Source organism: Caloenas nicobarica, chromosome 3, assembly GCF_036013445.1.
Source record: "Caloenas nicobarica isolate bCalNic1 chromosome 3, bCalNic1.hap1, whole genome shotgun sequence".
NCBI lineage: Eukaryota > Metazoa > Chordata > Aves > Columbiformes > Columbidae > Caloenas > Caloenas nicobarica.
In genome coordinates this window covers 97,809,806-97,866,896 of record NC_088247.1, presented here as the reverse complement: position 1 = coordinate 97,866,896, position 57,091 = coordinate 97,809,806, and the positions used below count along the sequence as shown (strand labels likewise).

General features: G+C 41.6%; 2 protein-coding genes across 5 annotated transcripts; one reads left to right on the top strand and one right to left on the bottom strand.

Moving 5' to 3' along the window:
• Positions 1-9,574: 9,574 nt before the first annotated feature.
• DTL (denticleless E3 ubiquitin protein ligase homolog) lies at positions 9,575-30,583 on the bottom strand. 2 transcript variants are annotated; one of them, XM_065632154.1, is made up of 15 exons: positions 30,529-30,583; positions 30,159-30,284; positions 29,170-29,268; positions 28,784-28,845; positions 28,572-28,692; positions 28,011-28,076; positions 26,694-26,809; positions 25,930-26,003; positions 24,884-24,987; positions 23,797-23,901; positions 21,678-21,790; positions 17,898-17,987; positions 15,964-16,102; positions 11,119-11,981; positions 9,575-9,643 (listed from the first exon to the last, which is right to left on the bottom strand). In XM_065632154.1, exons 1-15 carry the CDS (start codon positions 30,581-30,583, stop codon positions 9,575-9,577), a joined length of 2,202 nt encoding a protein of 733 aa, XP_065488226.1. The 2 variants fall into 2 exon arrangements, with proteins under 2 accessions (XP_065488226.1, XP_065488224.1); XM_065632152.1 differs by having other exon boundaries at positions 30,538-30,583.
• Positions 30,584-30,917: 334 nt separating this feature from the next.
• On the top strand, positions 30,918-54,825 carry INTS7 (integrator complex subunit 7). 3 transcript variants are annotated; one of them, XM_065631116.1, is made up of 20 exons: positions 30,918-31,030; positions 31,572-31,701; positions 32,575-32,721; positions 34,772-34,909; positions 35,427-35,473; positions 35,989-36,188; positions 36,705-36,827; positions 39,391-39,508; positions 40,483-40,617; positions 41,182-41,279; positions 41,964-42,203; positions 42,912-43,049; positions 43,771-43,977; positions 47,622-47,816; positions 48,593-48,696; positions 49,086-49,154; positions 50,204-50,336; positions 51,581-51,679; positions 52,300-52,485; positions 53,413-54,825. In XM_065631116.1, exons 1-20 carry the CDS (start codon positions 30,940-30,942, stop codon positions 53,698-53,700), a joined length of 2,886 nt encoding a protein of 961 aa, XP_065487188.1. In that variant the 5' UTR covers positions 30,918-30,939; the 3' UTR covers positions 53,701-54,825. The 3 variants fall into 3 exon arrangements, 2 of the variants coding, with proteins under 2 accessions (XP_065487188.1, XP_065487189.1); XR_010605919.1 differs by lacking the exon at positions 53,413-54,825 and having other exon boundaries at positions 50,204-50,314; positions 52,300-52,388; XM_065631117.1 differs by lacking the exon at positions 47,622-47,816.
• Positions 54,826-57,091: the final 2,266 nt, after the last annotated feature.

The following is a 57,091-nucleotide window of genomic DNA, read 5'->3' as shown; positions in this document are numbered from 1 at the left end:
CTTGCAGCATTATATTTAAAACTCACTCTTCTCCGCCTCCCAGCGAGGAAGTGAAAAAAGAGGCTGCGCACAGGTTGCTTGGTAGGGGTGGCCCCACAGTGGTGTCCCCACTGGGTGTGCAGCAGGGAGATAAAAGTGCAGTAAGAACATGCTTTTCTGAGCATTTTGGCTGTGTGAATGCAGCGAGGGTCCCACAAGCCCCCGCCCCGGGGGCTACGGGACATTGACTGGGACAGAAGGTGGTGGAGATAGCACGGGCGATGCAGGGCTGTGCTCAGCCCAGCGGAGGTGTGGGGATGCAGGCACAGCCTGAGAGACTCTTTGGGGCTGGGAATGTGGTGACTGCAAGAAATACCCCCGTTACCATGGGCCTACCTGCAGTGGGAAAATGGAAAAGGACAATTTTGTATAAATCTGGAAGCAAGCTGAAGTATTTCATATATTACATTCAGTGTTCAGAGTCAAGCTTGCTCAGTGCTATCAAATCCTTAGGAAGGCGGCTCTCGCCATGCAGCATGGACTGGCTGGCATGGATGTATGTGAGCCAGTTGAGAATAGACTGGGGGATCTTCAGATGGGTCCACTGTCTCAGAAAAACCCCCATCTTAGCACAGAGAGCATCAGCTTGGAGGAGATGCCATGGGCTGGTTTGATCTGAAGTCAGCCCCCAGCCCCCGTGTGAGGTCTATGTCCACCTGCAAGGTAATGCAGCTTCACTACTTGGAAGTGCTCAAGGTCAAGTTGGATGGGGCTTTGAGCAAGCTTATCTAGTGAAAGATGTCCCTGCCCATGGCAGGGTGGGTGGACTAGATGATCTTTAAAGGTTCCTTCCAACCCAAACCATTTTATGATTCTATTTCTCACTTGACAGGAAGGAGAGGGCTCTGCCACCAGGCAGCAGCAGGTCCTTCAGCCTTGGACGGGCAGCAGCCTGTCAACAGCCAAACCACAGGTTGCACTACACGCCGCTGGAGCCGTTCGCAATGTCACTGTTTTCTACATGATGTGGCTGGGGGTACCAAAACAAGAAAATTCAAAAAAATGTTTTCATGGAGGAAAGTTTTGCTGCTGCCTTGTGCTTGAGAGTATCCTTGGTTTTATGTAATACCACTCACCCAGCAGTCTCGCATCACTTTCTTGAAGGATCGCCTACGTGGTGGAGTTACTGCAGAGCTGGTACTTCAGAATAGCCGTTTCTGAACAACCTTGTGCAAAAACAGGCTTATTCTGAAACCAGAAAACCTCATTCCGGTTGATCTTAGTACTCTGTCAAAACTGACTTTTTTCCAAGAGTGGGTTAGGTTAAATCAGATCAGGTGGAAGAAGAGTGCCACACAGAGAGGGATCAGGAAAAGCCTTCAAACTCACACGTCTCTTAATCAGGGCAGACTGGCAACCATGGACTACTGTCCCATTGCACAGAGGAAAAAAATAGAGTATATAGATAGGAGTCTGATACAAACATGCAGCATGGGCCTTCCAAGCCTTACTCTTTCTTGTAAGTATGTAACAATTGGGTGAAGATTAGGTTCTCATAATGGTTGCATCTCTTATGCAATGTACTTTGTTCTTTTAGTTTTATTCTTACATTGATTCTTTTCCCCCTGCTAACTTCTGCAAACATCAGCTTTCTCTTTATCACTCCAGTCCCGCTTCTTAAAACAATTGCCTGTGTACAAACAGCAGGTTCCTTATGACACAACACTTGTAATTTTCACGTAACTACCTTGCTGTCAACTACCTGCAGCAAATCAGAGTCTGTTCAAGCAAATCAGAGCTCATCGTGTTTATGTCAGTCACTTGTTGTTTTCGAGAATCTTGGTCCGAAGACCAATCTCTTGGTCTTACAGTATACACGCTGCCACTTCCTCCGTCAGCGAATCCATGAAAATTAGCAGAACAAAAATAATGGTGACACTGAATAATTCAGTAATACACTTTGACAATATCTGCTAAACTCCTGTCAACACAGCCTACTTTGCTGTTGCTGCAGCACACGCAGTAACTGGCTTTACAGTCCTACAAACTATTATTAGTCTGGTTTTGGCTATGTAACACCTTTCGCAAGAACAGGAATAGAACAATAAACTGAGATTTTTATCATCCTGATGTTAAGGCTAGAAGGATAAAACCCCAACCAAACAAGAGCATACTGATATTTTGTCACACTTACAGGTAAGTTGATGTAAGAATGACTGACTCCACTAGGTAAGCTTAGTCTTTGCTGCCTGGATTTGTGTCCATGTCCTCCTCTGCCATGCCCACAACAATAGGATGTGAGAGCACACTTACAAGACAACCAGGGAGTTCGGTAATTTATGAGCCAAGTAAAAACATCCAGGCATGGTACAGAAGTGGATGGTTGAAGATACTTCACCTAATGATTCAGCCATTCTTCTTCAGATGAAAGGGGAGAAGTAAATTGTAAAGCTGAGTCCTTGAGCTGAAAGAAAGACACAAAGTGGCTTTGTGTTAATATGAGTGGAGCTGCTACTGTGGCACTTTAATGTGAAGGAATGGAGCTCTTCCTTAGCTGTTTTACTCAAGTTTGAGAAATGTTTTGGGTTTAGTATGTAGAATCTATTTAGCTTACGAAAGAGGAGAACATGAGGTGGTTCAGTCTCATTTCTGGACTTCCTACATGTTGGAGAAAAGATCTAGCATGGTAGAAATATCTTTAACCCAGACCAAAAAGTGAATAATCTGAGCTAACAGTTGAAAGGCAAAGCTAAACAAATTCAAAATGTAATTCAGTCAGAATCTTTTCACAGTGTTTCACATCTAGAATAATTTATGTACAACTGTAACGGACCTGTTATCACTTGGAGCCTTTAAATCAAGACTGAATAACTTCAAAAATAAGAACTGCTGTAGCTTAAACAGAGCTAAAGATACCATGTTGAAATTATTAAAAAGGAATACTTGGACTTAATTATACATAATTCTTTCTGGTCTTTAAGTCTATATCTAGTTGCACAAGCCTGGAGTAATGGGTCTTCCTGTTGTAATCTAGCTGTACTTTTAGCCCCTCAGATTTTTCCATAATGCTCCAATTAAGACGGATATTTACTTACTCTGATTAAAAAAATATATAATCCAGTTTGAGGCTTAAAAGTGAAAGGTAATCCTTGACTTTAATTTTGCTTTTGCTCTTCTGGTTCCACATTCTAGTATTGTAGTGCATATTTCTATAAAACAATTGACATAAAACGTTTCTTCTTAAGTTATTTTAAAATAAGTTACATATGGGCTCCTTCCTGTTTGCTTTCTGCTCTTCCTTGCTTTCCATCATATTTGGCATTTTGTGCAGTGCAGATGGAGCACTTTGTTACGGTCAAAACTGTTCTCTGAAGGATGACACATGGACACTGTATAGTACCAGAATGTATTTTATTTATTGTAGATGGGGCCATACACAAATCAGAGAGAGGGAAAAATGCAAGGGTTCTGTTTTATCAACAGAGTGTAGAGAAACAGAGGGTGATAATTTCCCCTCACTTGGGAAACTGTTTAGGTCAGCTTCCGGAGGGAAAGCATGAAATTTCATTTTAATGGACGTGAAGATCATGGAATCACAGAATGTCAGGGATTGGAAGGGACCTCAAAAGATCATCTAGTCCAATCCCCCCACCAGAAGAGGAACACCCAGATGAGGTTACACAGGAAGGCGTCCAGGTGGGGTTTGAATGTCTCCAGAGAAGGAGACTCCACAACCTCCCTGGGCAGCCTGTTCCAGGCTCTGTCACCCTCACTGAGAAGAAGTTTCTTCTCATATTTAAGTGGAACCTCTTGTGTTCCAGTTTGCACCCATTACCCCTTGTCTTACCATTGGTTGTCACCGAGAAGAGCCTGGCTCCAACCTCCTGACACTCACCCTTTACATATCTATAAACATTAATGAGGTCACCCCCCAGTCTCCTCCAAGCTAAAGAGCCCCAGCTCCCTCAGCCTTTCCTCATAAGGGAGATGCTCCACTCCCTTCAGCATCTTTGTTGCCCTGCGCTGGACTCTCTCCAGCAGTTCCCTGTCCTTCTGGAACTGAGGGGCCCAGAACTGGACACAATATTCCAGATGTGGTCTCACCAGGGCAGAGTAGAGGGGAAAGAGAACCTCTCTCGACCTACTAACCACCCCAATTCTAATACACCCCAGGATGCCATTGGCCTTCTTGGCCACAAGGGCACAGTGCTGGCTCATGGTCATCCTGCTGTCCACCAGGACCCCCAGCTCCCTTTCCCCTACACTGCTCTCTAACAGGTCATTTCCCAACTTATACTGGAACCTGGGGTTGTTCCTGCCCAGATGCAAGACTCTGCACTTGCCCTTGTTATATTTCATTAAATTTTTCCCTGCCCAACTCTCTAGCCTGTCCAGGTCTCTGGATGGCAGCACAGCCTTCTGGCGTGTCAGCCACTCCTCCCAGTTTGGTGTCATCAGCAAACTTGCTGACAGTGCACTCTAGTCCCTCATCCAAGTCATTGATGAATATATTGAATAGTACTGGTCCCAGTACTGACCCTTGAGGCACTCCACTAGATACAGGCCTCCAACTAGACTCTGCCCCATTGATCACAACTCTCTGGCTTCTTCCCTTCAGCCAGTTCACAGTCCACCTCACTACCCGATTGTCCAGACCACACTTCCTCAGTTTAGCAGCGCGGATGCTGTGGAGACTGTGTCAAATGCTTTACTGAAATCAAGATAGACCACATCCACTGCTTTGCCATCATCTATCCACCTCGTTATGTCCTCATAAAAGGCTATGAGGTTGGTCAAGCACGACTTCCCCTTGGTGAAGCCACGTTGACTGCCCCTAATGACCCTCTTATCCTTGATACGCCTTGAGATGGCACTGAGGATAAGGTGTTCCATCACTTTCCCAGGGATGGAGGTGAGGCTGACCGGTCTATAGTTACCCGGGTCCTCCTTCTTGCCGTTTTTGAAGACCAGAGTGACATTTGCTTTCCTCCAGTCCTCAGGCACCTCTCCCGTTTCCCAAGACTTGGCAAAGATGATGGAGAGCGGTCCAGCAATGACTTCAGCCAGCTCCCTCAGCACCCGCGGGTGCATCCCATCTGGACCCATGGATTTATGGATGTCCAGATTGCTTAACTGGTCCCAAACCCAGTCCTCACCAACCAAGGCAAACTCCTCCATTGCCCTGCCTTCCTCTGGGGCCTCAGGGGTACGGGGCTCCTCAGGACAGCCTCCGGCAGAGTAGACAGAGACAAAGAAGGCATTCAGTAATTCTGCCTTCTCTGTATCGTCTGTCACCAGGGCACCCACCCCATTCATCAGTGGGCCTACATTGCCTCTGGTGTTAGTTTTATCTGCCATGTATTTGAAGAAGCTCTTTCTGTTGTCCTTGACCCCTCTCGCCAGGTTTAACTCTAAGGAGGCCTTAGGTTTCCTAGTTGCCTCCCTGCATCCTCTGACAACAGCCTTATATTCTTCCCAAGTGGCCAGCCCCTCCTTCCATGATTTGTAAACCCTCCTCTTCCACTTGAGTTTGCCCAGCAGTTCCCTGTTTAACCACGCAGGTCTCCTGGCTCCCCTCCTTGACTTCCTGCGTGTCAGGATGCACTGATCTTGAGCTTGGTAGAAGCAGTCCCTGAATGTTAACCAACTATCTTGGGCCCCTTTACCTTCAAGTCCCCTTTCCCATGGGATTTTCCCCTAGCAATTTCTTGAAAAGGCCAAAGTTGGCCCTGCTGAAGTCCAGGGTTGCAATTCTGCTTGCTATTCTGCTCCTGCCACACGAGATCCTGAACTCCACCATCTCATGGTCGCTGCAGCCAAGGCAGCCCTCAACCTTTACTGCTTCAACCAGACCCGCCTTGTCAGGATGAGATCCAGCAGTGCACCTCTCCTAGTTGGCTCCTCCACCATTTGCATCAGAAAATTATCATCAATGCACTGGAGGAACCTCCTAGACCAAGGCTGGCTGGCTGAGTAGTCCTTCCAGCAAATATCAGGGTAGTTAAAATCCCCCATAACAACCAGAGCCTGTGACTGTGAGGCTGCTCTCAGCTGCCCATAGAAGGCCTCATCAACTTCCTTACTCTGATCTAGTGGCCTGTAATAGACTCCCACGACAGTGTCACCCCTGCCAGCCTGCCCCTTAATTCTCACCCACAGGCTCAACTCTATGAACACTATTTCCCATTTATTGCCAAACCAGTATTGGCTACAAAAAAATCTTAATATCTGACCAAAAAGAACCTCTTTAAGAGGCATTCTGGGTGCAAGGCCCACATGTAAACCCCTGAATATCTCAGTACCTCCAGCCACCAAATGCTTTTGCAAATTCCTGGCTGGAAAGTGTCTCTTTCTAAACAAAACTTGTTAAGAAATTATATGCCACATACAGACAGCACCTAGAACATTTTTCAATGCCACAATAGCGTGAGTTTTGTTAACCTCTGTAGGTTAGTGTACAGGGTGGTGTGGACACTCGAAGGACCATCCAGGAGATTGCAGCCACTGTCAACGGCTGCAGAAACAACGGTGCCAAAGGAAGACTTCAGCACGCCTAGACCAACAAGAAACTATCAGCTCCACACATCAAGAAAGAGTATGACAGAACAGTCCCCCCAGTGGCAATGCTGGCCCCACACTCTCACTTTTGTCCCCTCAATGGTTTCAGTATAACTAGCTACCGAGTCAGGGAACTGAGGCAATTAAATTTTGGTGGTTTTTTGCAGTTAACTTCCCCAAGGGATTATTAAGTCAGTGCTGGTACCAGAAGAAATGCTTGCCAAGGCTTGCTGACCATGCCTCTGTACAGATCCTGGGAGTGCCTCTTCAGTTTTGCCAAACCAGGGTAGCTCAAGCCACTGCCAAATTGCTATTAAACTAAACTGGTGGAGCGCTCGTAAGCTGAGCAGTGAAGGGCAGAACTTCCAACAAAGCAGTAGTAACAACTGCTGCAAATAGTCTGCTGTGGTCATTCCCAATTCCCACATGGCAATTAGAGGATAAACACTGAGGACAGAGACATCATAAGCAGTTATCATCTGCATGGAAAAACCTGCAAGATACATAAGGTGGGATTTACATATAGGATTTGGGAATAGTATCTCAAAAGGCTTAATTTGATTATAAAAGATTGAGTGCAGCATTTCTGTAAACCCTTCAGAAGGCAAGGTAATTCAGAGGTATAGCTTGCTGGCTCAAAATGAGAGCTCAGCTCCTTGAATGCTTAGTTCAGCAAGTGTCTCAGGTAAAGAGAACACCGGTTACCTTAAACCACGTGACATATGGTTTGTATCAGCAATTCTTCTATGCTTTTGGAATCATGATTTTATCATGATAAGGTCAAAGCAGTTGGACATAAAAGACAATAAGTTTCAGTTAATTCTCCTAGGCTCTGAACCAGGTTCACGTCAGCTTAAGATGAAAGAAATTATGCCTAGTGGTCCGTGAAACAAGTTGTTCCACTAAACAAGTACTATTTGAAAGGAGAAAATCTCACATCCTCACACAGTATTATTCATCCAAGTGGTAATCCATTAGTGTAAATCACCTCTAGGTAGCCATTTACAAGATATAGGAGATAATGGTTTGGCTGCAGAACATTTCTCTGCAGGAAGAAAATGTTGTGAAAGAAGTGGAGGAGCATTAAATCCTATTGTTGAAATGTCTGATGTCTCTCACGTACTTCTAGAGGCTCCACATCTCCTTACTCTAAAAGCTGTGGAAGAATCCTGCATGAAAAACTGGCTGTAGGCAAGGCAGGTTGTACCATATGCAGTTGTTCTAATAATTAGAATTAAGATAGCATGAAATCCCAAACCTACTTACTTTAGGTTATGTTTCTACTACTTCCACCTTAATATCCAGAGGTAGGCTAAAATTAAACTAACAGATTTTTTTTAATTTCTGTTTTGCCCAAGATACTAGATCTATCCAGATAATCATGTTTTTAAAATCCATTTTTTTTAAACATGCCTGAATCACTACATTACCTTTCCCACTTTCCTAATGACATCTTCTCAAAGCTCATTGGGTCATGAGCTGCAATTCAGCAAAAAGGAGAAAGTTGTTATGGCCCCTCTATGTCCCTGAGTGCTCCTGCTAAAAGATGCAACTCGATGGTGACTGCTTTTATTTTTTTAAAAAAGCACACTGCACATTTACTTTTGCTTTGTAGCTGTAAGAGACCTCTCACAAAAGCCAGTTTCTCTCAAGTTATTTATTTCCTTACAAAATACAACCTGTGACATAAACACCAGCCAGCATGTTTTCTTCTAATCCCTTTCAGCTGCTGTACTATTCAATGCTACTGTAAAGTAGGTGCAAAAATTTCAGATAGAAAACATGAGTTGATTGGATCACATCTCCTACAAATACCTCAACTCTTTTGCAGTAGAAAAACTTAATAGGGATTCAGAGCTGTAAGAGTTATTAGGAACTATTATGCCAGAAGACAGAGCAAATGCTCCCACCTAAGATACAGATCTTGGACAAGCTCCCCCTGGGGAAAACGTGATTGTGGAGTTGGTATCATTAGCTAGCAGGACAGTAATCTCATTTCAGTGACCTTGTTCTGTCAGCATCAGTGATGACTTAAAATGGCAAAGCATTTAATATTAATATGTAAACTCTGTCAAGTGCTTTCTAAAATGTCAAGTGCCGCACCCCCCCATTTTACAATCTATTATTTTATAGATACCATATTATAAAAGTGTTATTAAGTTATAAGCAGTTATTAATGCCTTTGCTACATACAGACTGAATCTGTAAGACGTGACTGAGCAACTGCCTGTTATAGGACAACTATTTGGAATAGATGAAACTAATTTTTCTAACGTACCTTGCCAGTATTTTATTTGAGAGAAGTGACAAGCTGTTGCCCTTAACAGCTGTAGTGCTGATGGTTCAAGAGCCAGCTAAGTCAGTAACCACAGGAGTTTTCAGACTGGGAGGAGCAAGGGGATGGCAAAAGGAGCACAGGCATTACGTACTTGATTATACTTTGTCTCCTCTTAGACTATAATCACCATCAGATGGACCTGGGGTGTTTAAAAGTCTTATACTTACTTAACACATCCATAACTTCCCTGCTGAAAATGGGTAGTCATGGTACTAGAGGAATAACTGTAGAAATGACATTTGGCGCAAAGTAGCTCAGATCTACCTCCAGTAAGTTTCTCTACACACATCCCAACACTTGCTTTTCAGGAGTGTGTAATGATTCACGCATTATTCCTAAGTAGAGGAAGTTTCAACAGCAGATTAGTAACATAAACCAACAAGCTATATGTGCCTGTCAACAATGCACAGCAGAGCTGTTGCTGTCTTTGGCCTATAACAGTTGCCATGTAAAAATACTCTGCTTTTCTTTATAAAAAAATCCATCATCTGAAGTCAGTAAGAGATCATGAGTATCTCTAAGTATTGTGTAAATTTTCCACGCTCAGCTGACTTCAAGTGTTAACAGCTTTAAAAGCAGGAGAATAAAACCCCAAGTTTACAAATGTCTAACAACAAACTGTGTAATCCTGGCGCATCATCGTCGGCGTTGCTAAATTTGGTCTTGATATCACAGTGTCAACATCCAGGTGCAACTGCTTCAGTCGTTTTGTGGCTTTTTGTGGAAGTATGTGCAGATCTTCCTTATGGAAACTGAAGTGGTTGCAGCCTAGGAAAAACAAAACAAAACCAACAAGAAACGTTTCTAGGTTAACAGTTCATATGCTGCAGGAGTCCTAAAGTCACCTTCTATCATTGCTCCGGTTTGATAGCTTCCCAAATAAGATAATAAACGAAAGGTTCTTTGCCATAATCTGTTTGTCTCACAGATAAGAGGCTTACTACCTTCCGGGAACACTGGCTGAAACCACTTACTGCCACTGGAAAAGCACTCTGGCTGCAGTTTCTCCCTCCAGCAGATCAGAGGGCTGCAGGTACGCAAAATGTAGCCGATCAACAGACGCTGCTGGTATTCCAGGCACCTCCTCAGGCTTCAAATACAACTCGGGAGCATCCCGAAATCTGAACTGGAGCATACTGGGCAGAAAAGATAATTCTTCTAGAAGAATCTTTCTCCAGGGCAAATCTCTGTCTTATATTTAAGTACATGCAGCATAAAGCACAAGTAGTTGTAGGTTTACTATAACCAAGATTTCTTGGTGCAGCCACAATACGAAGAGCTCAGCTGCTGTGCATAACCGCAGGAGTGGTGGCTTGCACACTTCACATCTGACAGAAGTGCCAGAAGAGGTGAAATCAGGTATTTTACTAAAATAAGACTTAATGACGGCAGCTTCTGGCATTAGATATTCAATTTAGAGTACAACTAAAATTTAATAAGTGAAACTTGACATAATGTTTACTGAAAAAAGACTCAGCCAAAGACATTGTAGGACTCAGAGCCCAGTTTCAGACACACAAGTGAAGTTTGGTTTTTTTTTAAAAAACATAATTATAGTTTCTCGGTTTGCGTATTAAACCCTCGTGCCAACTTTTTTAGCTACTTTATAAGCTTAACATTCAGATCCTAGGATGAGCTCTGTGCCAGGCTTCTTGCACGTGAAAAGTAGGATTATATAGGTTAAGTCCTGTCTTCTGACTCTTGCAATTCCTTATTTTCTGCTAATTTTCAGTTGAAGGAACTGAAGGCATTATTTAGCCCCATGGTTTTAACATGGGTAACAAATTCTTTTGCTGCCTGAGCTAGAATAAAATTTAGCTCTTTCTTCCAGTGCTGAAATGGCTTTCCAGTAACATAATCAGGCAGATGTGACGGTGAACATACAAACAGTAGATCTGCCAGGAAAGGTGCTGTCATTGTTGTGCTTCTCAGAGCAAGCTGTATTTCAGGTGACAGCTACATCCTTTGAACACCTGACCGGGGACTGCCAGGATCGCTGATCTCCTGTGTGCCCTAAGTCCCTTTAAAGTGAGGGACATCAACATCCTAAAAATTCTCTTTCCGCATGGAGGGGTTTAGTAGATAACAGCATTAATGCATCTGACTTATTAGGCCAGAATTCATCCTTTTTGTCCATAATCAAAGGGATAATTCTTTGAATGCCTGAGCAGGGGAGAACAAGGGCAGAGTGGCAGCTAGGGATAAGTGCTTTCATGACCACTGTCACTGACGGTCCTACTTACAGTTTTTGGCGAAGTGGCCACTGCCACAGTCTCTCGTCGTTTGGCACAAGGACTGCAGGATGACGGGGGGCTGTTTGATGTGCTCTGGCTGCCAGCTCTGCCAGTCCGGAGCTTCTCTCCCAGAGCAGACAACCAATTTTTTCTTTCAGGTGAACTATTCTCTTTATCTACTACCTCGGTGTCTTTCCCACATGGAGATCTGAAGAGATGGGGAGGAGTTTGAACGCCTGATGGATTAATACGGCTTCCAGGAAAGGAGAGCTCTTTTGGGCTGCGGCTGGAGCCTTCGCAGTCTTTATCCAAGTCAGCCAGGCTGAGAGAGCCTTCGTCATCAGCTTTTTGGTCTGCGGCCAAGTGACATAAATTCAGCTTGGATTTCTTAGCTGCATGGTCCAGTTCAGTCACACAGCTACAGGCCTGCAGACACTTCTGCCCCACGTCGTCGTCCTTGCTGCACTCGAGCCTTCTCTTGGCACGCTTTTCAAACTGCGAGTGTGGGGCTTTAGGAGGGCAAGAGGCTTCCAGGAGACCTTGGGTGACTTCTGCCAGGGCTTTTCTAGGAGAAGGAGCCTTTGTGTCCACTTCTGGAGAAGAAGAGCATGGAGTTCTTGTAACCCAATGTTTAATGGACATTTTGGAGGAAGAGTTTGGTTTGGGAGAAGCGCACGGGCTGGCTCCGCTGCGCTTGGCTGGCGCGCAGGCTGCCGCCGTCTGGGTTTTGAGAGCGCCTGTCGGAGTGTTTGTAGGCAGGGGAAGGTCTCCAGAATAAATGGGAGCACAGGCAGCCATCCGTGGCGAGGAATTACAGGGGCTGCCCACTGTGAAGGCCTTGGCAGGAGTACTTTGTGCGCTGGCTGTCGGTCCTGGTGGGGGAGAAATAAGTAGTCTGATGAGGAACACAGAATAGCAAATTAAATACAGCCCTTTTATAAACAGCCCTTCCAACCAGGAGATGAATTCAGCGCTGACCCTGATTCTCAGACATACCCTTTTGAATTAAGAGGCTGCATAAATCCCCCTAATTTCGGTTAAACTGGTACAAGTCCTATGTAAAACCCTACATCATATTGATAAGTATAATACAGTACATTTGTGTAATGTCTGATGTCTGTCCCTTCTGTAACGAGCACTCCTACATGAGCTACAGCCAAAGGACTGACGGACAGGGAAAACAGATCTTGCATCTTGCACATTTATCTGGCCTTGCTGGAAGCCTTGCAGCGGCTCAGTCCAGACAGCTTTGTACCCAGATGCTGCCTGACAGCAAGGCTGGTCCCCACCTGCGCTGCCTTCTTTAGTGTCTGCATAGCTGGGGCGAGGGACAAAGGTACTGAAAGCAGGCCCCACAGCTAATTACAATACCCAGGAAGCCTTATGCCAGGGGTGTCAAACTCATTTTCACTGGGGGCCACATTATGTATAAATACTGTATTTATACAGTCCTAAAATTACATTCGGCCCTTTGAAGGCAACGGCAAGGCTGATGTGGCCCCGGGTGAAGATGAGTTTGACACCCCTGCCTTATGCTATAATGCCCTACTATACAAATAATGCTCCTGGTCAGGTGTTAATCGCTGCATATTTTAAAGGTAAAAAGACTGAGAACAGGAAAGGAGAGACCATTCTCTTATCATTTTGCTGAAGGATTTTCTGCAATGCTATATTAGTATGAAGATGGCGGTTATTTACCACACCCAGGGAAATGTGAGAAACTCTTCAATTCCTGAACAAGGACTTAAATTCCAAACGAAATAAAATCCATCCCAAATAGATATTTCACAGTGGCTTTTGAGCTCACTAGCCTACATGTAAACTCCTCTGCTTTTAGAAAAGAGGTTCTGAATACCCAGCCTCTTAGTAGTCACAGTCAGGGGCATAAGGACCTCACTAGCAACAGTGGAAATCATATATAGCAAAGATCTTGGCCTGCAGCAATATTAGAGGGGTTTATTTATTTATTTTTTTTATTTTATTTCTGGCACCCTCCAACAGAGAATACATTAGAGGGTTCATTGGATGCCTGCTTTCTCATTCATTTAGCTTGCGGTGATACAATTAAATAGGATAGCACCTTAATTACTCTATACCTTCCCACTGCTGAGTGCAAGAGCTCTAAACGTTTTCTGTATACCAGGGGTTTAATCTGAACTCCTAATTCTCAGCATTAGCACTGTACTATAAAGCACTTCATTACAACAGCGAGAAGTCTAGTGTGAATAACCTGCCATTTTCTTTAGCATGCTGGGCTGTCTCACAAATAACATGTCGAGTGAGCACCTACATGACTCTTTGATTATATACCATACTAAGGCTCTTTCAGTACTTCCTTTTACTGTGTTATCTACTACCCAAAATACAAGTACTGGTGCATCAGAGCAAAATTAAAGAGGATCCCATATTAGCAGATCCCACTACAAATCACTCTAACACAAAAAAGAGAGGTAAAGACTCCTTTCCTGATAAAATATGCCACTTCACAACAACTTGTTTCAATCTGGTCTAAGAGAAAGTAACTGCCAAGATTGGTTGTCCTAATCTTTACTTTAATGAGCACTTACAACACAATAATATCTCAGCTGGGCATCAGTTGCGTTTAAAAATCTAAGCTCCTAGAGGCAGAAGTAGCAAGCTCAGCAGCTCCTGATCCTGAATGACCATCTACAAATTCACAGAGCAGGAATATTGCATTACTAGCTGGGTATGGGCAACTCTCAATTCCAAACCAGTCTGAAAGCTATACTGAGGAGACACTGGATAAAGGGAAAAAAGCTATCTTGAGAGTAGGATTGGTGTCACAGCAAGAAGCAAATCCAAACTTGAGAAACAGCGCCAAACTTGAGAAACATCCCCAAACTTGAAATAAAGAACACAAAGATCAGGCTTTTTTGTAAGCTTGTTTGCATTATTCAGGCTCCTACTAAGCCAGTTCCAAGCTGTTTCCATTTAAGCTGCTATTGCATGTAGTACAATATCGTAAATACCTGTAGTCAACCTGCATTACACCAAAGCAGGTTATTTCAGATGTTTCCTACCTTTTGTGCTACAAATCTCCTGGAGGGATATAATCAACTTCCAGATTTAAGAGTCACAAATTGTCCATGCACAGGCCTGCTCCAGAAATTTGGTTACACAAAAGCATAGAGAAAGTAGTGCAACTTAGGGAAACCACACAAATGATTTCCAAAGAAAAGGAAACTGTGCTCGCTACACTTGACGATATAGGTCAACAGTCAATACACAACCTCAGTCTCACATTTATTGTTCCACATAAATGGGTGTGGAACTACCTAGACCTCATCCCGGCAGGTCTGAAATATTGCTTAGCTTGCCAGCTCTGAATCAGTCTCTGCAGATAACTCCTACATTCTGACAGCACGTGCTTTGTGTTCAAGAGCCAAGGTCAGCAGGAAGCCGGCTGTTGTGTTTGCAGTGTCTGTGTACTTCCTTTTCCCTCCTGTGTTACTTTAATACAGCAAGAGCGAGGAGAAATAAGTTATTTTTCTAGCATAATTGCCAAAGCTGACGTGTAAAGTTTTAGTGTACAAGCTACTTTAGGTTTCAGGCTTCTGGACTAGACCTACGCTTACTTCTCTTTTGCTGAAACTAGTACGCAAAGTGATTTTGAGTCCTCTCTGAAGCAAGGGGTGTGCACACACAAACCATTTACCAGATACGGAGCAGACCTGGCACTCTCCCCGCTATTGTCCTGCAAACTTCCTGCAAGACTGTTACTCCCTGGCAAAAGGTTAGAGGTAATGTTATCCCATTAGTGGGATTTGGAGACCTTCAGCCTTTATTTGTGTTAGCCAAGGTGACATTCATTTGGAGGGTGGCTTGAAAAGATAGGTGGAACACAGGAAGTCAGTCACACCACCAGCTGCTGGGAAGCTATTGTAGTCTTAGGTTCAGAGCTACACCACAGAGAAGCTCATCTTATTTCACTTTTTTTGGGGAGAGTTGTTCTCCTTTCACCTACTCTACTGTAACAAAATGCAAGTTTCAGACAAGTCAAAGTAGTGTGATGATCCAGGGCTCCTTTCTTCTGGTCTCAAGTTCTGTCCAGTGTGTAGGTTCTCTACAGGGCCCAGATCTGCTTGCAAGCTGTGAGAGCATGCTGCGTAGCTTGTCTCATCGCCTAGGCTTTGTAGAAAGGTATTGCATTTGTTAGCTAGTCTTAATGTGTGAACAGATGAACGCTACCGATTAATTCTCGAACATTATGATCGCATCACGATTGTCTATGTGCATTTTTGAAGTACTTTCACTACATGGCATTTGTCTGTGTAGACAGTCAGTACCACTGTATGAAGCTGAATAAAGAGGTGTAATACTGGTAGCAGCAGCAAAGAAATCTGCAGAATTCAACCACTGGGCAGGAGGAAAGAGTTCAGAGTTCCAAGGTGGTATATGAGCCATCAGGTAAACTAGCAAACTGGAAAAAGTATATGATCTTACTGGTCTCAGTTATTATTTGATACTAAAAAAAAGTGTGACTTAGTGCTACAGCACATGCACACATGAGATCTGCTTTGGCTGTTCGACTATTGAACCCTGCCGATCCCCACTGAAGATCTGGCTGCCTGACAAGCTGTATTAGTGAATATTTGCTTTACAGTCTGCTCATATAGACTTCAGCATACTTGCAAGCTATTTCAGTCAGCTTTTCTTGTTGGTGGCTGAAGTATTTACAAGTAGAAGTGTTTGTCTGGCTATATGAATTAATGCCTAATACAAAAAAAAAATAGAACACTAGTAAGAAAAGCCAAAGGCTTCTGTTGGTACAGACAACAGCCAAAAGTGAGAAGCTGTGTTGCAGAGCAAGACACCTCAGCTCAGGGGCCTTACCTGCTCCACGTTGCTCTTCTGGTTTCTTCTGAGTGACCCAGCCCACCAAGTTGATTTTGCTGAATGCTGATTTCTCCTCCTCAGGACGATGTCGTAAGCGCCAAATCCTCACGGTGTTGTCGTCAGAGCACGTGGCAATCTACGGTATAAATTAGTTTGTTGGAGTAACCAGAGCACATCCTCTGGATCGCTGGCCAAGTGAAATAGAACAGCTACACCCAATAGACCACGCCAATATGAATGAGGGTGAAGCCTGATTAAGCAGGTACAAGATTTGCCCATAAAACAAAGAAAACAACTGAACTCTGTTTCTTTGCCATACCAGACAGCAGCATTTGCATTAAAGTTGGCAAGGCTGCCACCTCCACGTCTTTCTGCAAATTGTCAGTCACCAGTAACCGGCTGCCTTGCACAGCTCTGTAAGAGACACCAGTCTGCTCAGGAAGGGCCAGGATGTATTTTGAGATCTCAATCACTCGGTAGACAAAAGCGGCCATGCCGCTTTTTGCACCTGTATCTAGGTCTGTCTCTGTTACTCAGGAGCTTTTATGCTTGGGGACAAACATTTGCAACACACCAAGAAGGTGACATTGGAAGGCTGTTGCGCCAGCCTCAGGCACTTTCTCTTCAGAGTCGTATGTCAGCAGTATCTGGCAGAGAAACCAACTCTGCTAGAAACACTGGTCTAGATCCCCGCTGCAGCATCGCACGCTCCAAAAGGATCTGTGGAATCTCATCCAAAGAAGCAGCAGAACTCGCCTAGCGCCCATTTTATGGCTCTCTTTGGACAGATTGGCTGGTGACTCACATGGAAATCAGCAGCAAGAAAAAGGAAATGCTGTGGTCAAAGTTCATAGCAAACTGGATGGGAAAGTGCCTCTACTCTGACCTCTGTGACACCTATAGTGTACCTACAAAAAGCAGCTTTGCCTCTCAAATCACTCCAAGCAGCTTCCTGACCCGTCTTAACACCACATCTTCCACTTTTCTTCATGCTTCAGCATCTGTACAATGGCTGACTATTTCTTACCTGTATCAGTAACGATTTTAAAAGCGGTATTGGTCTGCATTTCCAACACATCATGATCAGGATGCTGGGCCACCTCTAGATCACAGATTGCCAATTCTCATATTTTTGTGCATCTTACACAACCAGAACAATTCCTCCTGTTTGGCCACAAGACTCCTACACTGCAACGCTTTTCTGAAGATCCAGAGCTATAGTGCAAGCCAGGAAGAGTGGCTGACTTGCTTAATATTATGGGATGAAAGAAACTGGCTATTATTAGGACACTATCTAGGATTTTTCAGGGTTGTTTCTCATTTTGAGCTAGGCCAATCATTTGAACCAACCTCCTACTGCAGTCCTCTTCCTTTTAGTGATCTCTGGTGCAAAATTACTGACCCAATTTCATTGTAGGTTTTTGGGTACACACACAAATATGTCATTAAAACAGCTCAGATTTTGAAAAAAGGTCACAATGAAAAGAGCCCACACGTTTTTTAAAGGGCATTCAAAACTTCTTGCCGCTCTGTACAAGACATGCAGATGTATCAATGGCCAGACAGGTAAGAAAGCTGTAAGAATAGAACCACAAAACAAACTTTTGGCTTATGAAAGTCCAGATTAAATGGTTTCACAGTTTTGTCTCTTACAGGTAGTGTCACAGGCTCTCATTAGAAGAAGTATTTGTTCATTTGCAATTTCCTAGGTCTTATCAAATAGCCTAAATTATTTGAAAATGATTAAAGACTTATGATACATTGCACTCATGTGACTAGCATAGTTTACTGCCCCCTAAATGAACAGTTTTAGAAATTATTGACTAAAAATTTCCTCCCAAATAAACAAACACTGCTGCAATTTTGAAAAGCAGATGTTGCCACATCACATCTTTTGTTTCATGGGAAAGAAAATTTTCTAGAAAACAAACCTTAGTGAAGTCTGAAGGACACCAAGCAATGGAGGTAACTTCTTGAGAGTGACCAAGGAGTATCCGTGGAGGAAGGCTGGGCTCAGAAACCTTAAAAATTCCATAGAAAAACAAGCACACAATCAGAAGTCCTGCAACCTAATATACGTCACTAAGAAAAGACCCCACAGCCCACCTGTGAAGCATGTGAATCCTTTCCATCTTTCCTATATGACACGAGTAAATCAAATGCTCTCAGCCTGTCATCATGAGACAGGCGAAGGAGCCCTAAGAATCAGTTGGTGCTTCATTTCTCGAGGTGAAGCAGCTGGTCAGCACTGAAATGTACTGACTTGTCTGGAAACACTTGTTTAATTTCTGCTACACTCAGGATTTCTGCCTCCAGAGGTGTCAGCCCAAAACACAACACAAGCATTTTACTATATTAAGTACCTCTACCTGTTCTAGGTAAGATGCTGACAAGTTTGGGAAGCTCATACTTTGACTAAGGATCTGCTGCTGTTTCACAAACGTCCCAATCACAGGTCAATAGTTTATTAAAAAAATGAAACTGTCACCAACAAAATCCTATACGTGAACCTTCACTGGCTTCGGAACTGGCATTTGTGTGACTGCCAAGTGCCTGTACCTCCTCCAACTAGCTGGACCACAGACCCTCTTAAGAGTTCATAAAAAAAGCTCCCTAAACCACTCAGGCTCATCCAATTGATCTCCATTTCTCTTACATCCTTAAAAAAAAACCAAACTTGCTCCTGTTCTACAGTATTGTTATTAGTCTTTGATTACAGCTCCTGTCAGTGACAGATGCAGCTGAAGCTAGCGTTAAATGGCCCAAAGAAGAAAACACACATGCATCCAAGTTTTGCATGCTTTCAGCAGGCAATCCTTTCTGGAGCTATGAGTCACCATTATTGATGTGACATTATAAGGGGAATTTATCCAGGGAGTTTGCATAAACAGCTAAGTGAATGAGCAGATTCTTTACTGTGTGGGAAAAGTAGTAGACGTATATAGATTTCAAAGGAAGATGCAAGACATGCAGGAAGGCTTCTGATTTACACACAGGGTTTGTTTCCTCTTGTGGATCACCTCCTACAACAGCCTGCAAAACCTCAATTGAATATCCAGCTTCAGATCTTAAAGTTGTTCTGATACAAACTGGTTCATCTTAACAGGCCACTTTTTTTCTTTTCCTGGCATAGCAAAGGCAATCACTTGACTAAATATCCACTAAATGCCTTGGTCAGGGTATTCCTTTCTCTGCCAAAACATGTAATACCATGGAAACCAAATCCCTATTTAGGGAATAAACAACAGGAGATCTCGGTGCAGAGAACACCTTTGTTTACATTTAATAGCAGTCTTGCTATGACACACAACACAGACACAATAGCGGTCCAGTAGCCACTGATTGCTGGAAGGAACACAGAGGAAGAGAATTACTCTTGCTGGGACACAGTGGTTTTACGCTATACTACAGTAAATCAGACCAACTACACTCAACTTATATTATTGTGAACTAAAGGAGGATGCATAGTTATAGCTGCGTCCACTGTGCTTGGCAGAAGAGAGTTGGCAAGGCTGTGCACGTTAAGCCAGGATTAGCCACAGCACATGCTGCTTTTTGCCTGATTTGACAGGATATTGGTGGGGAAGTTAGAGCTATTGTGGAAAGGTTAAAAAGAGAAACCTAGGAAATGAGACTTCATTAGTTACTCTCCCCACTGAAACAGCTGTTATATCCATCTTCAAGATTCCGCATAAAATAGTGGATGTAGTTTTATGCACTATACAATACAGAAGCACATAAATTTCGAGGCTGTGAGAGACCAAAGGGTAACTTAATATGGTCACCTCGGAGTGAGGTGTGAAGTACAGCTGTAAAGTACAGTTACATGTGTACCAGAGGATTCAAAGACGATGGAAGTATGTGTCTATAAAGGCAATTTTTTTATTACCAGGAAGGTAGCTCAGCTAGGTACCATCTTTGTCCAGAGAAACCTCTCTGCTATCTGGCTTTTATAATCTTAGGGTTGTTGAAGAGTCGGTTCGTTAACTGACAGACCAGTAATTAAAAAAAACCCAACAAAATCAAAACAACAAACCAACAACACAATAAAGCGAGTGTTCATTGCCTGAAAGTGATGTATATGTTGCAAAAGCCTGAAACAGTGTCCTCGTCAGCAATAACTTCTAGCTACAGTGTTCTTTGGGAATTGCTGACCCAAACACAACTTAGCACTGATGCCAAAGTTTCTCAAAGAAATAATCTAGGTGGACGAATTCTTGCTCTGCCTTTCATTCTTCAACAATGTCTTGTCCTGCCTTTCATTTCTTTCCAGATATGGAAAGCTAGTGCTCTTCATTATGTTATTTCCAACATAACACATTATTTGCATCTGCAATATCTAGCCATGTTTTGTTCACAGCATAGTAAATCCTCATCCCAGGAAAAGATACACGTGTTCCAGAGTTAGTAAAAGCTTCCAGCATTTAAAAAAAATTAAGGTGCCTCTGAATATGACAGATGTCAAAAGAGACAATTTTGCTGGAAGTCTCACTTTCTAACATGACCAGGGTATTAAAAAGTGATCATCTGATGATTTGTTTAATAAACATGCAATACAATCTGTCACCCAGATGTGATACCAACATAAGCCTTCTGTACACAAATGCATTCTAAATATGCTTAAACACTTAAACTTTGAGATGTAATGACCTCCTTGAATGCTAACGTCCCAGCCCCAGCCTGCATTTCAAGTATCAAAACATCTGAAGGTAGGATGCCCAACCCAAGTTTGCGCAGGTATTTTTGCTGAACTTGCACAGAACTTGAGGAAGAATAAAATGACACCACTTGGCAGCGGAGAACCCACGCTACTGCACTCCTGCTGCTTCTGAGTAAGCAACCCAGCTGTTTACCAGCATTCTCCAAATCAAAGAGACTCCATGTCAAACCACAGCAGCCCGACCCTCTACTCTCAAAGGTTTGTATGTTACTTTCAAAGTCATTATGGCAGGGGTAAACAAGTCAGCATTCCCTAAAGATTACTCCAAACCTGAAAGAAGCAGCCACCTGCAGTTTCTGTCAATTCTACATCAATAAGAAGCCTACCCTTGTTCTGCATGGCTGTCCAGTATGAAAACCAGAACTTGAAGTGCACCTTGTTCTGTGGTCCCTGCTATTAACTTGGTGACTTTGCATTTCCTACATGTCAGCACAAGATGCCAAGTGATGAAGCCTCTCAGCTGTCAGACAGTGCTTTGGAATTTTCCTGAAGGCTCTGGCTGAGCTATTGCTGTAATACAAAGGCTTTAAATACTGTAGATTAAGCATGATAAAAAGCCATGTCTGAAGCAAGCTCTGGAAAAAGAGGAATTGGGCGGAAAAGAGTGCCCTTCAAAACAATTAAATTGTTAGGTTTCTGTTAAAGTGCTCCGTTGCTAAATATGAACCTAGAACTGTCTGTCTACTTGTCATAGCTGGACTGAAAGAGGATTTTAATGCCCATTAAAACCAGATTAAAATCAGCAACTTGCAATAAGCAGCAGTGATGAGAGACATATTGAAGGCAAGAGGTTAGCTCTGTTTTACATTACACAGTTACATCTAACCCTGAGAACAACAGACTCGGGGCACAACATGCCAGGAGCTAACCCCAGGCTGCTGTAAGCAGGAGTGGGAGACAGGGAGTGTCCTACGTGAACATGAAAAGCAAATGAAATGAAAGAGCAGAGCAGCTCGGGGTTGCATGCTTGGATCTGTCCCAGTCACCTCACCTTCCAGATGTATGCGTTGCAGTCACTCGAGCCACTGACCAGGAACTGGTCATCTGGGCTGGTGCTGGATTTGATGTAAAAGGTTGAATTCTGGTGCCCGCTGAAAACCGCCGCTGTGAGGAGAAAAAAAAAAAAAAAAAGCCTCACTCAATGCATAGGCCTAGAGTGGGTTGCACAAGCAAAGCTGATCTTACAGGCTTTTCCTGCCCAGCCACATATCCTCCGGAGAAAGTGGAGAAAGTGGTTGCAGCAGGAAGTCTTTATTATTCACCTGGAGCCCTTCAGGCTTCCCAAACGAAGCAGGTTTACCTGAACAGCTCTCTCCACAGCATTAGGAAGCAGTGGCAGTTTCATTGAAGCTTCAGCTTCACTCATGTCACAAGCACCCCGAGACATCACCTGGGGCTGCTCCACTACTCTGGTTATGGTTCCACCACCACCAGCCCCGCGACATTAGCAGAAAGCATAGTGAGGGCCTTCTTTCACCCAAGCGGCAACGAGCGCGTTTGCTGCTCCTTCCTCCTGCTCCAGCATCTTTATTTCATCAATAAAACTTGCACCATGTCAACCGCACTTGCCAGTTGCCTATATTTAAAGCCCCAATAGTGTTTGTGAAAACCTTGAAAGCATCATCCTGAATGGCCACTGTTTCCCCTGTTGCGAGGGCTGGAGGAGCTGGTAGCCAGCACTGGAGCTGAGGGTGGACCGAGGGCACCCGGCTGCACTGCATCACATCCTCTCATCGGGGCAGAAAGGTCGAGTTTCCCGATGTAGCACCAGGCAGGGCTGACACCCCCTCTACCAGCCCTGTTTTAATAGTGGTTTTGGTAAAGGAGGTGACCCACAGACCAGAGGACAGGTGGCTGCCTTTGGTGGTCTTCGAAAAATTGCAAGACCCCCAAAATATCCCTTAATTTTTTACCCACAGCTCTCTCAGCGCAGCAACAGCTACGGGACAGCGAGTCCCTTCCTAAGTCACACCTACCAGCAAGTCCTGCTAGAGCGAGGAATTTCCTCATGTCCCCCCGCAACCTCCAGCTGCCTCAAGACCAGACAAGCGCAGCCCCAGCGGGGACAAAAGGAGAGAAGCACAGAGCGGTGGGCAAGCCCTGCCCTCTGCGGGAACAGCGACACGCCAAGAAGCCACACATGCTTCATCCGGCTGGCTGAACCGATTGCTCGCTGGGTTTTATCAGCTGCATGCAGAAGGCAAGAGCTCCATGAGGAGGCCGAGGGTGGGATGCTCTGCACTTTGGAGAGAGCCCACTCCCATGCGGGGACAGGATATTGTGTATTTCCACAGCTCAACAGTCACACCCACGGTAAAACTCAACAACTGACCTATTAAAATGTGCTACTTGCACCACTTCTCGACTCTGGAAGCATACCCATCCACCACACTGCCTTCCTGAAGAGCAGACAGAAGGACATATTGTTCATTTAATTTCAATTAACTGAAAGATGGAGAAAAGGCAACGGAAACTAAACGACGTGTCTGGCTGGAATGCATCTAACAAGTTTTGCTGCTTTCTGAGAAGCGGCCACTGGCTTCTGACATAGCAGCTTCGTGCGCTGAAATCTGTGGGCTGCCTTGCCAACATAAAAGTCACAGATGCAGAGCTGAAGGAATCAAAAAAGCTGAAGCATCTCTACATTATGCTGGGGATGCCTCCTCCCAGAAACTGCAATGGAAGCTAAATTTAAAAGACATCTTAAAATATCTGATTATGACCATTTTACATGGATTCATATCTAAGAGCTCGAAAAATCAGTGATTGCCAGTAAGCACAAGATTCAAACTTGCTTCAGGTGGGTAGCAGCTAGACACTAGCTGTTCCCCACCAGATAACATGCAAACTACCTTTAATCTCAGTCTGGGTGAACCAGTATCTGCATTTATGCAAGTTTTTGTGCTATTAATTTCATGTGGGTGGCTTAACACAAAATATGATTTGCCCTTGCACAGTTGCCTTCTCTCCTGGGTGGATTTAGATATAAGAGCATGGAATGAGTCTCCTAAGCATTCAAGCTGGTCTCTCTAAGTCACAGGGAGAAACTTGCCTTTCTATGGTCTGCAACACCTATTTTTTGCAGCTCTTTCCACAGATGTCATGCATACCTGGAATGGTCCTTAAACTTGTCATGTTGAACATGTAGATACTGTCATCAGTGCAGTTAGCAAACAGATTAGCACCAGTGGAATCCAAAACAAGGCTAGAATATCCTATAGACAAAGAGAGAAGTTCTTCATCAGAAATAACTTCACAAAAAACAGGCATTCTCAAAGAGATGCTTAGAGAGGGAAATTTGGAAAGGATCTCTATTGTATATGAGATTGTTATTGGGAAATTTATTTGTTTGCCAGAGCACTTGCTGGAGAAGGAAAGCTTCTAGAATAATATCTACATTTTCTCATGAGGATTCAGGGCGATATTTAGAGAGGATCTCACCTTCAGAGCAGGCAAGCGATTCACTTGATAGTTTCAAACAGACAACAGGAACAATGAATTGTAGAATTTATAGATTAAAAATAAACAGAAACCCTCATGCTTTGGTAGAAAAAGCCAAGTTCTGATTTGCTAGTGATTTGCGTTAAAAAAAAAAAAATCTTTCCCTGACAGCACATTATTCCACAAACAGCTCTTCGAGGATTACCCTCAAGTTCTTGGGACTGACACTGACCATTACGTCAAGATAGTTGATTAGATAAGTCATCAGGAATTACTGTGTTGCATCAGAGCATTGTAAGGCACTAAGATATTAATACAAAGAAGCACAGAGCTGCATGAACAAGAGTGCTATTGTTTTTGATAACAAACAGCATTAAGTATTGCTCGACTCTGGAAGGTTATAATGTAAAAACCCAGTCTGGTCTGTTGTATTTGCAAGATACAATGCAAAGAAAGAGTTCGATCTGATTTTTTCTCATGCATCAAAACTACTAGCTGAATTCTGCCTCAAGAGCTCTATCATTCTCTCATCTCCATTTCTGAAAATGCACTGCTGAAGCTTATGCAAGTCTTTGTCATTGGTGCAATGATACAAAAGTGGGGCACACTGACTCTGCAACTTGAAGATTTGGTATTGGCAATCAAAATGCCCTGCTGAGCTTGTCAGTCTGATCACTAACTGGCTAAAGAGATGTCACTGCCAGTACTTCTTAAATTCACTTTGCACTTTAACAAATACATCCTCCAATAACTTACCAAGTTTGCGAGTACTGGTCCCAGGGTATAAAAAAGACTTGAAAGGCATTGGGTCCTGAGAGTAAGCCCCGTAGTTCTTGCGCAAGTCCCATACTTTGATCACACTGAAAGAGAAAAGCACAAGTGTCTTCAACTTCAAAATTTATTTTGCAATGCTGACAGGTCCTTCTAAGAGTACAGGGAAACAGATTGCTCATTACTGAGGAGTGTCCAGCACTAAGGAGCAGCTGAGCAAGAGTAGAGCAGAGACAGGCTGAAAGCAAAACAACTGCTCTGCTGGTTATGGATGAGGAAGTGGCACTGTCTTCTGTAACTTACACAACATACAACATGGGGGCACAAGTCAACTTTCTTCAGCTAGTAAAAGGAAATGCAAGGAAGCCTTTGTACTCCTGACTTGCAGTTTTAAAAATGAAGGCCTTCAAGGTTTTTCCTCCTTGACAGGAGCAAGCCTCTCTCACGAGCCATAGGCAGGAGAGTCAATCTTATCTGCCTGAGAAAGGCTCTGACCACTTGGAGCCTGCTAAAGAATGGAGTTCTGAGAGGGTAATCGCCATGCTAATCAGTGAGACAGTTTGCTTGAGCTCCAAGATCTGCACCAGATCTGGCACCTAGAAGAATGCACCCTTTGTAGCTCAAGGCAACATTTTCTCAAGCATGCCTACACATATCCAGGCACCAACCACCCACTTGCATCCCAAAACAGCTCTCTAACAGTACTCTGTTTACTTGAGGTTCAATAAGTCCATGAGAATAGAGAGGGATAGTAAGAACTGCTCTCGTTCTGCTCCGTAGCTAAGACACTAAAATGAGCATTTACCACATAAGCACAATTTGTCCCAGCACTGCCACCTCCAGTAAGGAAGAAAAGCAGCATTCAGCTTTGCCAAAGCAAGCTGGCAGCATAGCTCTGCTGATTCTACATAATAGCAACTGTAGCTTTGTGGGCCACTGTGTGATCTTAGGAAAAAAATTGCCCAGTCTTTTTGTGCCACTGTGAAGAACATGCAGAATAGACAGAAAAGCAGGTGTTCCTCCCTCCTTACCCATCAACAGCTCCTGCAGAAATAAGAGTATGCTCGTCCTGAAGCAGCACCACAGTTACACTCTGCTGGAAATCCTTGAAGGAGAAAAGGAAAAAAAAAAAAAGGAAAATAAAAACCCCACAACATTTTTTTTCTTTCAAGGTCAGCAAGATCTTGCTGCTTAGTCCAAGGTCAAGTGAATACCAAGGAAACCTCCTCCTAGCCAGGCAGGAGAATCTCGAAACACACAACAACCCTTTGAACACTTCCATGAGTGCAATTGCCACTGAGCAGTAAGTATTTGGGCAGCAGTTTGAAGTTAAACCTTTCAGGTCAGAGATAAGAGAGCTGCCTTCATCACAACGTTTAATAGATTAAATAAGACTAGATTAAATAAGACTTACTGCAGTAAGTGGTCATTTGTGTGGTCAAATTAGGGAAGAAAAAAAAAAAATTACAGCCCTCCCTATCTCCCCCCTCAAAAGAAGAATGCTGGACCACTTCTTTCCCCTCTGGGGACAAAAAAAAAAAAAAAAAAGTATTTTCACATGGCATTTGCACAAAGATGGTTTTGATGGCTCACGGGTTGTTAGACAAATAAAGAATGTCTAAAATTAGCCATAGCAAGTGACCATAACAAAAAACCCTACCTCTGCAAAGATAAACTGAAGCAATTATGACATTCGAGCCAAATATTTCTCATGGTAATTACTTAGGAAGGCTTCTATGAACAGCATTGTCCTCAGAAGACAGGCCTACTTTTCATTTGTTCCCCAGATACCTACCACCAAGGGAGCAAGTCCCTTTAGGTTCTGCCTCTTCTTCTTTGGTTTGGAAGGAGTCTGCTTGTCAACCACATTGTGTGCTCCACTGATTTGATTCACCTGCCTATAAAATCCATCTGAAAGAAATCAAAGACATCTCAATTAAAAGTTTCTATGCAATTTTTCCATCACTTTAATAAAACAGGCAGCGGCTTGGAAAAAAAAAAATCTTAAAAAGTGGCTAAAACTAACCTTTAAAACCATTTAAATTCATGTATTCTGAAAACAACAATTGCTGGTTACATATGAAACCAATGAGAAGAACACAGTAGAAAACAGGAGCATATATGGCAAAAAATTGCAGAGGTCAGTGTAGCGTGGGCACTGAAGCTAGAACTGGCCTAGGCTGGCTGCCTTTGGAAATCATCACCCCTTGGGCTGGGCTTCAGCGTGCATCCTCATCTGGAGTGTTCAACCCATTTCATCCTGAGCAGAACTGTACTGATAGGTAGGTTTCCAGTGTTTTCCACTTCATAATTTTCTAGTAGCCTTTGGCTGCTACTTCTCACTTTATGAAACTTACTGCTGCACTGGAGAAAAGTGACTTTTCTTTTTTTTTTTTTTTTTTGTTTATACTTTCCACTTCAATCATGTGGAGCTTCTCCTTTCCCTCAGTTGCTAGTCTGAAGAGCCAGGGAGCCTGGGCCAGATGAAAGAGTGAGACATGTTCTGACAGCACAGGCCAGGAAACTTCTGGGATCGAGCAGGGAACTGGGAAGAGGCATAAAGGCATGCCCTGACCGGAGAAGGAAAAGCTCCAGGAAACAGGAAGAGAGCAGCAGAATGAGCTCACCCTGCATTTAGGAGGTGTTCCCACAACATATCCAGTTGCGCCCAGCGCTCACAAGCTCCTTTGCTCCTGCACTTTCTGCCTGCCTTCCAACTCTGGCAGGAATCTTCCCAGCTTTGCTTCACCCATCTGAACGGCTCTGACCTGAGCACTCTCATCCAGCCCATCTATCTCCTTGCTTGTCCCACACAAGGATGTTTTCCGTACCTCCTTATCTCCTTACCAGTACACAGGGTATTATCAGGACAGCATGTATATCATGCTGCTAATCTGACACTGTTACAAAGTGCAAAAAACATTAGACACAGAAGGAATACCTATTCTGCCCCTTTACTGTACAAAAGCAGTCCACTGTTATCTGACAAGCCTCTTCTTAGGCAAGTGTTGCCTATGTTGTAATCAAAAGCATTAGTCCAACATGTACATCTGAGTACTGTTTTTACACAAGATACTGAGCTTTTTTGATGTTTATCTGAAAGTTCAGTTACCTTTCTTGTTGCATCTGGTATCCCAAACCATGATGTTTCCATCTCTGCCTCCAGTACAGAAGACAGCTGAGAGAGCGGAAAAGAGTGCTGTTAGCTTCCGAAAGTTTTATTTTAATTAACCAAATGCAGTACAATGCCATCTAAGTGCCTCTAGCTCTTTTGCCAACACTTGGGATGCCAGTCCTAGAAATACAAAACTCAGGCCAGTGTTCTGCCATGCTTTTTGAATAGTTTCCTTAGTCTTCCTAGTCTTTCTTTACTACTACTCTAGAGAAAACAGCTTATGGAAAGAGTATTTACAAATTTATGTATGGAAGTAAGGACTGAATGATTTCAATATAATGTCTTAAACTTGCCCAAGATCAGAAACATGCAGATATTAGGATCAGGTCACTGTGAAGTTCCAACAAGTTAGTTTTGCTTCACTGGCTAGGCTGCTGCTCAGTTTGCCTCTGCTATTTTAACTGACGGTTTCCAAAGCCCTTTTTAGCCCCAAAAGTACCGATGTGCCAGGAGGAAAGAAGAAGGGAAAAAGAGACAACAGGGAATATTGACATTTACCTTTCTGAAATCTAGAAAAAGCAACTGACTTGAGGCTACACTGGTGACCTTTGCATACGCCAAGAAGCTCCCCGGCTCTCACATCCCACATCTTGGCTGTCTGATCTCCCGAAGCAGTGACCTTCAGAAGGAAAAATAAAAAGCTTTAGTCATTTTCTGCACACCGTTGCCAAAGCATTAAAAACAAAATTAGGTGGGAAAAGACTGCTTACAATCCTGTGTTCCCCTGGTACCCAGGCAAGGTCAAATACAGCATTTGAGTGAGCCTGCCATTCTAACAACAAAACAAAAACCAAGATTAGCTCAGTGCATTGCAGTGTGATATTTTGCAGAAGACTAAAGAACACCAGACACTGAAATCAGAAAACTTGTCAACAGCTTCCCTTAGGCATGAAAAACATCACAGAACAATTCACCTACTACTGCTGTTGTAAGAGCACAGTCACACTGCTGCTCTGTAAAAACTCAGCAAAGTATATGAAAGGATTTAAGTACTGCCCACGTTAATGTTTAAATGACTTGCAAAAAGCTTTCTTTGATTCCAGTAGATCTAGTACATGACACATCAAGTGAAGATCACATTTTGTATAATATATACCCTTAAAGATGAGTTTGCTGGTAGTTTGAGCTTCAGTATCGTACAGTCTAACAAATCCTTCTTCATTTGCAACTGCCAGTACATGCTCCAAGTTCGGGGCTGAAAAGAAATCAAAATGTGTTTGTATATTATGTAGCTGAATCATAATGATGTCCCTGCTCTTTGTGAAGGGCCACAAACACTTCAAGTAGGGTACACGGCAAATAGATAGGTTTGAAAAAAAAGTATTTACATGGCAATCTAAATGTTCAAAATGCAGAAATATTGGCAAACGCTTTTTCTAGATGTTCCATTCAGGAACTACTACAGATGGGCAATCAAATGGCTCCAGGAGCAACTTTTGAGATAATGGCCTCTTTCACCAGCTATAATAGTTCTCTAGTTGTAGTTTTCTGTATCTATACTACCTATCATTTACAACCTCCAGTACTTTCTGTGGATGTGAGTTAGAAAAGCAGGAAGCTGCCTTGGAGAAATGTATAAGCTCCCAGCAAAACCAGAGTTCTACAAATGAAAGAGTTTTGCACTAAAGATTTAGAAGCTTCCACGCTTAGTTCACTCATCATGTATTTATCATGGGAAAATGCTACGTGTCACAGTCTAGTGACATCCAGCCGCTTCTTTGATTTCTACATACTCCATCCTGTCATATCTTTTATACACTTTGAACAAAGTTCAGTTTTTCAACTATGTAGCCTAGCACTGTCACCAAGAGGACATACCTTGAAACAGACAAAGCTGAAACAAAGAGGATTTAAAATAAATGCTTTGTAGTTGCTTCTTTAAGGGAATACTTTTCGCTGGTGTATCTAGGAGCACCATCATGCAGTTTATATCACATTTAGATGCAAAGACACTGTTACCAGTTCATTTTAAAGCAGTAAACTCTAAAACCAAATAATGAGACATATTAAAAATTTTATTTTAAAAGTGCTGATAGCGGACCCCACAGCCTGGCCCCTGAAAGGGCCTCCCGAAGGCGACTTTACCTGCAGAAAAGGCACAGCCGAAAGGAGGGACGGGCATCCCCGTTTCGCCGTAGGACAGGTGGTCATCCTCTCGGCTGCACTGGTAGCTGTCCAAGAAGTGCTGCAGGGGGAGCGGCGAGGACCGACCTACGGCGAGACAGACGGACCGTAACCGCACCGGACACCACCGGCGCGGACGCGAGGAGCCCCGAGGCCCCCGCAGCGGCTCGGGAGGAGCCGAGCCGCCGTCGGGGTTGGGGGGGGGTTGTAACCCGGGAGCTCCGAGACCACCGCTACGGCAGCGGGCGGCCCGGGCTGTCGCTGCCGCGGCGCCGCCGGCCGGGGAAGAGGCAGCGGCGGGGCGGGCCGGAGCGGGGCGCGGGGCGGGCGCGGTACTCACGGGGCGGCGCGGCCGAGGCGCGGCGGAGCAGCGCGCGGCACAGCATGGCCAACGGCAACCGGTGCGCGCGGGACGCGGCTCGTGGCGCCAACTCCCGCCACCGACCGACCCGCCAAACGCGCCTCGGCCCCTCATTGGACAGCAGGCGCCCGCCGCGCCGCGCCCCCTTCCTCTGGTTGGCTGGCGCGGAGGGGCCGGGCCTCCAGGCCACACCCACCCTCCAGAGCGGCACCGGGATGCAGCCGCCGCGAGCGGCCGCGGCCGGTGTGGGGGCTGGCGAGCGCGCGCTCCGGCGCCGCGCCTGCGCAGAAGTCGCGCGGCGGCAGCGGCGGGAGGGCTGACGGGCCGGGGCTGCCGCGCATGCGCGGGGGCTGGGCCGGCGCACGGCGGTGAGGGGTTGGCATGGCCGCCAGCGCTAAGTCTTTCCTGGCCGATGCGGGCTACGGAGAACAGGAGCTGGACGCCAACTCCGCCCTCATGGAGCTGGACAAAGGTGAGGCCGGGCGGGCTCGGGGTTGGCGCCGGCCTGGGGAGCGGGCTTGGGGCCGCCGCGGTGTGGGGGGTGGAGTCCCCGCGGCCTTCGGTCCCCAGCGGCGGGGAGCGCGGTTCTGTACCCCCTCACCGCGGGGGGGGCCTGGTCTTCAGGGAGCGTCGGTATCACAGAATGACAGAATGTCAGGGATTGGAAGGGACCTCAAAAGATCATCCAGTCCAACCCCCCACCGGAGCAGGAACACCCAGATGAGGTTACACAGGAAGGTGTGCAGGCGGGTTTTGAATGTCTCCAGAGAAGGAGACTCCACAACCTCCCTGGGCAGCCTGTTCCAGGCTCTGTCACCCTCACTGAGAAGAAGTTTCTTCTCATATTTAAGTGGAACCTCTTGTGTTCCAGTTTGTACCCATTACCCCTTGTCCTATCATTGGTTGTCACCGAGAAGAGCCTGGCTCCATCCTCCTGACACTCACACTTTACGTATTTATAAACATTAATGAGGTCCCCCCTCACCTGCAGTAATGGCTGTTGTCCTGTGTAGGCCTCAGGTCCGGCAAGCTCGGGGAGCAGTGTGAAGCCGTCGTTCGTTTTCCCAGGCTCTTCCAGAAATATCCTTTCCCTATTCTCATTAATTCAGCTTTCCTAAAGCTAGCTGATGTTTTCAGAATGGGGTAAGTAACATCCATCAGTTTCTATTTGTTGAAACCTCTGAACTGTAGTAATACACAGTATTTTGGAGGGTTGCTGCATTGAAGCCTAGGCGGTCGTGGGGCTTTTCTGCTTGCCCAATAATACCACAGTGGTACCCAGGCTGCTGGGGACAAGTTGTACTTGATTGAAGTGTGCTTTCCCCATCTTTAGTGGCCTTAAGTGGCTGTGGGTGATCAATGACACAGTTCCTTTCCACCTGTCCTGATCTGAGGATTCACTTGCTGACCAGTGTAAGTTCACTGGTGTAAATTCTGCACCATAGGCATGTTCAAATTCATAGTAAATAGATGAATGATCACGTTTGCAAATTCCTTCTCTAAGGAATGTTAATAACAAAGCCCAAAGTATAGCTTTGTGCCTGGTGTCTAAATGATGCATGTGTGGAGCTGCTTTGTAATAGCTTACGAACTTATCTGTCCCTGTTGTAGAATCTTCTACTGTTGGCTACAGGAAGATAAAGAAACTCACTCATACCAGGCGATGGCAATTAGACTTTTCTGTCTTAGACCTGGATGTGCTTTTCTAGCAGAATTAGATCCTTCAGTGTGCACAAAACAGGCATCTGCTGATGCTCCTTTTTGCTAGTGTCAACAGGTTCATTTCCCTGGAATTGGGCCTAAATTTGATACTACCTGTACTAGAAAATCAAATAATAGTGTGCTAATGGTCTCTTTTGCACTATATTAGTCTACTTAAATATAATGTTTCTAAAACATAGATCTTTCCTTGTTTTCATTTACTCTCAGAAGATTTTTTAAAATAATTTAGTGTTCAAAGTGTTTGAATTTTTATTATAAAAAGCATGATAAAGAAATGTGTGTGTCTTCTAACAGAAACAACTTCCTGAGGCTGTGTGTGCTGAAAGTTACTCAGCAGAGTGAGAAGCACTTAGAGAAGATCCTAAATGTGGATGAGTTTGTCAAAAGAGTTTTCTCAGTAATTCATAGCAATGATCCAGTTGCTCGGGCTATTACGCTTCGGTATGTATTACATAAATGCACCTAACTTAACTTCAGATGTCTAGCTAATTATTAGTATGCCAGTCTGGAATAACAAAATCTGCAACTGCCATGAATGAAATGTAGGAGGTGCCTTATACTTTGCTCGTAAGAGTTAAGAGCAAAGACATCTGTCTTCAAAGGGGCTAATTGATAAGGATTTGTGATCAGAAGATCAAGGTTATTGACTGTTTATGACAGTCAGAATGTTTTGGATGGCTCCAGGCAAAACAGAATTTGCAGCGTTTAAATTTTGTGTACTCAAGAGAAGAAAAATAAACCTGTTCTATGCATAACCCAAAGAGTAGCTGTATGCAATGTATCGTATGTTGCCGGTGATGTATTTAGACTGGGACCAAAAGGAAAGTGCTTCCTTCCACGTTAAAATAATTTTTTGTTAACTTGTAACTAAAACTTATTTATTTGAACCTTGTTATGCTTGCACCTATTTTTCATTTGTCGTTGTCTTAGAAGTTTACTGCTTGTTGTCCAAACTTGTTGTCTCTTACTGCTTGTTGATCAGTAACTTCTAAGGAAGTGCCATTGTATTATTGCTTTGGATGTCCTGAGAATCAAATGGGGAAAAAAAAATTAAGGTATCTTTAATGTCACTGTCCAGCTGCTTTGGTGTCTGTGTCTCTAACACTATCCAACATGATTGTCGCAACTGCATCTTGCAACTCCTGTGCCAGTGAACTGTGAAGAGAGCACTTTGCTTTCTTCCGTTGTGTTCTTTTCTTCTTCCCATCTAGAACTGTTACTGATTTCACTATTGAAAGATGGGAGGCATTAACAGGGGTTTGTTTGATTAGCTCATATGTCCATTTCTTTCTTCTTTTGATATTTTATTTGATAGTATGCTTTCATGTGCTAGTGCCTCAGAAATCTGTAAATACAGTATATCTACATGTTTTGTAGTTCCCCTTCAGTGTTCTAACATAAGATTACAGTTGTTGACTGGTATTGAGGGCTATCTTTATGGACTTCTAGTAGTCTTGGGAAATCTGCTCAGTTTGAAAAAAATACTTAAATTCCTAATCAATTCACAGGATGCATCAAGTGAAAGGTTAAAATGGCTGTTGGTTCAGCAGTTTCAGATTAAAATCTTCAGTTGCTTTGTTTTTGTCCTCCTTAAGTAGCATCAGTAGGAAAGAATATGCTGAAAGATCTGCAAAAAGTAAAACTTTGTGCGGAATTTTATTGCTAGATAACTGTCTTGTAAATATTTGCGTAGCACTCTTGCGAGATTAGCACTGATGGTAATTTTAGCATTAATTTTTCTTTTAATTGGATTATGCTAGGTATGTGTGAAAAGCATCTTTGAGATATTCTTAGCAAAGTATAGATTGGTTTGCTCCTTTCTTTAGTAGTTGCACAAAAAGTGTTGCATTATTCCCAGTAATAACCTTATCTTACATCTGCAAAAGGTCTTAGAAACAAATGATGGAAATTGGATGTTTGTTTGCTGGATCATGGTAACACTCTGGAAATTTTGATTTTTTTAGCAAGTCTTTTGCAGTCTTAATTGGGAAGAGAGGTAGAAAGGGTGGAAACAGTTCTCTAAATGCATTTTTTATTCCCTTAGACTACCACATTCCTGAATTTATATCCCATGGTACTTCATGTGTGTCTGAAAACAGTTACCGATACATTTTAGCATTAAATCTGTTGTACTGATACCAGAGCTTGAATGTTAAAAGCATCTTAAAAATACTTGTTGCCAGTGCCATAGCAGATTCTTAATTTTATGAGAATTCTTGTTAAGGTTCTCACTGTGCCCATTTCAGGCTACAAGGTATCAAAATGTAATTTTTTTCATTAAACCACTGACACAACCCACATGACAAAATTTGTTACATTTTAATTATATGTCTACTTTTAGCATTTTTTTGTTTCTGTAATAGACATGAAAGAGCACATATTTATATAAAAATCATCTCTTAACCACTCTTTTTACATTTCTGTTTGGTTTCATCTTGCATTTCTTCATGATCATTGTTCTTCCTGATTTTGCTGTGATTTATTTCTGTAGGATGCTGGGCAGTATGGCATCTATTATTCCAGAAAGGAAGAATGCACATCACAGTATTCGTCAGAGTTTGGATTCGCATGATAATGTGGAAGTTGAAGCTGCTATATTTGCTGCTGCCAACTTTTCTGCACAATCAAAGTAAGATGTAATTTTTTTTCAGTTTTTTGTACTACAGAGAGTGGAAACTCCATTGACATTGGCATTCACGATCCTTAGTATTCCCTTCTGTAGTGCTACCCATGTCCTTTATAGCAAAACATTTAATTATGTGCAATAACAGTATTGTAAAGAAATCTGAATACAAGTTTAGCAGATATTTTTTTTCTGAAATAGTAATGGAAAGCTCATAAATATGGGACTGCAAAGTGAAACAACAGTTTAATCAAGGATTATTTTACAGGAATTATATTAGGGAACAAAATGTAGTGCTGCTTGTTACTTTCACACATTTTTGAAAGCTTCCGCTTTATCATTTGATCGTGCCTATGTGCAGTGGTTCTAAAATGACTTAGGTCTTGGCAAGCACTCTTTTGTGAAAGTTTTTATTTCTAAAACACAATATTTGGTTGTTCAGTTGTTTAATTTTTATTATTATTTTAAAGTTATTTATTACTTTATTTTTCATTTCACCTGGCACTGTGTCTTTTCTCTACAGGGATTTTGCTGCTGGAATATGTAATAAAATCAGTGAGATGATTCAAGGTACACATGTATATTGAATGATAAAAGGGAAAACTCTAATTTCTCTGAAAATTGTTTATTATCCAGATGTAAATATCAGATGTCAGAATGCTGTTGTCCTTATCTTCAAATGATTCCAGTTTTTAAAGTAAATTAGCTAACCAATAATCTAATATCCGATTCTTGTATCCACTTAAAATCTAAGTTTTCAAAACACCCATTTGGTAAAAAAATAAAAGCTCGTCTATAGTATGATGAATAAACTTACCCAGACCATCACAGTTTGCTTCAGATGAGTTAATATGTGTGTTATCTGCAATGAAGGAAGGAGCAATCTTCTCAAAGAGCTGTGGAAGTGCTTGATAGCGCTATTGTTATGCTCTTGGCTAGCAGATCAGTTATTTGAAGCTAATGCAGGTGTCTGCACAATCTGCCCTCAGCAGTGGTAGCAATGCAGGTGTACTGTGTGCCTTGGAACTGCCCAAAGCCAGCACAAAGGACCAACACTCTGCCTGTGTTTCTCTTCCTTGCTGCAGGTTTGGCCACACCTGTGGACTTGAAATTGAAGTTGATCCCTATTCTACAGCACATGCATCACGATGCCAGCCTGGCCTCCAGCTCCCGGCAGCTGCTTCAGCAGCTGGTGACATCATATCCCTCTACCAAGATGGTCATTGTTACTCTGCACACCTTTACTCTGCTGGCTGCATCTTCTTTGGTTGACATTCCGAAACAGGTAATTCTTCCTAATTCGTTCCTTCAGCTTAAAGGACATTTCAAAAAACTCAGATTCTAGCTGATGCTGAAAATAAATTGTGATGGCTATGCTAGGATGGTTGCTCCTATCTGCTATAAAGAAAAAATACCCTGAAAACTGCTGCTGCTTTTATTTTTTTTGCCCTCTCTGATCCCGTTTCCAGATAACCCCATCAAACACATGAACCCTTCTTTACAGATCATAACTGTCTTTCTTAAAATCAACTGGGATTGAAAATGGCTAAGATCAATCAGCATTTAGGAAAGCAAACACCCTGACTTTTTCTGAAAACATTTCATCTTACCTGTAGAACTCAGGCTTCCCTTTTCACTGCTGTATATTCTCTTGGGTCATGAGTGTGCCTTTTGCCATCCTTGCAAGTAAGCAAATTAATGCTTCAGTACAATAGAGTGCATTTAAAAATGTATTTCTTGAAGAACTCTGAGGCTCGAATTTGAATCTGTTGCAATAATTAAACAATTCACTTTATTGCAGATCCAGCTTTTGCTGCAGTACTTGAAGAGCGACCCCAGGAAGGCTGTGAAGAGGCTTGCAATCCAAGATTTAAAGTTATTGGCCAACAAGACACCACATACGTGGAGCAGAGAAAATATTCAGGTTTATACATTTTGAAACTAGAATTTATTGTGAAACATTGCAGTTAGTTGTAAAATTTTTTCCAGAAGAACAATTTGGGAGGTCAAGGAAAGAAGAACATACATATCCATATCCTTAAGCTAGGCTACTCTGCCAAGCAGAGTAGCCAAGTATTAATGAACAGTTCATAGAATGTCAGTAAGGAAATAACTTTTCCATCTGACAAACTCATCTGAGATAATAGACATGAGAGCTGAATGTTTACATTAATCGTATGATACTGAGTGTGCATTCTCATATAACACAGAGAGTCTCTCTGGGGTTTGTCAAAGCATGTTGTCCATCAAGATATATTTGGAAGGACAATTGTAATTTTGACTTAATTTCTTAGAATTAACGACTCATTTTCAATAGTATCTTTGTGACTCCTGTTTTATGAATGAGACCATAATGGTGTTATAGTGCATCTGTGTTATTTGGGGAAATATATTGTAGATAGTGTTGCTGCCTTTTTTTAATCGCAATTGCATGTGAACATTTTTTGCTCCATCTTTCCCCTTTTCTGGTAGAAATTACTATAGAAAATAACTTCAGGTTAGATTAATGGGAAAGTAAATATTTCAAGAACTAAATGGCACAGGCTTATAGCTCAACTTTTCTGAGTCTTTTTGCTTTGCTTTTGCTGCTCTTGGAAGCTACTTTTGCTATACGCTGTTGGAGCACAAGGCAGCTGGAAGGAAAAACTGTGGATTTTCTTTAACAATCGCGTGAGAAATAAAGCATGTTTTGCTTTGTCTCCAATTCTCAGATAAGATGATTTGGAGTGTGCAGAAGTTTTTGTCTTGGTGAACTGCTTTATTCTTCATAATGGATTAATATCAGAAATTTATTTTCTTTTTAGGAATTTTAAGGAATTACTTTAATGGTTTATAGATTCTTTGCAGTCAAAACGCTACTGTATACCATTATGCCTGGTTGGTACTTATCTCAATACAAGTGACAGGCATGGATAACATGGCTTTCATTGTTATGTAGTGTCTTAAAGTAGGTGTCCTGATGGCTGAAATGCATGGGAAAAAGTTCCATTGATGTCAGAACTAAACGAGTGACTGGGTTAGAACAAAATCAGTTGGCTGAAGCTTGCTACTGCTTGCTGAATGGCATGCAGAAGTAATGAGAGTTTTTTCTGACCTCTGAAATATAAAGTCAACATTTTGTGTTGGGCAACTTTTTTCCATCTGTTTGAAGGACTAGGTAATGTTTATACAAGATGGCCTGGAACAGAGACTCCTTTTTCTCACAGCAAAACCTGCCTCTTATACCTTTTTACCAGCAAGAGTTTTGGCAGTGTTAACTTCTTCGGCATTTTGGGTCAGTTTGTGTAGGTTAGATAGAGGGTGTGGTCTTTGAATTGTGGAGACTTCACTCATTTCTAGACGTCAGCTTTAGAAGGTGTTGCTGTTGATGCTCAGAGCACTCCTACTGACTGCAAAGGTAACAAGCAGTCTGTGGACCATTCTGCTAATTCTTCAGTGCTCCTGGCATTCTTCGTAGTTACTGTTTCAAATATGCTCTGTGAGTGGTGGTCTAATAGCACTGGAGTGACATCAGTGTGTTGGGAGACATCAAGACTTATTTTCAACCCTCATCATTCCATCTTCTTCTGTCTGTTGGTACCATACTATTCGGTGGATTTGTAAAATACTACATTGGTACAAATTACAAATTTATTTAGAATTTAACCATTACACCATACAAGAACATACGTATACCTGCTAAGAATGCTTTTGGGTTTTTTATTTGTTCTGTGGAATTAATTCTGTGTTGGTTTTCTTTATTCAGTTACTGGATGTTATAATTCAGCTTTGAGGCAAAACATACATACATTTTCCATTTGTGTCTCATATTGCTTTCTCTCTTGTTGACTGAAAAAGCCTCCCAAACCAGTGAATGAGTGCATTGTGGACAGTGTTGGCATCATCAATCTGAGAAAATGTGGATGTTGAGAGTTATTCCCATCTAGATGTGATAAGGCCTGAGGAGATCTGGCAAAAGGCACAAAAATATGACAGCTCTGCTATGAATGAGTTAAAAAATAAAATACACATTAAGATGTTTGTCAAGAAACTTAAACTGTATTCTGTTGGGCATCAGGACTATTAAAGGAAATGACACTTGAAACTTTGCTCTTCAGATACATATACTTACATAAAACCCTGCAAATTGTTATAAGGCAAAATAATCAATATTATCTCTAAGACTGGAGAACTGTCTTAAAATCTTTTGCAATATTCGATCAGTGAGACCTGATAATATTTTTGCCATGGATTTTTAATTAATAAATGACTTACAATTGGTGTTTCCTAGCATATGAGACCCACTGTCACTTTTCTGCATGCTGTGTCCTCAGTCAACTAAAATAAATGCTTTAGGACATCACTTCTAACTCTTCATTTCAGTATAGTATTTTCTGTGGAAAAATCTTGGCTCTCAAAACTTTTCACAGACAAGTGCAACTGAACGTTTAATGCAGACAGCTCATGGGACTTCCTCCCCTCTGTATCTTTTCTCCTGCTATCTTTAGGCACTCTGCGAATCTGCTCTTCACACTCCTTATGACAGCTTGAAACTGGGCATGCTATCTGTTCTTTCCACGTTATCGGGAACCATTGCCATTAAACAGTACTTCAGCAGTGCTCCAGGTAAGAACTAGATTAGATCATTATCTTTGGCATTTCTAATGGGTTGGCTGCCTACTGATAATCAGTTTCATCTAAACACTTTGTAGAATGTTCTTAAACTATTTTTGAACTTCAGAACACTAGCTGAGAGTCAGACTGTTCATTGTATGTAAACTTAAAATGGGATACCACATACTCGTGAATAGTCAGGGTCTAAGATTTTTGTTCTGGATTTTGTGGGTAATATGCTATGTTAAAGGGTTTTTTACCTTTGTGTCTTCAACTTTTCTTCATAAAATGAAGAAATGTATTGCCTCTCAAATGGCTGACCTGCATTCTGCTTAAGGTGATCTGAAACCATGGATTTGCATAGTTTTGGAGTAGCATTGAGACTTAATGGTGTAAGAGTGGGCTTGCAAGTTATCCACTGTTACACCACTTCACTGTGCTACCCTTGTGGGAATGACCTGCTTCAGTCCCAAGTGACCCTTTCTGCCTTGTGACTATATTCTGGAGAAATAGAGTAGACATTTTAAAGTGATTCAAGGTATCTTGTTCTTAAAATGATGGTCATACTCTTTTCTTTCTTCTTGAAAGCCAGGCTGGCCTAATGAGTATTATGAGCCCAACTACATGGGCTGCAGAAATGGAGACAAATAGTAAATGCTCTTCAGTCATTCTGGTATGTCTGAAGATGCTCACCAACTTCTTAAAATCAGATATAATATTTCTTAAGGCGATATTTCTGAGTCTCTGACACTTCAGCCTTTAGACCCAAACATTCTTTCTTATGTATGTCTTACTTTTTAGCGTTCAGGAATGGAGAGCCTCTGTGTGTGGAAAGAGAGAGATGTGTTTTCCTCTTATCCTTTAAACATGTGAAAAATAAAAAATCCTAAGTCAATATAGGTTTTTGAAGAAATGTATTTGAAAAGATCTGTGTTGTAATTATGGACTGTGCTGTTTTATGTCCTGTTTGCCTTGTCTTTATTTAGGAACAGCAGCTACAACTGTGAGATCACTTGATTTAGTAAAACTAGCACAGGAGTGCTGTTACCATACTAACCGTGGCATTGCAGCTCATGCTGTGAGAATTATGACTAATATATCAACCTCTTGTCAGGAAAAAGGTAAATGAAAACAAGGACAATGAAATGTGTGTTTACAGTCAGGCTTATGCACTTAGCACATATTAACTGGTCTTGTCCGTGAATGTCTGTAAATCTGTCTGATCCTTCATGCTGGTTGGAGAGAATGGGGGCTTTGATCTAGTTGAAAATATTCTGTGTGGTTTTATAAATGGTTGGGAAGATTCCATCTTTGCCTAATTTGGAGAAAAATACTGGGCACAGTAGACCTTGTGCTAAATAAATGCTTGTCTTACCTTTGTTGTAAGACCAGTGAATTGCTTGTCAGCCTGTGAAAACTCTTTGCACAAAGTCTTTTGCAAAAGAGTAACAGGATATTTCGAAGTCTTAGTCCAGAGATTTCTGCACGCTCTATGAATGTCACGGTTGGTGTGACTGCCGAATTACCTGAGACATGGAATGGCAGAGCTGTTTCTAATCCAAATAAGGTAAGGCAGAAGTATTACCAAGATACTTATCTGTCATGACTGCAACACCAGTAGAAGCATTACAGCAATTATGGTCAAAAAACATAACAGGGAACTAACTTTATTTTTCTTTTCTTAGAACTTCTGCCTTTGGAGCAAGATGCTGTTTGTAGCTTAGAAGCTCTTCTTCTTCTTTGTAGTCAAGATGACAGTCCAGGGGCTCAGGCAACCTTAAAGGTGACATTGCTGTTGTCTTTCCCTAGCACAGCTGTAAGTTATGGTATAGTAATAGCTTGCATAACAGAAAGGCTAATGTGCACCAGATCTTTTCTGTTGGAAGCATAACATACTGGAAGGAACTGAAGATTTTGCCCATAATCAGAGTTCAGAGCGGTAGAGAAACTGAGCACAACTATAGTGGAACCTTGCTTAGCTCTAGAGTAAGTTGGTTGTTGTAGGGGGGGAAAATGCATTCCTCTCAGAGGAACAGCTGTAATAAAACATGAACTTGAATATGGAATGGAAGTGTGTCTGGAGGATGAAGAGAATCTTGGAGAGAACCTGCTTTTTGGAGGAGGAGATGCTAATGTACGTGATTGCAACACTTTTATAAACTACTATTTTTATCTTTCCACCTCATAAGCTGCCACGAGTAATTTTATCTAGTTATTTACTTGTAAAATCTGGTAGTATGAGAAAGAAGGTTATTGTTACCCGAGTCTGTGATATGTTGTTATGCTGCAAGCACAGGGATATAGGCTTGGGCTTTTACAAAAAAGTCATTTTTTTGTAGAGTACATGGTTCTGAAATTACCGGATCTTCTATATTTCTGTAGTCATAGTTGCAGATAAGTATGTCTGGCTTTTTTATTTTTAAGTAGACATTGTATTTATTGCACGTGTTGATTGTGTGAATTGCAGATCACGTTAACTTGTATGGTGAAGCTGGTCAAGTGCCGTCCTCACTTGAGCCAGTTAGTGGTTGAATCCCTGCTGACCCAGTTGCACATTGCCCAGGACGCTGCACGGATCCTCATGTGCCACTGCTTAGCAGCTATTGCCATGCAGCTGCCTGTCCTAGCAGATGGGATGCTAGGAGACCTGGTGGACCTCTATAAGTTAATTGGACAAGCTGCCACAGATAAAAAACAAGAACTCTTGGTAAGACCTCCTTCTGGTGAATAGCCGTTTTGATGGACGAAGTCTGTATAAACTACTGTGGATGGGGTTTATTTAAAAAGGCAGCTAAGCCATTTGATATGTCCAAGTTGATGTGCCAGTCTGCAGCCACCGTTTTCAGTTTTGCTTTAGCTTTTGACTACATATATCAGTGTTCAATGTTGAAATATCTTAGATGGAGCTGTATCCTGCTAGATTTTCCAGCAGATGGCACTGCTTACACAAACCTAGCTATTGAAATTCTTGGGGTATCTGTAAGATAATGATTATAGAAAGACAAAATGGCAGCTCAATTTATGTACAGTACTCTGATGCACATGACTTTTAATATACTGTGAGAGATAAAAATGCTTTTATCATATGTGTTTGGAAATGAATTTGAATTTTAAGAAAGAAATTACAAGCTTCCTGTTAATTCATTTGAAACATTTGAAATAACCACAGTGAAGATTACTTGAATGAAAGTGACTTTCATCTGCAAGAAGTACTTGGGTTGCCATAACTACTTAAAATATACATAATAGAGAAAAGATCCTCAGTTAAAATGTATGTGTAACCTTCTATGTAGTTTTGAGTCCAAAATCAAGCAGATCATTTCTGGTAGTTTAGGAAACAGAACTGGCTTTTTTTTCTTGTTTTGCTTAGTTCCTGAAATATAACCTTGTTCTTCACCCCTCCACTCTTCATTAGGTTTCTCTTGCCACAGTGATATTTGTTTCCAGTCAGAAGGCTTTATCTCCAGAAATCAAAACTGTTATCAAACAGCAGCTTGAGAATGCCTCCAATGGATGGACCGCCTACAGGATAGCCAGGCAGGCTTCCAGAATGGTAAGTGAAAATACCAGGAGGAAAATGGTTTGGTGTGGTTGGAAGGATGCTGGTGATTTCTTTGAACTCGAAAGAGAAAGTGAGGAAAATGGTAGGACTTGGGAGGAGGAAATGAAGTGGCGGGGGAAACTCCCTCATAATTTCCTCGAATGCTGATTCAGATATATGCCATTTAGGGCAGGCATCCAAGCAGGATGTTCTTTCCCTTGTATTTTTGAAGTATTTGAGAAGGAAGAAGGTAATGAACTGATACTTTCTTGAGCACATGCCTAATCTGCATTGTCTAGCTATTCTTTAGAAGGTGATACAGGCCATCTTGATGCGTACTTGTCTGTCTTCAATGTGAAGAAAGGAAGAAAAAGATGCTATTTCCCTTTTCCCTTCAGTAAAGTCATAGCTGAGGTTGGAATTAACGTAGAAACTGTAGTACTAGACGCTGGGGTAAAAATAAACTTTGATATTTGTTTTTCATCTTATTGAATGATCTTGTGTAAATAAGTACTATACCCTATACCAGCTGATATTTCCATAAAATAAGTGTTTGTGCTTTTATTTATTGTTAGGATTGTCATGATCAAATGATTGGAAGAAGTTTCACTATTTCTGTTTTTAAAGTAGGGGTAATTCTGGAGGTGTTACTGTTCTCTTTTTTTGTATTCGTTTTGTAGAAACCCACAGGCTTTTTTCATATCAACTCTTACAAACATTCTTGTCATTACAGGGCAACCATGACATGGCCAGAGAACTCTATCAAAGCCTGCTGACTCAAGTGGCTTCAGAACACTTCTACTTCTGGCTGAACAGCTTGAAGGAGTTCTCCCATGCAGAACAGTGTCTGACAGGTTTGCAGGAGGACAACTACAGCTCCGCGCTTTCTTGCATTGCTGAAGCTTTAAAGTCCTATTACAAAGGAATAGCGTCACTCACGGTTAGCACAGATCTTCTACTTTAGTGATGATGTTTCTGTACAGTGCAGCAGGTCTGTTTGGTTTCTGTTCTAAAACCTCTGACAAGTTTTTAAAGATATCCAGTATCTGCCAGACTCTCTTTTTGAGAGGACTGCAGGGCAGAGCCAGCTGTAACATACTGCATCTTCAGAGAGGAGATCCTGTAGCTCAGCTGAGTGTGATTAGCTAGATTTGCCTTTTTCCTTTTCTTCTTCTCTACCTTTTCACTTCCTGCCTTGATCAAATCATATGACATGTGACAGATCTTTTTTAATGTTACAGTACTTAAAATTTTCCACTCCTTGTCTTGGCTGAATAAACCCTATTATAATAGCCAAGCCTGGTAATTTGTCTGAATTGGGTGCTATCTTCTCAAGATACGGAGACAGATTTAATTGTCTTCCTCCCTCCTGCTGAGTTCATGTTGCCTTGTATTGGACAATGTGATCCTATGGAATCCCAACAACAAGGCAACACCAATTTAGTAAGAGCAGGGAGGACAATTTAGTCCCATCAAATCAGCAGAATCAGATGGTACCTGCCTTTATGCAAATATTTTCTGCTTCTCTGAAGTGGTGAAAATAGCAAGAAGCTGTCTGTGTGATGTCTGTGAATGTAAGCTAAAAAAAGCACTAATGAATATGGCCCTTCAGTTCTTACTGTGAAGTTGCTTCTTAACAAAAGACAATCCAGCTTCACACAATGCTTTCTTTCATATTTTAGTTTCTATGAAGAAATATTTACATACAGTTTTCTGTATGTTTCTTGAATGAAGCTGTGTTTTGGGGTTTTTTTCCTTCCAGTTACAGGAATAGAAACTGAAAACAGTAACAATTTACATATTAATGTTTACTAAAGTTCAGGTGTTACTGTTTATTAATAAGCTGTCCCTGAATAAGCAGGAAGGATGTAAATTTTACGCCTTTGTCCTCTGAGAGAAAGCTCCATCGTTTCTGAAGTACGTGTCTTTAACTTGTTGGCTGAGCGAATAAGGCTTTTAATTCAACACTTCAAGATTTCTCTAATGTCTAGAAGACATTGCAGGGGGGGACCTCATCTAATTAGATGTTAATATTTAATACAGGCAGGAAGATAACTTGCATAAATAGGTCATTCTGTGATTCAGTAATTTTATTAGCCTTTCCCTAGAGTTTGTTTTTTCTCTGAAGGATTCCTGTCCTCATCTCCTCTGCTGACTTCACTCTCTGCGTGTTGCACATAGCATTTTTCTGGGTTCAGTACCTTCCTTGTGGGTTGTTGTCATCCGGAGGAGTAAGTACAGGTTTTGGAGGGCTGGAGAAGAGGAAATTGTTACTTATTGCTTGCTGTTGCTGACTGTTTCATCGCTCTGGACAAATTTCTAATCACGCTTGAGTGTATCAGCTGTATAAGGAGGCACTCACTCACTGCTTGCATCTGCAGAACTCAGCATCTCAAAGGGGAGCAAAGGACGGTAAAATGCACATGATAGTCTTACTGCTGAAGACTTTTGCTGTCTCTTCCCTCTGACTTCAGCTTTACTGTTGCTGCTGTTTCAGTGTAGAGTGTGACTCAGCACTGTTGGTACCGCAGACCATTAGTGCGTATGATAAACCTTGTGTAGCTGTCAGCTTTGTAGCTGGCAGACACTGTGCCAGTAAATCTGTTGCTGATGTTCAGTGAGCCCAGTTTAGCAATGATGAAATGTTCACACAGTGTCTGATCTTGTCAGAAAATTTCTCAATTCCTTCTTGATATGAAACTGTCTGTCTTGCACTGCTGCATGCAAAATGTTCTTTCATGTGAGTTAGTCCACTTGAGGAAAAAAGTCCTGTTACTTTATGGATGAGAGGTGTGGGGAAGGGCAGGGACTTGTCATGGAGTGTATCCACCATAGTCCTCATCTGTCTTGCTATGTACTTGCTTGTATTGGTAGCAAAGGTTTTGAATAGGACCTGCTCTTTTGGCACAGAACATGCATCTCTTTGGAAGCATTGCGCTTATTTTTTACTGTTGGTAATCTAGAGCAGATACAGAACTTGAACAAAGCATTAATATAACCATTGATTAAGCAGCACTAACTCCAAATACGTTGATTACAAGTGGTGGTGTTTGAAGAACTCGACTGAGGCAAAGAACTCTTTCTGTCATTTTCAAAAAAGAATTGGAACTCATTTATTGCCCATGGCTATATGGGTAGCAGATAATGTAAATTGCAGTATCAATGAGACAAGCTTGTATTTCCATTTACAAGAATTAAGTCAAGTTTGTGCTACTAAAAATGTCTGGATTTTCTGATATAAGTACTGGTACTTTGCTCTCTATAAAAGCATGTAGTCTCTGTTGATCAATTACAGTGTAGTGCAATCTCTTCCACAAAGGGTTTTCTGAAACGACCCTTGTAGAATTAACTGGACAATTTTCATTCAAAAGGGGTTTTTTTTAATGCCCTTGGAGAAGGGAAAGCGAAGTGGTAGATAAGAGGGGCTGCATGACTCAAGTGATGAAATAGTCTTATTTCTTTGGTTGAAATCTAGCTCAAGAGTTCAAAGGGATTGCAGTTGGCTGATGTTTCTTCGCTTTAGTCAATAGTTGCCCAGTTCTCAGATGATGTGATGTTTTGTGAGAAACTAGTTTGCTGCTTTCCTGCTGGCAAAGAAATGGTTCTTAGTAAGGTTTTGGGGTGGGTTATAACTTCTTGCTTCCAGAAGTGACCTTTTCTGTTGACGAATAAGAAGCACTGGGTAAAGATATGTATAAGTTTAACGTACATCCATTCTCTGAGCAAGAGAAGGTCCCAGTGCTTTGTTTTACAAATGTTGGAGTTTTGGTGTTTTGTTTGTTTGTTTCTAAAGAAAAATGTTTACTCTTTCCAAAATCCAGCAGTATAAGAAAAAAAGTAGTGGATATTTGGCTTAACTCATAAAAACTTGAGTGCTGCAATTTACCCGCTCCTGGGTGTCCTAAGCTGTCACAGATGCTTCTACAAGCCAGATAAGCTCTTAGGGAGAAAAATTTCACAGAATCATCTTTGTTAAATAATAGCAGCGTGCCTACCCTCCTGGAGTTCTCTTACTTACTGTTCTTAGTTGTCACTGAACTGTGTCCCTGCGTTCATCACATGCAAGGTTCAATACCTTCTTCATGTTCCTGTCCATTTCACAGTTCCAAAAAAACCAAAGGTTATCACCCCTTCCTCTCACTGCAGGGAACTTTAGCCAATTCTTTCTCTTCTGGCTGAGGCAGAGAACTACTTTTTCAGTCCTTTGTCTTTCTGTTTGCCTTCCAGTTCAGTGTGTTCTCTCTTATGGTAAGGACTGTCTGGACTAATGTCATTTGAAGTCTAATGGCTTGGCCTTGGAAAAAGAGGAAATAGGTGCCCTGATAGCATTGTAACAGCTGAAGTCACATCGGCTGCAAGGGTGATATGCTTGAAATAGGGCTTAGTCATTACCTAACTTCTGTGTCGTTTATATTCAGTATGATTTAAATTGAGCAAATCTCTTATGCAGTTTTAAAAAAGAAGCTTTCAGAATTGAACCGAAGGGTTCAGTTGTCTGATGAGACAGTTCAGTGACATTGCAAAGTTATGTTATCATGTTTGCTTTTGACCTAGATTGCCAACGTTCCTATTATTGTGTTTCAGGCTGCTAGCACGCCCCTTAATCCTCTGAGCTTTCAGTGTGGATTTGTGAAACTCAGGATTGACCTTCTGCAAGCTTTTTCTCAACTTATTTGTACCTGCAACAGCCTAAAAACAAGTCCACCACCAGCTATTGCCACAACGATTGCTATGACGTCAGGCAATGATCTCCAAAGGTGTGGACGCATCTCTAACCAGGCATGTGTTCCGCTCTTGCGCAGTTACGTTTATGGCTCTGGTATGAATTTTGCTACTCAGCAAGCATATCTGATGAAAGGAATGGAAAAAGGGTAGTGAACAGCTTTGCTAAATAGCAGGCCTTGGTTTTCACCTGTAGCTATAAAAATGCCTGCGTGTAGCAGGTGGTATTTTGAACTTAAGCATGTGCATTTGTTTTCTCATACATTCACACGGACAGCTTCCAAGGGTATGTGGTAAGCCACTCAGTATGCTCAAACTTGCAGCAAGACCTTTCACACTTGGTTTTGAATCGCCTCAGATACTGTGATTACACTAAAGAAGAAGATACACTTTAGAATCATACTGCAGCTCCTCTCTCTGAGCACTGGGAACTGACTGCATACCGTACAGAACACCAAGACAGTCTGCTTCTAAAATCCACGTATTCTGCAGGACGGAATCAGTGGGTAGTCTTTGAAAGACAGAGCAGTTTGATTTATCGCTAGGGGATAGGGGAGGTTGATAGTGGGACTTTCTTGTTTTGCTTTATTTTTAACCCAAGGAGGGTGTATTGGTGCTGTGTTTCAGGAAAAATATCTGTTTAATGTGTGGATAATGATCTGTCGCTTTGGTGATTTTTCTGTCTAAAGAAGCAAGAACTTTATATATTTTGCCAGAGCATGTTGTCTTACTCCTTCAGTGTTGTACGTTATAGTGTAGTTGTTTTCTGGATGTATGGGTTTTGTTTATTTTGCTTTGATTTGATTTTTTTACTAGTAACATTGTCTCTATAGATGAAACACTCAATGGAGGAATTCCGAAACCTGGCTACACGGTACGGAGATCTGTATCAGTCATCTTTTGATGCAGACTCAGCAACTCTAAGGAATGTAGAACTGTATCCTTTTAAAAATCTTAGAATTTGTCCACTTCTTATGTGGACAGCACAAAGGTTAAAAATCCTCTTTTCTGTGAAGACTGGCACAATGTAATTTTGAAGCAGTTAGTAACAAAAGTTAGGTACCAATTGCATAAAACTTATTTGGAAATAAACATTGCCATGCTATTGTTTGGAATTACATTATGAACAAGTTGTGACACAGAAATTGTAACAGCATAAAACTTGAGATTTTCACAGAGCAAGAACTATGTTTACTAAAGGAGTAACGACTGTAGGATTACTTCACAAAAACTAGAGAAATAAGGAGAAGTGCCTGTAAATATGCTACACTTCTTGTTTTAGGTGCCAACTTGGCAAGTCTTTTAACTCCTTAGTATTAATATCAGACAACAGCAGAGCTGCCTGTTAATTTCGCATGCAATAGAAGCTCTGATTTTGGATCCAGAATCTGTAAGGTAGGTTTGATAGTTAACTTTCTACTACTTTGCTATTTATTTCTAAATCCTTGGAGCTTTAAGCCTAGGAATTCAAAGAATGTTCAGAAAGTTTCTCAGTAGACCCTTTAAGTCTGCTCTGGGCAGGCTTCAGGACCTGTTACTGCTTTGCTGTACCTGGGAGGCTAGGGACTGTGGTTCAGGTTCTGCGTTTTATACTGATTTTGATCTTAAGAGCAATATACTGGACTCGCCTTCAATATAGACTTTCAGTAAAATAAAAAAATAACTTTTAATCTCCTCTTTAGCCACCTATTTTAACTTGTCATTCTGTGTTAGCTTCCCTGCCTACTGTTTGCACTTGCAAGCACACGTTAGTTTCCTTCAGAGTCTTGAAAATATATGCGCTAAATTAGTTTAAACTTCTAATGTAAATCTGTTACCTCTGGCTCTTTTTTAACAGTGAGCTTATAACCACTAGAAAATCACATTGAAGTACCTATTAATTGAACATCTTAAGTGACCATCCTATTCATTATGAATTAACATTGCTTAGAAGATGTATTAATCATACTTGTAAAAAGTATGAAGCTGTGGACTTAAAAACATTAGGTGTCTAGTAGAGGGAATTGTACTCAAAGCATGAGATTATAAACTTCCAGATTTGGTCTTAACTCTGACTGCCGTTCTTGCTTTTCCTTGAGTTGTGAGACTCTTAGAACATTATAAACACTTCAAGCTTGCATAAAAGGCAGGGGAATTAAACACTTCAGGCTTAAATAAAAGCTAGGGAAATTAAGCATGGTCTGTTAGACCTGTAACTGTTTCAAGTGCAAGAGGATGGGGACAGAAAGTGGTGGATAAACTGTAGTTAAGAAAGGGTTTAAATATAAAGGGCAAGTCTTATAGTAGAAAAATAATAAACAGCGTAACCAGTTTAAAAGACATAGTTATTTCTTAATGAATTTGAAGTTGTAGCAGAGGATCATCTTGTTGGGCCTGTTTTGGCAGTAAGCCTCCTAGATTACGATGAGGAAAGTATGTTAGACACAAAAAGTTTTATATTTTAGTTTCCAGGAATATAGCTCGAATGGAACAGCACAAGTTGAGAGTGAATATGAAAGAAGAATGATGTCTGTATTTAATCATGTACTGGAAGAAGTGGAGTCCCTGAACAGGAAGTATGCTCCTGTGTCTTACTTGGCAAGTAACAGTTTTAAATGTATATTCTGTAGAGAAAGGTTCCAAAAACTCGCAACTCTGTACATCTGTGGTGGTCAAGAAACTGAAAAGTACACTCAGTTGTGCCAGTAAGAGGTTATGTTAATTAACTGATCTCTACAGAGACTCAGTACTTCAGAAATACTTCAAAAAAGGTTTTGCTAAGGCATCTGTACCCTTACTGGTCTGATGAAAAAAGTTTTTAAAATTCTGATACTAAGAATATAGCAGATGCTGATAAGATACTTTAAAGTAGTGTTAAGTCTCTGTCAGATCTCTCACCACACTTGCATTCGGATACTGAAGCACGTTCTCTTTGTTCGTGCTGTTGTGATGAAGGGATTCTTCCCCTACCACACACAGTTCTGGAGGGTCCAGCTCTAGCCTAGCTTGGGTTGCAGAGCTGCTGGCAGTTAATACTGTGTCTTGTGAGTATAGCGTTTCTCTTATCAGTGCAGGTCATCGGAGAACACAATGTAAAGTGTGCTGAATGCAAACAGTGAGCTGATTACAGACTTCTTTGCAAGGGTAGTGTGGCTTCCTCTTAGTGAACATCATAAAGCTGAAGTGCATGTTGGTGGGAACAAGGTAGTTCATTTGTCATGGCTGGCATCTATCTGCCTTGTTTCTAAATCCAACAGTCCTTATCGATAAGATTGCAAATAGAATAGAAGAATGAGTTGTGTAAAATATAACAAAGGTAAACCCTGTAAACTTGGTTGTGACTGGTTCCATACAAATGCAGCTCAGTGACTTCAGCAGCGCTGCCTTTGCTCATCTGAGCCAGGAGGATGGTATAGTGCAGTGGGGAAAGGAAGAGCAGACAAGAGGCTTAAAACTGAATTATTGCAGCACATTAAGTTATGGTAGATGACAGTCTTGTTTGCTTGGAGGGGAATTTTTTTATGTGTGAGGGTTTTGTGTATGAGCATTTCAAACAGATCCTTCTCTGCTGACTCTAACACTGAAATGATTTGGATTTTTGTTTTTCTTGGCCTCCTTGTTCTTTACAGATGAGAATACCTTTTTCATAAAGGACAGAACATAAATAGAGAGGCTGAATGTAGTCACTGTCTTCATAGTGGCTGTTATTCTATGACTATCTACATATATTTCTGGACTTCCAATGGAAATTACTGCAGTTTCAGTATCTCAAGTGCGTGTCTTTTTCCTATCCTATGAATGATATCTTTTTTTCTCAGTTGTTTTGGCTCTGTTTCTTACAGCATACCGCTTGCCTGTGTGATGCTGTCATTGCGTTGTTGAAGGTACCCCTTTCCTTTCAAAGGTACTTTTTTCAAAAGCTACAGTCTACAAGTATTAAGGTAAGTACTGTTCAAACGTGGCCTATAATTTCTCTTTATGGCGTCTTTATGAGAAAAGCCTTACTGAAGTCACAAAGCTTCAGCATTTTTAGTGAAGATACTTAACTGCAAATAGCACCTGGGTTTATCTGTTAGGAATAACTTGGATAATATGTACATATGATCATTAAGAACCACTAGGCTGTGACTTAGGTAAGTAGGATTCAGTTCTGATTGCAAAGCCTTAAATACAAAATCTAACTGGAATTCTTGTTGATTCTAAATCTGCAAAGCTAAATAGTGTTCTAGTCCTGGAAAGGCAACCTTTAAAAATTTGTATTGTTTTTCCTTTAAAAAGCAATGTTTACTATCTTGGAAAAAAACCTGTAATATTTATCAGCTGACTGAAGAGCAATTAATGAAACTGATGTAAAGACCACATATGTTCTTGCTCATGATGCTTATTAATTATTACAGTAATGAGTCTCAGATACAAGTTATGCGTTTCCATTTGCTGACTTCCCTACCAAATGCCTCCGTGGAAATTTTTCTATAAGAAGGTGTTCTGTTTCACCCTTGAATTGTGTTTGCTTTTCGGGAGGCATAAAATTACATTTTTTGTCTGTTTTCTTGTGTTTCAGCTTGCGCTATCCCCATCTCCAAGGAACCCAACAGAACCTATTGCAGTACAGAACAATCAGCAATTGGCCCTAAAGGTGGAAGGAGTGGTTCAGCATGGTTCTAAACCCGGCCTTTTCCGTAAAATCCAGTCAGTCTGTCTAAATGTCTCCTCAGTGCTGCAGAGCAAATCTGGGCAAGACTATAAGGTAAGAAGAAAACAGAGCCAGGAGGAGCCTTCAGCTTTCTTGCTGTAATTTCCTGCTCTCTTGTCTGGCTCTGGCTAGCAGAATTTTCAGGTTGAAATGAATGGGTTCTTCTGTGATCCTCTCTTGACAGTCAACATTCAAGCACTGGTGGGAGCCAAGCATAGTGCATGGAAGGGATCTGGGATTTTTAAGTCTGCTGTATGCCGATACCTTTTTAGTAACAGTTTTTCTTCCAAACAAAAGAGGCTTTGTGATGCTCAGAACAAGTCATTAGGAATCTGCTTGAGATCAGGAAAATTAAATGTAGGTATATATCATATGAAACTCCAAAGGGAAAAAAGGCAGGAGTAGCTTATTCTCCACCACATAGTCTCCAGAACTTATTAATCCTCATTTTAAAGTTGGTTGGTTTGTTTGTTTATGGAAATCAGGAGGACAGGCTGTCCAAAGTAAATAGCACCTGAGGAGATAATTATTAAATTAAAGTCAACAGTTTTATCTGCTTGTCCAAAGTTCAGGTTCTGCTAATGTATGATATTCAGTGAAAGGCCTGTTTTGGTGGGATTTGGGTGGCTTTTTTTGTTTGTTTTGTTATTTGGGTTGTTTTGAGGCAGGGGAAAAAAGGTCAGTTGCTTCTAAAAGAACAGGACTAGGAAGTGTGTAACGTTTGTCTTGTTTTACTCTATGGAAAACTAGAATCTCAGGGAGAAGACTTATTAGCTACCTTATTTCTGCTAATAGAAATAAAAATAATTCATTCGTTGATCAAAAAGCATGTCAAGCTGGTTTATACATGCATGCATTAGTTTAGGAAAACTGAGGACAAAGATTTTTCTTTTTTTTAATTTTTCTCCTTCAAACGGAGAGCAGAAAAGTTATTTTAATAGGTTTATATAAATGGCATTTTAACCTTCCGTATGTTCTCAGATTCCTATTGACAATATGACCAATGAAATGGAGCAGAGGGTGGAACCACACAACGACTACTTCAGCACTCAGTTTCTGTTAAACTTTGTGATACTTGGCACCCACAACATCACAGTAGAGTCCTCTGTAATAGATTCAAATGGTATTGTCTGGAAAACCGGGCCTAAAACAACTATTTTGGTTAAATCTCTTGAGGATCCGTACTCCCAGCAGGTTCGTCTTCAGCAACAGCAAGGACAGCCACCATCCCAGCAGCAACAGCAGAGAACAGCATACTCAAGGTTTTGATCCCCAGAAGTGACTCTATCCTGGTCAATGGTATTACAGTTTTTCTTGGACACTTTTTTTGAAAGACCTACAATTTTAACGTTCTAGAAAGTCTCAGATGCCATCTTACTGCTTTTTAAATTTTCTGGGCTAAATTTGAACTTGGTTCAGCAGAGGCAGCTCTGTTCAAATTTGGAGTTGTACTTTTAATATAAGGATGTTTACCTGATCACTTCTGTTTACAAACCTGTTGCAGCAGACTTTGGTAGCAGGGGGACAGTAAGAGCTCTTTGACTAGTACTTTCTGTACTTTCTTTTTTTGAAGCACGTAGATTCTAATGTTAGGCTCAGAGGACATCAGTAAATACTTTGGCTAGATAATACAGAACTGAGTGTAATACCAAGTCTGTATCTGGCAGGAATATCCAGAGATTTTTTTTTTTCTTGACACTTTAATAGCAAGTATTTGGCTGGTGTATGTGTATTATTACCATTCATTGCCTCTATTTAATGCACACAAATGAAAGTAAATGTTGCGGCTCACTTCTCATACCCAGTAATTGTAGAGAGAGGAGACTGCTTGAGGTGTTGCTGTCCAGAGAGTCTTACCAGAGGCAGAATTTTATTGATGGGAACAATAAACTGTTTCTCAGATGATATACAAAAGATTACTATGTCATTTTTAAATCTTCATGTATCTGTATTTTGGAAGGGTTTGGTTTTGTTGTAGTTTTTTTTGGTTTGGTGTTTGTTTTGGTTTTTTTTCTCTTTTAAGCGGGAAGTTAACTTGCAAGTTCTCATGTGTTGTAATTGCTTTGTTTTTTAAAAAAGGAATTTTATAAACCAAAGCTTTGTAATCTTGTGTACTCTCTGACCAATTTAGTAGTCTTAATTGTTACTTTTACAGGATAACCTGAAGGAGAATTTGGCTAATACTGGAAATCGATTCAGAATAATCTTGGAAATATGCTGCTTTGTACATGGTTTTCGTGCTTCTTTTGAGATGTTAAAAGGCTGAACTCTGCCTGCGTCTGGGCTCCCAGGCAATAGATCACATAACATGTCCTTCACCTGGTCCTCATAAATAATCTCTGCTTATCACTCTGCAGGAAAGTGGGACCCACTTGAACAGGGAGGAGCAAGGATGGCACTTCTTACAGACTTCTGTTAGTAAATGGTTTAATCCCTCTCATTGGAGGAGAAATTTTCATTGTTCTTTTCTCAGTAAATTCCTAAGATACTGTTACGTCTTCAAGTTGATTTCAATGTAGAAGCTGACTAGAGCTTGCAGAGTCTGCAGAGAGTATGATCATGAATTGTTATAAGCCCAGGCTTCTTTGGCATAGCTGGATGAAGAATTGTTTTTGCTGTGTTTTCCTGTAATAGTTGCTTAAGAAATCAACTTTCTTCCTCTTGGCTTGAGACTAACCAAAAAAAAAAGTGGAAGTGATTATGGTAGATTTCATAATATCTTGGTCAGGCTATAAACCTAACTAGAAAAGATAACTGGGATGCAAGATGGAAATAGCAGGCTCACAAAATTGATGAAAAATTCACTAGCGTCCCTCTTGAATCTGATTTTTATTTTGCGCAGGAGACAGAAACTACCACTGCCCTTCAAGCTAGCTGAGGAAAGTGGTGGCTTCTGTCCTCACTTTTATGGTTATACACTTAGTTTTGTGTGTGTGTACATACAGTTATATATATGCATGCATACATGTACCTATATGGTCCAGAAAGAGATGATTCACCTAGTGTTGTGCATGCAGTCTGTCAGATTGAAGATCTGAACTGTTTGTGGTTGGTTGGGTTTTTTCATTGTTGTTGTAGATCAGTGTCTTAACCACAAAACCAACCTTATTGTAATGCAAAAAAAAAAAAAAAAGACTGAGGTCAAACTTTTTTTAAAATTGTGCAATAAATGTGTGTTTCTTGATATGTTGTTGACCAATGCATTGCTGGAAACCTGTGATGGCAGCTTTCAAAAAAACCTGAGAAATGAAACTAAATTTCCACATTAGGGAGCAGACTTTTCTTTTAAGTCATATGATGTGCATAGCTAAACTTATAAAAAGCCTAGCAGAAAAAAAAATTATCCAGGGAAAGCCCTGAGCTGGCCTGAGGCTCACTGTTCTTTGAGCTGGTAAGATTAACCCTGCTGCAGTTGAAAAAATTGTTTCTTCTCCAGACAAGCTTGTTCATGTGATCTGAGAGGCCTCTAGAACTCCAGAAACTTGTATCTGTTTTGGAGCCAGACAAATAATAACTGAAGTCTGAAAATCCAGATGGCAGGTATGGGAGATTGCGGGGTGAGGGTAAATGTCTTCTGGCAAATGGCAAGCAGTATTTATTGGAATTAGTTTGTATAGGAAGGTGGCTTGCTGTGGAAGTATCTGAATTTCTAACAAATTCTGAAGGATTTCTCTTGCCGGCTCATTTGCAGGTTAGCTGTATGTGTGCAGTGGTCAGGAAAGACCCTGGACCTGTTACTAAATTGTCCTTTTAGGTAAGCACAGTGTTTTATTTTGTGTGGGTTTTGTAGGCAGGTTATTCTTCGGGTGTTTGTTTCATTTGTTTTCAAACATTGTGTATTTTTATTCCTAATACACTGTGAAATACCCTTGGCAATAGGGAATGAAGATTCTTATAGAAATCAATGGCTCAAAATACCCAAAGAGAAGTGAGGAAGAGTGTTACAGCTACAGCAATGTACAGAAAGCTGCTGTTGGAGCTATCGGCAGCGAATGCGATCCTTGACTATTAATAGAAGCAGGGACATTATCTTGAATCCTGCATTCTGTTTCTGGTGCCCGTACTTGAAGATATGCAAGAACCTAGAAGGTACTACTATAATATGCCCCCAAGTTAAATCTCCTTATTCTTTCTCAATAAAGCACTAAATTGATCACTCTGCATAGCTGCACACTGATAATGGAAGACAATTCAGATCTCTCTTCACTTACTGGTGAAAGAAAGAACATACTCAGTGGCTAGACACTGGTCTTGAGGCTGCTGCTAAGAATTCAAACAACAAAAAAGCTGATGCGGGCAGCTATATCATTGTCTAGTCTTAATGATTAAGATATGCTTTCATCTAGCTCTGATAAATTCTTAGGCTGGGGAAGGGTGGAGATGATCAAATTAAGATGACTGGAAGTATTCATAATAATGCAGTTCTGCACTAAGCCAACAGTAATTGGTGCTTAGGCACTAGAATTTAACCTGACTTCTCTGTGGGTGACGTAGCCAGTTACTCTGAGAAGTATTTACTGCTCCCATTCTTGTGAACCTGTGCTCAGACATACCAGAAAATGTCATTTCTAGATTCCTGGCTCATCTCTCACATAAGGCAATGTGGAACTCACCAAGGGGTAGGGAAGGAACTTCCCCTGTCAAATTCTGCCTTAATTTA

Bases quoted from the DNA above. Each gene is read 5' to 3' on its own strand.
- DTL (XM_065632154.1), bottom strand. From the start codon at position 30,583: ATGCTGTGCCGCGCGCTGCTCCGCCGCGCCTCGGCCGCGCCGCCCCGT. The intron at 30,285-30,528 runs GCGCCCGCCCCG...GTCTCGCCGTAG, and splicing joins CGCGCCGCCCCGTGAGTACC to GTCGGTCCTCGCCGCTCCCC. The intron at 26,810-28,010 runs GTAACTGAACTT...GATTTCTTTCAG, and splicing joins TACCAGATGCAACAAGAAAG to ATGGATTTTATAGGCAGGTG.
- INTS7 (XM_065631116.1), top strand. From the start codon at position 30,940: ATGGCCGCCAGCGCTAAGTCTTTCCTGGCCGATGCGGGCTACGGAGAA. The intron at 34,910-35,426 runs GTAAGATGTAAT...TTTTCTCTACAG, and splicing joins AACTTTTCTGCACAATCAAA to GGATTTTGCTGCTGGAATAT. The intron at 41,280-41,963 runs GTGACATTGCTG...TGTGAATTGCAG, and splicing joins GGGCTCAGGCAACCTTAAAG to ATCACGTTAACTTGTATGGT.